The 67,792-nt window shown below is 33.3% G+C and overlaps 1 protein-coding gene across 1 annotated transcript; it reads right to left on the reverse strand.

The window, feature by feature from the left end:
* Window positions 1-35,711: 35,711 nt before the first annotated feature.
* Window positions 35,712-43,568, reverse strand: LOC132750773 (uncharacterized). The gene is made up of 4 exons (XM_060740819.1): window positions 43,478-43,568; window positions 37,583-37,752; window positions 36,702-36,799; window positions 35,712-36,228 (listed from the first exon to the last, which is right to left on the reverse strand). The coding sequence occupies exons 2-4, from the start codon at window positions 37,627-37,629 to the stop codon at window positions 35,804-35,806; spliced, it is 570 nt and encodes a 189-aa protein (XP_060596802.1). The 5' UTR covers window positions 37,630-37,752; window positions 43,478-43,568; the 3' UTR covers window positions 35,712-35,803.
* Window positions 43,569-67,792: the final 24,224 nt, after the last annotated feature.

Here is a 67,792-nt window from a genome sequence, read left to right on the forward strand (position 1 = left end):
TAAGTTATTATAAGTTTACTTTTTGTCTTATAGATTGATAGGTTAAAAATAATTACAGAATCATGTTGAGAAATTATTTAAAATTTGTTGGGAAGTGCCTAGAAATAGTGTTTATGGTAATTATTATGGTAAGCACCTTTGAAAACAATTTTAGAGTAACTGAATTTGATGATGATCACATTTATATGACCCCAATATCTATAGAATGGGAGACTTTTGGTTTTTTGTCTTTTTTTGTCACAAAACTTTACAGGTTTATGCACCTTGGTAATCTGTACCTGCTTAAGAGGTCAAATGTCAAGGTCTTTACACAGAAATCTATTATCTTAAATAATCATTATGTTTATGTAATCCACATACATGACTGCTGTAAATTTAAGAAGTATTTTAGGTTTTTCCTCAAAGAAAATTTGTTTTTCAAATTTGGTATATAAGATTTTTGACAGGTGATATTGTTATATTTAAATGGTTGTCTGCAATATAAATTTTAATGCTATTTCAAAAATTTTATTTGAATTTGACCATGGGAATGATGCTACATGTGTAGTTCATTTTTGTGCCCCCACGTTAGTGGCGGGCATTTAGATTTACCCTTGTCCGTCCGTCCTTCCGTCCGTCCGTCTGTCCGTCCGTCCTTCCGTCCGTCCTTCCGTCTGTCCGTCCGTTAACTTTTGTGTCGCACGTAACTCAAAAAGTATTTGACCTAGAGTCATGAAACTTTACAGGAATGTTGATCAGCATGTGTAGTTGTGCACCTGGGTATTTTGGTCTGGATATTTTTAGTATTTTCAGAGTTATTGCCCTTGACTTAGTAAAATTTGGCAATTTTCAACTTGTGTCGCATGTAACTCCAAAAGTATTTGACCTAGAGTCATGAAACTTTACAGGAATGTTGATCAGCATGTGTAGTTGTGCACCTGGGTATTTTCGTCTGGATATTTTTAGTATTTTCAGAGTTATTGCCCTTGACTTAGTAAAATTTGGCAATTTTCAACTTGTGTCGCATGTAACTCCAAAAGTATTTGACCTAGAGTCATGAAACTTTACAGGAATGTTGATCAGCATGTGTAGTTGTGCACCTAGGTATTTTGGTCTGGATATTTTTAGTATTTTCAGAGTTATTGCCCTTGACTTAGTAAAATTTTGCAATTTTCAACTTGTGTCGCATGTAACTCAAAAAGTATTTGACCTAGAGTCATGAAACTTTACAGGAATGTTGATCAGCATGTGTAGTTGTGCACCTGGGTATTTTCGTGTGCATATTTTTAGTATTTTTAGAGTTATTGCCCTTGACTTAGTAAAATTTTGCAATTTTTAACTTGTGTCGCACATAACTCAAAAAGTATTTGACCTACAGTCATGAAACTTTACAGGAATGTTGATCAGCATGTGTAGTTGTGCACCTGGGTATTTTCGTCTGGATATTTTTAGTATTTTCAGAGTTATTGCCCTTGACTTAGTAAAATTTTGCAATTTTCAACATGTGTCGCATGTAACTCAAAAAGTATTTGACCTAGAGTCATGAAACTTTACAGGAATATTGATAAGCATGTGCAGTTGTGCACCAGGTATTTTCGTCTGGATTTATTTAGTATTTTTAGAGTTATTGCCCTTCACGTAGAAAATTTTTGCAATTTTCAACTTGTGTCGCAAGTTTCTCAAAAAGGATTTGACATAGTCAATAAACCTTATGGGCAGGTTGCTCAGCATATTTTAGATTTGCACCTGGGGTTTGGCTTGTGGATTTATCCAGTATTTGTAGAGTTATTTCCCTTGACTTAGTAAAAAGATTGACAGAACAGTGTCGCGGTTGGGGCACCCGTGTCCTATGGACACATTTCTAGTTTTTATTTGAAATGGACCAATAACAAGCTACTTTTTCAAAATTATGAAATTGCCCATGGCTTACTGCAGTGGCAAAATTATGAAATTGCCCATGGCTTGCTGCAGTTGCAAAATTATGAAGTTGCCTATGGCATGCAGATATTGCAAAATTATGAAATTGACCATGGCATTTTGCTTTTTGCAAAATTATGAAATTGACCATGGCATTTTGCTTTTTGCAAAATTATGAAATTGACCATGGCATTCTGTTTTTTGCAAAATTATGAAATTGACCATGGCATTCTGCTTTTTTCAAAATTATGAAATTGACCATGGCATTCTGCTTTTTGCAAAATTATGATATTGATTGATGATATGCTGCAATTGCAAAATTCACCACTGAAATCCATTGAAAAATGGTCTTCTGACTTTGAATAATGACAACTATTCTATGGAAAAAAGATTGTGTCATGATTTGTAAGTAAGTCATTTTAAGTTCCATAATGTCAATTGTTGATTATTACTTAACATATACATTGTATAGTGCTTTATTTTGTTAAAGGCACATTATGCCTAAAAAATGATATGATTTTTTTACATTAGAAAGAGAAAACATAAGTTATGTAAGGGTTAAAACTAAGGATTTATAGCATGTTTAATGCTTGCCACCTGATGAAAATAGTACTTTATTTGGTTAAAGGCACATTATGCCTCAATAATGAAATGAATTTTTACTTTAGAAAGAGAAAACTTGAGTAATATGATATAAATGTGAGGTCTGAGGTTTTTACTGCTAATTATGAAATTATTTGTCATAAAATTAGCAGAATATTAACAAAGTAGTATTTTGACTTCAATACAAAATACTTTATCTGTACTAATTGCCAAAAAGCAAGAGAAAAAGATGATTTAGATAATTTTCCATTGTTCTATTATTTGGAAATTAAATTACTTTGAGAAATAAAAATAAAAGCATTTCTGAGGTGAAGTGGGCCTTTAACTTCCAAATCAATACATGGAGTTTTTAGCTCACCTGAGCAATGCTCAGGGTGAGCTATTGTGATCACCCTGTGTCCGTCGTGCGTCGTGTGTCGTGCGTCGTCAACTTTTAACATAAACAACATCTCCTCTGAAACCAATGACTGCACATCAACCAAACTTTACAGAAATGATCCTTGGGTGGTCCCCTTTCAAAGTTGTTCAAATGGTTCCGGTCCGTTGCATATGTAGGTCACAGGGCCAGAAAAGGATTTCAAAAAACACAAAATTAAAAAATCTTCTTGTCTGAAAGTACATGGGCCAGAGCTTTGATTTTTGGTATATGGTATCATCTATGGGTCCTCTACCAAAGTTGTTCAAATTTTGTCCCTGGTGTCAAAATTGGCCCCGCCCCGGGGGGTAAATCTAAAAAAATCTTCTTCTCTGATTTGGCAAAGGCTACAGATTAGATATTTGGCATGAAACATTGTGTAGTAGACCTCTATCAAGATTGTTCAAATAATGGCCCTGGGGTCAAAATTGGCCCCGCCCCGGGGGGTCATTGATTTTCATTACATACATATTGTGAAAACTTGAAAAATCTTCTGGTCTGAAAGTAAATGGCCTAGAGCTTTGAATTTTGGTATATGGTATCATCTATGGGTCCTCTACCAAAGTTGTTCAAATTTTGTCCCTAGTGTCAAAATTGGGCCCGCTCCGGGGGGTCATAGGTTTTTCCTTGTATGTATATAGTAAAATCTAAAAAAATCTTCTTCTCTAATTTGGCAAAGGCTACAGATTAGATATTTGGCATGAAACATTGTGTAGTAGACCTCTATCAAGATTGTTCAAATAATGGCCCTAGGGTCAAAATTGGCCCCGCCCCGGGGGGTCATTGATTTTCATTACATACATACAGTGAAAACTTGAAAAATCTTCTGGTCTGAAAGTAAATGGCATAGAGCTTTGATATTTGGTCTATGGTATCATCTGAAGGTCCAATACCAAAGTTGTACAAATTTTGTCCCTAGTGTCAAAATTGGCCCCGCCCGGGGGGGGGGGGGGGTCATAGGTTTTTCTAATATGTATATAGTAAAACATAAAAAAATCTTCTTCTCTGAATTGGCAAAGGCTACAGGTAAGATATTTGGCATGAAACATTGTGTGGTAGACCTCTACCAAGATTGTTCAAATAATGGCCCTCGTGTCAAAATTGGCCCCGCCCTCGGGGTCATTGATTTTCATTATATACATATAGTGAAAACTTGAAAAATCTTCTGGTCTGAAAGTAAATGACCTAGAGCTTTGTTATTTGGTCTATGGTATCATCTATAGGTCCAAAACCAAAGTTGTTCAAATTTTGTTCCTAGAATTAAAATCGGCCCCGCCCTGGGGGTCATTGATTTTCCCTATATGTATATAGTAAAAACTTAAAAAATCTTCTTTTAAAGAACCCAAAGAGCTAGAGATTAGATATTTAGCATGAAACAGCTTCTAATGGGTGTCTACCAAGTTTGTTCAAATAAAAGCCCTGGGGTCAAAATTGGCCCCGCCCCAGGGGGTCATTGATTTTCCCTATATGCATGTAGTAAAAACTTAAAAAAAATTCTTTTAAAGAATGCCAAGAGCTAGAGCTAAGATATTTAGCATGAAACATGTTCTAATGGATGTCTACCATGTTCGTTCAAATGAGAGCCCTGGGGTCAAAATTGGCCCCGCCCCGGGGGTCATTCATTAGATCGACTTTTTTTTCTTAGATATATACATATTATATATATATACATATTATATATATATATATATATATATACATATTATATATATATGTATATATATATATATATTGCATTTTTTGGTGTGTGTGTGTGTGTATGTATATATATATATATATATATATTATAATATATATATATATATATATATATATATATATATATATATATATACATAAAAAATCTTCTTTTAAAAAACCCAATAAGCTAGACCTTAGATGTTTAGCATGAAACATCTTCTAATGGGTGTCAACCAAGTTTGTTCAAATAAAAGCCCTGGGGTTTAAACTGGCCCGGCTCCGTGGGCCTTTATACAGGTGAGCGACTTTGGGCCATCATGGCCCTCTTGTTTGTTTTGTTTTGAAAATGCCTTTTTTGATTAGGTAGACTGTATCTTTTTGTCTATTTTTTGTTGTTTACATGGATTTTTATGTATATATATATATTTATATGTTGGGAAACATATGACTGTGTGTAATAAAGAAGATTGCATTATATTTTAGCATATTATTTAAATTGATTTATTGCAAATTATGCTAAGAATTGTTTTTGTATAAATTATGAGAGATATGTATATTACAAAGTAAAAAAGGCTGTCGATAAAATCATATTGGACTTTGTTATTTTGTCATTAATTTATAAGGAGATCTTGGGATCGAGTAGTCAAAATAAAATTGCCGACTACAGATTACTTCCTTCTCTATCTTATGGCTTAAATGCCGCCATCCCAAGCCAAGAAATTATACGAAACAGAAAAGGTCATATTATACACTAGTTTCTTGTTTATAACTTACAGAGGACCTCTTGAATTATTTCCATGGAAATGAGGCTGATATATGATATAGCATTTGCCTTCATATGTGTTTGTTTCACGTATTTCCCGCGAGTCCAATTTTGTTCGCTTGATTGTTTACAGGTTATCAACTTGGAGTGACCCTGAATAGCATGCAACAATACCGTCAATTAGTCTTGACTTTATTAAAGTATAAGATTAAAGTGAAACGTGATCTCCGACTATAGTTAACTTAAACAATTACATAACGTATCTTATTCTCTTTAAAAGCGGTTCCGATGAGCTGTTTAAGTTAAAGCACCATGCTATTTTTGATGGAATTAATCGCCTCGACATATGGAGGAAAGTAACATATTTTCCTACTTAAATTGTGTGGCAAAGTTCGAATCCGTGACCTTGTGCTTGATATTAAAGAACTAGCTAGTCTGAAATGTCGAGTAACAGGAAAATGTGATAAAGTTCTTATTGAAAATATTAGATGAATGCGATATTTTCAACATATTTCCATGCCAGCTTAAACTATATTTAATTTAATGCCCTCGATATCACTGATACTTTTGTACAGTAAATTCTGAATTTGAAAAAAAAAATAATAAAAATATATATATATATTTGTTATTATTTTTTTCAAATTCAGAATTTACTGTACAAAAGTATCAATGATATCGAGGGCAACTTTTACATTTAGCTTCCAGTTGAGTTATTGATTAAAATTGAATCAGGTGTATATGAACCGTAAACATGTAAAATAAGCTAGTAAAGTATTAATCAAAATTTCAATGACTGGGGTGTAGTTTTGTATGGAACATTAAACGAGCTGTTAAAATGTAATATTGCATTTATCTGTTCGTGAACGCATGAAAAAACAAAACAAAAACGATTGATATATGAACTTTTCGTATACTTTATAATACACGGACGAATAATTTGCAATCGTAAGCAAAATTTCATCTTTAGATATCATCAATGTGATAATTTGTCAGTGATTTGTCCCGAAGATGGACTTGAAGGGCCGCAAGGTTGCGGGATAGCCATATCAAATCGTCAGGGTTTCATTATTAATTTGTCTTTTTTGGCACGATTGATGGTAATATTATGGTAATATGGTAATATAAGATGCTGGTAGTGCATTATGGTTCTAGTATTTTGTTTACAAATCCAGTCAGTACAGGTATTCTTTAGGCAAATTAAGGAGATGTTTCGTCGTTCCCAAATCGTTCTAATGCTTAACTGGAGTCACTGTTAAGGTATCGTATAAACGTTTGAGTAACAAATCGAAATCTTTAGCTAGTTTAGGGGCAGAATTTTCAGTGACGCCTTCTGGCAGTTTACCTACATTGCCTCTTATAAATTAGTTCTAGCATAGGTTGTTACACCGGCTTCCAAGATGTTAGACGGATAGCCTCTTCCCGTGGACTATTTCGGTGTCCCTGGCGAGCCTCGGAATATATTAAATTCAAGACAAGTGGCTCGAAGTTGTCCGGCCATGATGGGCTCTAGTGATACTATGGAGGGGACAAATGGACTGTCGGATCTGGTGTTGAAAATTAAGATGTACTTGCGATGGTTGTAATATTTTAAAATCATAACAGTTTGGCTTGCTGCCATTGAAAACTTACACATCAATCTCTGTATAGTTAGCAAGGAACTAATACATGTAATTCAATATGTTTTGTTATATAATAAGACTTCCGAAGCCAACGTACCCATTAAATCAAAGGAATAGTTTACAACATAACACGATTTTACTCTCATATAAAGGTACCTTTATTGAAAATAGAAAATTATAAACAAAAAGCTTATATTTCGAGTATGGAGTTCCTAATTTCTTACTGTAACTTTTTACCATTTGTGAACAGGAATTATACGCGTGGGTTATGTTACAGGTAAAATTGGCGTAATAAAGTGTGGTTTAAAACCATACTTGAACATACTATAAAAATATTTATATATATATATATATAGGTGAATGTCTATAAAATGTATAATATCACAAAATTTAATGTCATTGTATACAAGTAAAGTAAGTCCTAAGCATAATATTTTAGTCATCACCTTCCGCCGCCCCCACAACCTCCTCCTCCTCCGCCCCCCTCCTCCTCCGCCGCTATCCCCACCCCCACTGTATCCCCCGCCGCCACTATCACCAAAGCTACTATATCCCCCTCCTCCGCCACCACTTGCTACTGTAACCTCCACCGCCACTGTCTCCACCGCTATAGCCTCCCCCACCACTACTATACCCTCCACCCCCTCCCCCACTGTCACCGCCGCTGTACCCTCCGCCACCTCCACTACTCTCCGTGACACCTCATCCACTGTCTCCATGCCCCACTGGTACAGTTTCTCCACCAGCACTTTTTGCCATCCCCCACCGCTGTCTCCACCACTAGTTACAACTGCGTCAGGCTCAGCTGTCTCTCCTACACTATGATCATCGTCATCATCAGAATACTTATGCCTTGTGCCGCCCAATCCAGCTCCTTTAGTTTTCTTTCCTCCTCCAACGCCTCCCCCAGTCTTCTTTTTGTCCTCTGTAATTAATAATAATAATAATAATAATAATAATAATAATAATAATGATGATGATGATGATGATGATGATGATGATGATGATGATGATGATGATGATGAAAACAATAAAACAATAACAGTTAAACAATAAGTTGTAATAATAGAACTAGTGGGTGGTTTCGGATGGTGCTGGTATTTTTGTAGTAGTGATATGATTGGTGGTGGTGAGGTGGTATGATTTGATGATGATGATGATGATGATTCGCTACCTGCCAAAATGATGATGTTGCATGATAAGATACATGTGCGAGTATACGCTGAAAAGGTAATAATAATACAGCAATTTCAACGTAGCGTTAATTTCAACTGTAACTCGTACATTTGGCTTTACTACAGCCATAATTTGTTAAATGTGCGAATAATTCAACAATATTATGATAAATGAACTTATGCCCCAGTAACCAATTTACTTTATTAGAAGCAAGGTTCACTGCGAGTCCAGTTGGCTTCATTCTTTACAAATCTTGTACACGCATTGCGTTTATAAAGAAAAGAAAAACAACAACAAAATGACAAACAAACAAACAATAAATGATAATGTAAAGAATAATTCAAATCAAAAGAATGTATTGTAAAAATCTATATGTGTCTCTAATAGAGTTATCATCATCATTATTAACATCACCATTATCATCATCATCATCACCTGTATTATCATCACCACCATCATTATTATCATCATCATCATTATCATCATTAGACGAGGATACTGTGCTCCCGATCAGATTTTGTACAGTTGGATTCCCGATTTGTAATTCAGTTATACAGAATAATTTTCAGAACATTCGATTTTTTTAAAAAGAACATGTTTTAAGGTTTTCGTAATATAATTAAATGTCAAGAAAAAGCTTTCACCACATTTGATTATTTCTTATTTACATACAATTATTCTTTAATATTTCAAAATATAAGTAAAGTTCAATATAATACAAAAGTATGGAGTATTTAGATGAAATAAGTTTCATTGCTAAAGTGTGGTTTAATAACTGAAATGCTCACGCAGGCAGTCAAACGAATCACTACAAACAACACCCGCAGACATTTGATTTGCAAATGTACATGTACCTAAATATCTCCCCCAAGGCACTGACACCACCCCCTCCCCCATCGACATCTTCAACTAACATCTTAACTTGATGAACGCATTTGTGACCAGTAAAGAGTCAGGCCAGCCTGCACATTCGTGTTGTTCTGTCTGGTCATACTCCATACTTAAAGAACTTTTTTTTGCATTTTCCCTTATACTTGAACCTTTCCATATTCAAATCAGATCAGATTTATTTAAGTAAAGGCAGTAGGATAAAGGTTAAAGGGAAAAGTGTTGTTTTTTTAATTTGTCCAAACATTCACGATCAACGTTTCATAAGAAAATGAAATGATTAAAAAATAACTTACTTTTAGTAATCTGTTTAGACTTGGAAGCACCCATTGTAACAAAACTTGTAGTTGTTTATTTTCCTTAATAACGTTAATTCGTTAAATACATGTTATTGCTTTTATCTAAAGTCCAGTGTAATAGCGTTATTTAGTAAATTTATAAATACACAACAAGGTTTTATAAATATTCGACACTTTCTAAACCCGAGAAATGTTAACTACATCATACTCTAAGCTATGCATCATTAAGTATGTCTACATTTACCTACATTTATTTATTATTTGTAACAGTACGCCTTAAACATACCTACGATGTATGTACGTAATTTACGGTTCATAGCATAACGTTAAAGGACAGTTACGGGACAGGCCAGGTGAAGAAAAGTTCGCCACTGAAATATTTTATATATTTTGCTGTCGTAAATTTTAGGATTTTTGCAATATTAATCGTTAGCCATGCAGACAAAGATCGGCCGGAAAGTTTGCACTTTTTGCTATTCAGCCAGTAAATATTTTATAAATTTCCCTCAGATGAATGGTTTTGTCCGATTGATAGTTCATCATGGTAAGTGGTAAAAACTTCTATTGATGATAAGATATACAAGTTCAAAACATTTTCGTGTTGTACTTCAATAACACAGAACAGTTAAACACAGTATATAATTCAAGTACAAATGTTGCTGCATGCAGCAATTGAGAAGCTCCGCGCAAAAAATGCGCTCAATCAAATAATTCCTACACACGTACAGGTCATGTTCTATTCAGATTAAGTAATAGAAAGAGCATCGAAACACGAGGCTATCTGATTTGTACGAGGGGGCGTAGCTCCCGAGTATTAATCAGATTGACAAGTGTTTTGATATCGTCAAACATAAAAACACGTTCCCTGTTGTCACAATATGAAACCCTGGAGAAAAGTAACCAATGAACGAGCATGTAGACTTTCTCGGCCGTCACAATAAGTTAACCCCGGCAAAAATGAGCTAATCAATGGGCATGCTCTGGAGAGCAGGTAATTTATACCTGCACTCCAGTTCACGCACGGTGCATGTATATGTATTCGATTTAACTCGGACACTTTTTTCAACAAAAAGGTTCCCAAACTTTGATACAAGTACTATTGCACATTATTCCGAATGTTTTGTAAATCATTTTTTTGCATAATTATACTTATTGTACGCATTGTAAATAAGAGAGGGGCCAGATATTAAATTTAATAAAAATATGCTTTCACTTATGCCTAATTTATAAGTGAAAGTAATCCCCATTGAATACAAACAAAGACTTGCAAGACTTGTAAATGTAATGTTGTGCATGGCAGTAATGCAACATTGTTCTTTTTGTTGTCACTACTTTAGTAAGAATAATATATAAGATGATAAAAATATCAAAGCATGAACATTTCTTTTTCACCTATAATCCTTACTAATTTTCTACAAATATCAACAACGGATCATGGTAAGAACTATAAAAAATCCATATGTAAATAAGCCAAAACAAAAATTTTCATGGACTTTACTTTTCAAATGTCCTTTGACATGTTTCGCGGCAAATGGTATATCATGATATAACAAGAAAAGCATTGATGCAAAGCATCAAAGGGCGTCCAAGCAAGAAATGCAGCAAATGACGATGAACTAGTAGACATCTGATGGCTAGATATTCTTATAAAGTTTTCAGTGGTTAATTGGATTTTATCAGAATTGTATATCATAGATAAACGGCAGGACAAAAGATATTGTTCATCGTGAACTTGAGTAGGTTTGCTAGAGATTAGAATGTTAGATGTATTTACGTTGGAACACAAAATAGTAGTCGAAATAAACAAAGTCTTTTTTATTATTATAATTGTAACAAATACACAAACAATAACAAAAGGGACTAACATAGTCAGTAATATTACATTTATTTTTTTTTCATGTCAAATTAATAAAAAATGGGATGAATTTCAAAAAGACTAAATTAAGGAAATTTTCTTTAGTGTACACGTTTTATGGTGATGTCTTATTTATTATGTTCAAACTGCAGACGAAAGTTTCTGTTGTTAAAATGTCACAGTATTCGTTAAATCAACATTCCACCAAAACAACCATAAAACCGTTTGCCCTCAAACAAAATAGAATCAACTTCTTAAAAATTAGGAGGGTCGATTTAAATATTCACGGTAAAAATGTCAGAAGCGCTATCAGGGCCATAAAAAAGAAAGGAGCTATATACCGGAAAGAACCTAAGGAAAAGACACTTTCAAAAATGATAATACTATGATATAACAATTCGTAAAAGAAATAATTGTTGTATATGTTTGCATTTCATTTCCTGCAAAATTCTCCAGTTCTTTATTTATTACCATAGCGCGACACGAATAGACTAAAACTACTTCTATAAATAGATTTTCGGACTTTCACAATGTTAAGGTCATCTAGCTATTTATAGCTTTCGAATTCATGTACAGCAGTACTGCTTTCAGTGAAATTTGTTTCCCGTTCTCATTCATTAATGTGACATGCTGAAAATCACCAAAGGGGAAACCAATATATGACTTAACATAATAGAAATCGGAAGGAGTTCTTGATTCCGAATTTATTTTTTAGATGTAAATCGAAGGGATTACTTAATCGGGCCCATGGACAATGAAAAGTAAACACAAATAGCTCCGCGCCTGTGCTCCCGGAACAATAAAACAAAAAACAACACACAACAGTAAAACACAATACAATATAACACAACAAAGAACAATTAAACACAAAATAACATTCATGTACAACAAAGTACAGTTCAGCACAACACAGTAAAATACAATGCGAAATAACACAACATAGGACAGTAAAACACAATGCAATGGCACATAACATATAACAGTTCAACACAATTGAACCTAACACAGCACAGAACAGTTAAACACAATGCAACATAACTTACACGACATATAACAGTTAAACACAATAAAATATAACGAATTACAGAGCAGTAAATCGAAAAACAACATAACACACCATTGTACAGTAATAATAGTACTATGTATTTAAAAGTACAATAAAACAATATTATGCTTGCCAGAGACTCGGTTAATTTGATTTTATTCAACTCGTTCAATAAATTTAGTATTAAATCTACAATTATTCAATATCCTTTGTATATAACATGACACAACATAGTAAATTAAAACATAATGTAACACAACACAGCACAGCAGTGCAATAAGTGATATTCAGAATCAAACCTTTTGCCAATCAATGAGCATGCAGAGTGCGGGAAACTAATACCTGCGCTCAAGTTAACGCACTGTACAAGTATGTGTATACGATTTAACTCTGACACATTTACAACCGAAAGGTCTAGGTAATAGAGAGCATTGAAACACGAGGCGTGTTTTGATGTTCTTTCTCTTTTGTATCATAGACAAGAAAAACAACACAATCCCAGTTGTCACAATATCAAACCCCAGAAATAAGTAACCAAAGAAGAATATGATATTTATTTAGCTATCTCTTTCTCTGCCGTCACACTAAGTAAACCCCACTAAAATGAACCAATCAATGGGCATTGTCTGAAGTGCGGGTTACTTACACATGCACTCCAGTCTTAACACACTGTGCATGTATGTGTATACGATTTAACTCTGACACATTTCCAACAGGAGGTCCCCAAACTATGATGTAAATGAATTTTGATGTACTGACCCTGTTAATCCATCGTATATGTATTCTTCCAACCGTTTACTGATTACTTTAGCAAATATGAAAAAATAAGGCTACGAATGTTCTTTTATTTTTCGATGTAGTGTGTTTTGAACATTAATTATTACCTTAAGGTGATTCAGCATTGTCAGCCATGTTTGTTTTCACTATGTGGGTTCAAAGTGAAATTAGGGCAAAATTCAAATAACGACAAAGCTCACAATGTAAAATGATGAACAATTTGCAATAACACTTTATTTTTTAAGCAAAAATAAAAACGATAACAATAAGAATGTGCTTAATTTCTGACTTTTGTCTTGTCAAAGACCGACTTCAGTATCGTAACATGGTCGCACTCCAATATTTGTGAGAAATGTCACGCAATCTAGATTATGTATATTATCTAAATAGAATAAAAGGGAAAATGCTTTCACGTAAAAAGTAAGAAAAAAGTCAAAGTACATCTTGTCGTATTGCAAGCGAACAAAAATAGGGTTTATCGTCAAAGATGCATACTTTTGTCAAAATCCGTCTTATCCAAAATCTTGATCATTTGGCTTTTACGTAAGATTTATAATTGCGTATGTTCTGCAATTGACCTAAGCGACCTTATTTTTTACTAAATTGTGCGATCCTCGATTTTAAAATTTAGATCAATTGTATAAGTGAAAAATAAAAAGGCTTGAACAAATATGTATAGGCAAGGTGTTTATTTCGTCCATTATGTACTTACTCAAGGAGTAGGGTGTGAAGAGGTTGCACATTTGGTTCAAGCGTAATTTTAACAAAATGGCTACCGAATCATTAATATTGAAACATCGGCACGTTTTTTTCTTCAGGTAAGTTGGTTTGTATGTAATTTAGAAATTCTTTAATATGGCTATTCCTTAAGGCAATGTTATGACACACTCGGTTTTGGATTTTAGTTTACTACCTTCTGATTTGACGAAGTTACGGAAGATACAAACTGGTCATGTGCATATTTTGAGAGACAATTCTGCTCGGATTTTCTACTCATTTATCCACATCTTTAAGTTTTAAAGTTCACCAAACAAGACAAGATATAATTCTGCCGATTTCGTGTAAATTTTTAAAGTTTGCATGTTCCAAATAAAGTTCATAAGTAGATTCATAAAGTAGATTCTGGTTGAAATTTGAAGAGAATTCCATGAAATGTTGGGAAAGTACACTCTGTATCACTTGATTTCATTTTATTCGAATGAGATCCGAAAAAGTTTTCTTCTTGGAAAAGTAAAAATAAAAAGAAACCTATCAACGATATTTACTCATGTGCTAAGAAACAATTGATTCATATAAAAAAAGCCAAATTTCGTCCGTATAATTTACTTTTAAAAACCCCGGCCAAAACCCAAACGAGTAATTTGTACAAAACATCATCTTGTTTTGTATCGGTACGAGATCAAGAGTTGGTTAATATTGAGTGAATATCAGATGCACTATTTTCAAGTGTGGCAAAATCCAGTATAAAAATAAATGAGAAACTGTTGACAAATGCCAGAAGCAAATTTGCATTTTTTGTGGTTTTGATACATTTCACTGTTTTCCTCGAGTAACATTACGGGGACAAAGTCCTTGCGTTGCAATGTTCATGATGAAAGGTTTTTTTTATGATGACACGTTTTTCAACTGAAGTATTCTTTCATTTCATTTCTTATATACTGTATGTTATTCTTCTTCTTGCAATTTCATTTGAGCTGTGTTGATATCTTCCCATTATATTCCACAATGCTTCTTCATTAATGAACTGAGAAACGTGCAATTAAAAGAAATACACACGTGTATTATGATTGTAAAACAGGTACATGTACAATATAAGAATAAAAATCATTAATGTATGGAAGCCTTGGAGGGTCACTTTTGAGTTTCGACTTATAGATTTATTTTACTATTTTCTTATGACTTTTGATTTGTGACTTTTGATTTATGACTTTTGATTTTGACTGATGGATTTTGTTATTGTCCCACGTGCTTGCCTCATAATTTCCAAGGAAAATATGGCAGAATATGACAACGATTCAGACGAGGTAAGTTCATTTACCTAAGTTACCTGGAGACTTATTTAAAAAACAAAATATGTGGGTTCATATGCAAGAACAGAATGTTTTTCTTATATAAGCCTTTTTAATTGATTAGGAAAAGAAAATACTTTGCTTGCATTGCATTGCATTGGGTATCCATTTTTTATTTTGATTGAGCTAATCTCAAATTGACATACAGCGTATGAATCAAACGCTTTATTTTTTTATATGGGTTCCAGTTTTAAATCCAAGTAAGTCTCGCATTGTTGTTTGCTGCAGTTTCAATCGGTTTTCACCCGTAGTTCATTCTTCGTCCATCTTATATTGAATATAGACCAAATTATAGGCCTTATTTTGACAAAGAAATTTATAGTTAAGAAGTTTCATGAAAAATGGTATTTCAAAAACAATAAATCATACAGCTTTGAAACTTCACACACTTGTTTAGAACACGCTCTAAGTTAGAAATCTATGTATTTCATTGTTATCAAATTATGCCTCTTTTTCGAGTTTGGATTTATGGTTTAGAATTTTCATGAATAATGGTTTCTCAAAAACTATTTTAGCGATTCCTTTGAAACTTAAAACACATATTAAGTGCTGACATCTAAGGTCAATGACCAAGTTTCGTATGAGTGGCTCACAATTTGACATACTTATGCCCATTTTTAAAGCTAAAATGTTTTGTCAGAAGGTTTATGAAATATGGTCCCATAATGATATAATATTGAAACTTTATACACTTGTTTAGTATCAATAACTTAGGACACCTACGAAGTACAAAGTACATATTATTTGTATATAAACTTTTGTATACAGTTATTTATTAAGGGATTTTTTTGTATTTCTTTTTGTATATATATGTATTTCATTTCAATTGAGATAACACATACTTTTAATGTTTTCAATTTTAATTCTAGTAAAGCTACCTGTAGGAATTAAGGACGTGCTGTCGAATGGTTTCATCTACAAAGCAGTTGCAAGAGCATCAGCAATACATATTTGTCAAGTTTTCGGAGCCAGTTTAGAAGACTAAGAGGTTTCATTGCAAAACAGCGTTCCTTCCGAGTGGAAAGTAGTACAGTTTAGCAAATGCAAAATGTCCAAACACTGGTGATTTGGTTTTATTCGTTATAGTCTATGGAATTATTCAGTCATTTTCGGAATACGAGTGATACTTTTTCATACTTGTTTCAGACGCTCGATAATTTTCAAGTTTTAACCCCACCACTTATTGTGGACGCTTTATTGGAAACACGCAATGTAACGTCGTCCCGCCACGTTTATTTTATCCTGTCCATATCACCAATATGGTATAAAACTTGTATCGATAGACCGGTCATGCTGAGACAGAGAAAACTGTGAAAAATCATGAATTCATAATTCTGGCTTTCATAATTTTCAGTATTTCGCCATTGTAAATTTTAAAACTTATATGAAAGGTACCGAAATCAAACTTTGCATGTTCATATTGCTTGGCGAGGCAGAAAGAAACATACTTCTCGCTATCATAGCTAACATACATTTTAGAAACTCCCCTTTGTTGTGTGTGTTTTTGTTGTTGTTGTTGTTTTTTTTTTTTTCATACTTAGATTTTGTTAAACTCATAATTATCTCAAAAACTGTTGGAGGCATCAACTTGAATTTACTGGCAGATATGTCTCGGCGAGACAATGTGCATTGTGTTGTTAAAAAACTTTTGATTATAACATTTAATTGTTTTCCTAAGTTACACATTCCCTTTTTCGACATGCTGTGGGTTGGAGGTATGCTCATTACGAAAGACTACGAGATTTCCATTACATATAAAGTCGGTCATTCTTCGAAAAAAAAAACAACTTGTGGACGTTATTTAATATATACATTATACAATGTATACCGTTTCTTAAAGTTAACTAGGAAATTTTTAGCTAGAGACTGTTTTTTTTCTTTTTCTCTCTTTTGAACATTTAGAAATGAAGAAATAACGCTCTGACAATGATTTTAAAAATCATGACTTCAATAAAAATACAGACACTCTAGCGTTGCTAGTTTACCTTATTTATTTCATCTTTTCAAAAGCTTCGTTAGAACACTCATGATTATCAGTAAAGTATCAACAATGTGTTGTTTTGTAGAAATATTGCATGTATATATGTCTTCTGTGACGTAAATACTTGAAGTTTTTGTTGATGGCAGTGTTTATTATTAGCTGTTCTTTAGTGTTAGCTTATAAGGAAGGAATATGTGCTATTTTAGAAACAAAATGCTTACCTCTGTATTTCTTATCTCTTTTTTTAAATTAAATATAATGAAGCTCATTTGCAATTTGGTTTTGCATATCTAATACATTTGTTTTCTTATAAGACAACAATTTTGTTAAACAAAATAAAGCACGTTTGTAGAATAAACAATGTTTGTTGTTATCTGTTTAAACGCATTTATTCCAAAAAAAGTATTGATAGCTCTGCCAACCTGTCACGGTCTAGACCGTGAGGTAAAAACCTTTGGTAGTGTGGTCTCTCGGTAGAGGTATATTTAGGTAGTCTGTTGAGGGAGTTGGCTGGTTCCACACAGTTTAGTTCTATAGTGATTGCTATTCTATTTCTACTTTGCTCATTTCAACCTCTTACTTATAATTTTAATGGAACACTTTCTCTACATAGATAAAAAAATTGTCTGTAACATTTATATACTGTTTATTCCGGTGGTAAATCACAGATTTATTTTGGTTATAACAAAGTTACAATAACACAATAATAAATTGTCAACAAATGAGGATTCTAATGCAAAAATGGAATGGTGTCTAAATGTACTTGTAAACTTTATATGTTATATGTTTGGTGATTGTATCACACATTTGCTTATTTTGCATTAATCTAAAATCAAGTAAAACTAATGTTTATACCAAGGCAAAGAGTAACAGAAAATAGCAAAAGTTATAAGTCAAAAGTCAAAAGATAAAAGTCATAAGTAAAAAGTGATAAATTATAAGTGAAAAGTCACAAGGCAAAACCTAAAAAAACGAGAAAATAAGTCAGCATTTATAACAAAGGTCAATTATTATTTTTGAAATAACAATCATACATATTCCTTTTAAATACCATAATACATCCTATAAAGTATGGTTGCTATTTGTTGCGAATGAATGAGACGTAATTACACGTATAACTTATATGTCACGGTACGAATATATTCAGTAGATGATGTGCGATCTCGGTCGGGACAGAACTAGCCCTGTAAGGGTGTCCGGGTTCGAATCCCGATATGTTTGTGTATCTTTCTCCCCCGAGGTTCTACTCCTAGTCGGGCAGCCTTTTTGTAACCAGAGCTTGATAGAAGAGATACAACCAGAAGTCGATTCATATAGTGCAGTTAATCTCGTAATACGTATGCCAAAAACAAAAAGAGATACTGCATGTATTTTACGTAAAAAGTCAAAAAATTGCACATACATATATTGTGATGTAAAAACTTTACAAATAATTATTTACAGGCTGCTGAGTTGGAAAGGACCATTAACTTGTACAATAAATGTGTTTAGATTTGATTTTTTAAATAACTTTAGGAAGATTCCCACTACACGTATGCTTTCCGTGAAAAATTACATGCAAAGACTGTTTAAGAAATGACCCGTTAAGGTATGACCATTATAATGCACTATCTCCATTTCAAGAGTATTTACATGAAATCAGATGGTTGTGGGTTCGAATCCCATAGGAGCCATCTTTTTTTTCTTCATTTTTTTTTCTTCACTATTTTTGTATTTTTCTAGCTATGTTAAGATGGAAAAATATGCTCGTTTTCTATTATTATCATTTTTACAGATATTCATTGCCTAATTAATGCTAAATCTAAGAGCAAATTCGACATATAACATTTTCAATGCTTTATATATTACAAACTAGCCGGTAAAAGCCTTTTTAGCAAACTTTGATAAAAGCCTTTTGACTAAATGTAATTTTAGTGATTTTTTAAATTTAGAATGATATGATAGAAAATGTTCAAATGGTTGGGGTAAAGAAACATGTCCATGCATATTTCTATCGTGCCGAGAATAGTCATGCATTTAACATGCATAGTTCATTACTAGAATGTTATTATTTGCATCTAAACAAGCATCATTTGCAAAACATGATATTACGTTATATATTAGATATATAGATATAATATATAATATAGATATATTATCAAAACATGAGAATGATTAAATGACAACGGATATTTTTTCAATACATGTATTTCTTTTAAAAAGCCTTTTTAATGTATATGTTCTGACTCATAATAATGCCTACAACTCCAAATCCGTACGGTAAATTTTGCTTAAATTTTGCATACAGGTGTCCTTTAGGTATTCCACTCAACAATGTTGTCAATTTTACAATTTATAATGCAAATTAGGGTGGTTATAACTTAAATGATAACTCACAAATAAATTGGTAACATTTTGCTAAATATTTACAAACCAATATCTTAAAACAACCAAGAAGTGAAATCGTTAACTATCGTCTTTATGACTTTAAAAAATCATTTTTTGAAACTTAACCTATAGTAACCTAGTATATATCAATAACACGAAAAAAATCAGTATTAGTCGTTTTAAAGCGTATTTATATTAAATCTATTCTCAAAATTAATCGTTCAACTCGGTACACAGTTGTAGTGCTAAATCAGGGTCCAATGGCATCAATAGATCTGGCTTCAGAAGGGGTGCTAATTCTACGAATTCCCCACATTGTCTTTTGGGGCGTGAATACATGTTCTTTGCAAATATATACGTCTCTCAAGTTAACTGCATTGCCGAAGTCGTGAGTTTCATACAGACCTGGTAAAAAACATTGTGTAAGGTTTACCACAAATAACAGAATAATTGGTTTGTTGCCTTATTTCATGTGCAATCCGGTCTAACTCGGTTTGTATGAGGTTCATGAAGCAAAATTGTAAGTTCTCACATTGTATCGTGTCCAGATCATTAAATACACATGTATCGCGTAAGTCTTTGAAAAAAATTTATCCACCAATTGATTCCATTTTGTCGTAATGTACACCACCACTTCTCAAAGCGTTGGTTAGATGTGCTTTCTCCAGCTACAATGCTTCGAGTACCAGCAATCGGATCTGTAGAATCGTGTCTGAAGTATTGCTGCAATAGTAAAACAATGCAGTTTCCCGTACCAACATCACAACGTAGTATTGGGTGGGGGGACTTGATAATACTCAGTAAAGGTGTCTAAAAGTATCTTGCAATAAGGTGTGGGTTGTTATTTGAGTCCGAAACCTCTAACCATATTATTTTTCTACTATACCCATTCACAGCACCATGGATACATAATCCTTATAGTTTAAGTTTAACCGTCCATATGTCATATAAAACTGGTCCTTTGGCGTAGTATACGCGTCAGCATAAACGATGAGCTTTCCGCATCTCAATACCATCTGTTGACGTACATGTGGTAATCCAGCATAAACCTACGCCATATTGTACAGTACCTTATGCATTGCCCACTTGTTTGTATTTCTCTGTTTATAACATCAGACACAGTCTCAAAAGGAGTATATATATTCCATTACGCCGTTTTAAATTTAAGCGTTTAAAAAGTCTATTCACTGTACTAAATGACGTCGTAATGCCATGCCGTACCAGAAAGTACTCTATTATCAGCAGAGTTTTGTTTGTTATAGATGTTGAGGGTAGTTATCTTGGCATGGTAGCTTTGGTAATGCCGAACAGTATAATGATGAAGACACAGTTCAACATCAAGGTTTTCATCCTCGTTACCTTTTGTCCAGTAGTTGTGTCTGAAATAAGAGTTTATCTTTTATCTAAATATTTATACATTCATAAATTACTATAAAATGGGTAAATCTCTTAGTTCCGTCTTTTAAAGATAGATAGGTGCGAGAAAATATAACATTTAAAATTCTAGTAGGATATTTTGTTCTAACCGGTCCTATTTCTATGTTTGCTCTTAAGTGTTCTTTTCTCAATAGTTAAAATATACACCAAAATTAGACATTGATGCTAAATGCAAATGGTGCTCAGTTAACTTTGTACTTGTGTGTATGAACATAGCACTTGCCGTTCTTTATGAAATTGGTCAACACTATCTAGAAATACTGAGTCTGTGTTAGCTCAATAAAATGCTGAATTGCGATACATGTTTAATACTGTGTACAATGCCATTTTAAGAAGTAAAACTTGTATTCCCTGTCTATATGTAAAAGTTTGTTTGTTACTCATGGACAGATTTTGTGATGAGGACAAAAATGTATAAGCACTAATATAATGAACATATTTAGAACACAGCAGATTGCACAAAACACACAGTCACACTTGTGGAAATAAAGTCTGTGATATATTACCACTATGGGATTATATCAAATAACATTAAATTCTCTCTTTAACACATCCTCTCCTCCATGACAAATCTCAATGAAATTATTTAAAACGTTTAAAAAACATACCTGAAACCAAAGTTGCTGCTTTCAGCTTCTAAAGCACGTGTAAAATGGGTTAGCCAAAAGTCATAAGACGTAAGTCACAAATCAAAAGACAAAAGTCGAAAGTCAAAAGTAAAACATCCTTAAGTCGAAACTCAAAAGTGACCCTCCAAGGCTTCCATATTAATGCAAATTGAATGCAGTCCACGACAAAATCCAGTCACACTGTACAACCACAATGGGACTCCCAAAAGCAGGAGAGGGCACAAAAATCGGGACATGGAATGGTCTACCCCAAAAAATGCAAAGCCATACAATTCTTTTTAAAAAGCAAGTGAAATAACAAAATTTTACAAAATTGTCAAGGAAATATCTGTGATTAAAATGATCTTCGTTGAATCCTTTTGCAGTTTTTATATCTGATGAACAAGTTTGCACCCAGGAATGCTTGAAGTAAAAATTAACAACCAACATGCGCCCAGTATTCCGCGTTTACTCTTGCAAGTTACTCATGCTTTACGTTTTAATAATTTTTTTAGTATACGAAGTGTTTTCCAAAATGACGTAGATTTCTACTGTTGCTTAGAAACATGTAAGTTGTTTTAATTAATCTATCTTGCTTTCCGACCCATTTCCCAGAAGAGACATTAAAATTTATGCATTCGGGCAGATAAGAAAAGAACTCCAGCTGTGTCATCTTTTGTCTAGATGCCATTTCTTCACTGAATCAAAATATCTGTTGAAATAAGCATCAAAGGAACGTCTCCTTTTATGTGATATACTTCAGTAATCCTCGTTCTATTGTCCATTTACCAGCCATTAATGGTTTAAATATACTCTAAAAGAACGTTCTTTATAGTAGGTCTCTAATTACGTTAATGCGTTTAACTTACATCTAAATAAACCTTTAATTAAGTCTCTGATATAAACAAGAGATATTGCATTACTGAATACCAGTTTTCATTATCGACTGACCTTTTCGTATTTGAAAGAACCCGTTACTTCATGTTAGCCAAGTATCGAAGTTAAAAACATTACGAATTGCAAAATACAATGTAAACGGTGTATTTATACTTTAGCAAGCGTACATTTACGTTTTCCCCTTTCTTTCATACAGTTTAAAAAAAAAAAAAAAAAAAAACAACAAAATATTGTACCTGTTATTTGCCACACACGACTAGCATACATTAACCGAATAAATTATTCCCTTATACACTTATTTAAAATTCCGTCATCTTCTTGATAATCCCGCTAGCGCTGTTTACTGTAACTGCCATTTACAAAAGTCTGAAAAACACACACACGCTCACGAGCGCGTACGCACACTCGCACGCACGCGCGCATACGCACGCAAGCAAGCAAAAAAAAAAAAAAAAAAAAAAAAAAAAAAACACAAGAATGCAAAAAAAAACAAACAAAACAATCTAACATTTTTTAATAATATTATGATATATTAACAATATTTATGAAATAAATATTATTTTTCAGATCCTGTAACATAACACAAATTTTTTATGGTTTTATATCATATCATATTGTCATCACCCCTTTATCAAGATATGGCATACAGTAATCACAATGCATTTGATAAAATGTATAACATTTCACAAAATAATACTAATTTTGCGAATGCCTTGGTTAGTTTTAAAAAAACAAGACTATATTAAATTCATATTTGATTCATGGTAATTGATACTACTTAAAGATCCTGCAACTCAATTTTCATGGTTTTATGTCATACATATAACGCTCAAATTAAAATTCATCAATATAGTTAGTTCTTAAAAGCATTATTATAAAGATATTACCGAATTTGACAATTCGTGTAAATAATGGGAGGTAATTAGAAGTTTATTTTCTATAAAGTCTAAGTCAAAATTTTTAATAAAATGTGCACAGATATTTGCAGTACATATTTTACATATTCTTCGATGTTTGAAAATTGTTTTATAAGTATATTTATATACATATATAAAATTATTCTTCAGTGTGGTAACAACATCAATTGCAATATACAGTATCTTTAATACTTCCAATTTCGTCTCGTGTATATGAAATAATTTCTGTTAGCAATACTTTGATCAAATGTCAAATGGTTTAGAAATACAAGAAACGTTGAAGGAAAGCTATTTTAATGATTAGGTAGGATAAAATATTGTTCAAGTGTATTTTGCATTTTATGCAGTTATGCAGTATTGCTGTTGGCACAAATATGTTTTTTTTGGTATTTTTCCTAGGCTTTGAGGCATATAGGTTATGTAAATAATAATAATAATAATAATAACCAGATTTATAAAGCGCCCTTTTCATGCAGAGCACGTTCAAAGGCGCTGTACATAAAAAATTAAAAGAACAATCACAAAAGTATTATTGGATAAAACTTAACATAACAAAGAAGATACAAAATGAAGGTAAAAAAAATAAGATATACCCGTGTGCTGCTACACACATAAAACGTTTAAAATGTCTTATAAAACCGGTAAAACTTACAGACTTGTGTAAATAACTACAAGTAGGTAATTGTAAAAAGATGAGTTTTTAAAGCTTTTTTAAAAGACGAGAGAGTTTTACAGTCACGTAGTTCTGAAGGTAATGTGTTCCAAAGTTTTGGTGCTGTAACTGAAAAACATCGATCACCGTATGTTATACAGTTCTGGAACGTGGAACATTCAGTGAAACCGGTCCATGCAAAGACCTTAATTGTCTTTGAGGTATATATATACTGTTAACAAGTTTGTAATGTATTGCGGGGCTTCTTCGTGAAGGGCTTTAAAGACGTGAGTGAGGATTTTATAATCTATACGTCGATGTATAGGGAGCCAATGAAGTTCTTTGAGCACTGGCGTGATGCTGACATACCTAGAAGTTTTGGTTATAAGCCGTGCAGCGGTATTTTGAACGATTTGAAGTTTGTTAAGAACTGTCTTTGAAGAGCCATTTAGAAGGGCATTACAATAGTCCAGTCTCGATGTAATTGAATGATTCACCAATGATTTTGCCGCATCGTCAGTAAGATATTGCCTTATTTGACCAATCTGTCGGATGTGCATATAGCATGCTCGGGAGACACTGTTCACATGAGTATTCATTTCTAGATGAGTATCAAGCATAGCACCTAGGTTTCTAACTTTCATAGACGGCTTGATTACTGATTCCCCAACTTTTAAGGAAATATCTTCAGCCAAAGCAGAATTTCGTTTAGGAACGAATACAATTAACTCTGTAAACAAATAACTGCTTTACTCTGTATACAATTAACTCTCAATACAAATAACTGCTTTACAATCCAGTAAGTGATATTTTGCCTTTGAATCATTCAAAGTTTCTGCATTTATTTTCAATAACGCGCAAAAGTAAACACCATTTTATTGTCATTAATTGATAATAAATTCTGAAACTTTTTTTATAATGGTTGAATAGTTAGATCTTTATTTTGTTGTCTGTGTTCACACATTTATTTACTTCCTTACCGAATCAAAACACTTTGATATGTCAAAGTAAAACAAAACTTTCAGTGCGTGAGTCTGGTAAATTCAGGTCAGAATTGTCTGATACAATTTAACAATTTATGTTTTGAGCATTTAAATGTCAAGTAAATTGAGACTTTTGATATACATGTATAATATTTCATGAACAAATATAGCATGTTTATTATCAATATAAAGAAATTGGTATTTTTGGTATATAATGTGGGAAATCGGTAATTTTCGTATAGGATATCAAACATTGGAAATTTGGGGAAAAGGAATACATTGTAATACAAATAGACATTTGTAAAGACATTTTTACGGCATAAAATATGTTTAAATGATTTGAAATTTTACATCAATTGTCGATCTAGACCTTTATTAAATGTTGCAAAAAAATGAAAATAAAATTCAAGCTGCTCCATGACAACAAATAACAACAAAAGACAAAGAAAGAAAAAAAGAAAATAAACACACCTCAGTTGATTCTCCGGAGGTTCAACAACGACAAGTTAATTAAACTCTAAGCAGGTATACATTGTATACATTAAAGAAACAGCTATGAGATACAAGGGAATCCGGGAACCAGTCCCTAGCTCTTATTAAATAGACATTTTGGTTCTTTCACATGCCCAGTTCAAATACATATGGTTTATTGTACGGCATAAAGATTGCTGTCAGAGATCTACATATACTTACTGATAAGTACATTACTGATGACATGAAATATAAGAAAAATAATGTCCAATAGAAATCCGATTTCAGAATGTTTCTCCTTTGATTAGAATGATATTGGAAAAATGCCATGTACTTAACAGGCGGCAACATATAAGAGTATTCTGTATTACTTGTCTTTTATCTGTAAATTTAAGTAAATTATTTCAAACAGTATAATATTTTGAAAACTTTTGAATAATAACAACACTTAAGCTTTGAATTCATAATGCCACGTCTAACAAGTGAAAATCTTGCCGTTCTTCAATGTTCACAATCAGGATTTCTAGAGTGTTACTTTGCCAGTTGGATTTGGAAGGTTGTTCCAATTACTTTAATCGTTTTTGGCGTCATAGGAAACATTCTCAGTTTGATTACTTTTTCCACTCGTAATCTTCGGAAGAAATCAACCTGCGTGTACTTGATTCTTTTGGCTGTAAGTGATACAATTTTATTATGTTCCGCGCCATTGAATCTAATCATCAATGCTGTTTTTGGTGTTGATATGAGGTCGTCCTCTTCTTTTAGTTGCTTGATAACTGGATGGGTAGTGCACACGTCAGGAATGACGTCATGTTGGGCCATTGTTTTGGTCACAGTGGAAAGAACTTTTGTCACACTGTTTCCAGTGAAAGCTAAACCAAAGATGACGTCAAGAAACGCAGTTATCGCCTCTGTTACTTTGTTGGTTATCGTCATGCTACTAAATGGACATTTAATATACGGCCGTGTCATTATGGAAATGCAGCTTAACATTACAAATGCTAATGAAACAAGTATCCAAACAGTCAAAGCGTGCTTATTACGTCCAGGCAAATACTTAGAATTCTATAACGTCATATGGAAAAGGCTACTTGTTATCACAGGGTCAGTGGTGCCATTAATACTTATTGTCACGGGAAATGCCATTGTCGCAATTTCATTGCTCAAAAGTACAAGAGCATTGCGTCGCGTTCAACACAGTGACGGAAGAATTGTCGGAGACAGGATCCAGCAGTCGTCTAGAAACAATTCTAATTACAAAATGTTTTTCATCCTCTGTATCGTATTCCTTGTGACAACTGTCCCTTACGGCGTGTATTTAAACCTGCTCGACTCCAGCAAACTTGTTGATGAGCACACATTAGCAAAGTACCAGCTGTCTAGCGTAATAATGAGGTGTCTTTATTGGAGTAATTATAGCCTTAATTTTCTCCTTTACTGTATGACAGGGTCTTTGTTCAGGAAAGAGTTTAAGAGAATACTCCAGACAGCACATGCATCATTTTCTTCACTTACAACTAGAAGGACTGGTCAACCACAAAACGACGAAAACCTCTAAATGTGTTATTTCAACAGTTTTTGATGAAATTGTTCTCGCCTTATTTTTTTATCACATCTCTTAGAAAGGATTAAATGTGAGCATTACATGAATACATGACATCATATCAACAAGACATTGTCATAATCATTTAAATATATATGTTATGATAGTTTACGCCTAGAAACAACTTAACATCAGGAAATTTCACAAAATCTGATCTTACTTTCTGTGCTAAGAGATGTGCTATGAGTAAATTACTTTACATCAGGACATTTCACAAAATCTGATCTAAGTCTTTGCACAAAAAGCTAGGAGTAAACGTCTAAACATCGGGATATTTCACAAAAATCTGGTTATACTTTATTGTATATACAAACTAAGAGTTAATGAATTTTAATCAGGATATTCCACAAACTCAGATCAACGATAAAATGAGAAAACGAATTTACATGAGGGCAACGCCCCACTGTATGAAATTATGAGCTACTTAATATGAACGACTGATTTTAATTTTTCATTATCTTCCTTAGGGGTTGGTAGTTGAAAACACATTTTACAGTACATAATGTTGACACGGAAAACATGCATAAATAGAATGGTAAAAACGTTGGAAAATGTGAAGTAGAGTGGTACGACTGCTACAAGATGTAGATTACGCGCTTAAATAGAACTTAGGATATAGCGGAAAATATTCTTAAGAAAAAAATCAAACTGAATATAACATTAACGTGACGTCTTGAAAGTAACGCTGTTACAAGTTGTATTTTGTGTCATATCTGAATATCGTTTATTTTTATATTGTGATAATTTTGTATCATTAAGTATACATCTATGTGTAAAGTAGATCGTACTAGAACGTCTAATGACAAGAAGGATGTTAGTATAAACTAAGCAAGTTCACCCGTGGAAAAGTGGACTAAGAACCACTTGTCATTCAACAATATTCGTGATGCTTGGCAAATACCCACTTTACTTTGGATTCGTTCATGTGAGGCAGCTACCAAAATTGCTCAAGAAACGTCGTTGGTTCTATCCCATAACGCCGAAACTTTACCCCTAAAAATTACAATGGACTTTTTTTCCATGGCATTACCTGGTAAGAAGTTAGTGAAGATGAGGCAGAAAATTGCTCTGCAGTTTTCAGTGTTATTATTGTGGCCCCTATGAGATTAATATTAAAATGATTTAGTTCTGAAACAGAATCGTTCATGCACAAAACAAATAAAGATTTTGAATCTTTCTCACTTTCATTACCAAAACAAAATTGTCTTTTATGATTCTGCTCTTAAGGGATGTCATTATATAATCCTTGCATTTGTCTAAATTTGGATCGTGGATTTTAGTACCGACTAGCGACAAAGCACGTCCGTAGTCAGCTTGGCAATTAGAATTGCATCATCTCATTTTCTATCGACATCCGTAAACAACTAAAACAAAAAATATATATAAGTCTGCTATTTTGTCTGTCTGTCTGTCTGTTTGTACCTACTTATTTCTTATTTAGAAATGATGTTGATTATGTTACTTTTCAATAAAATATAAACACTTGAAAATACATTCTCATTTTCGCTATTAATTTTTTAAATTAACTTAATATTCATACTCTTAGTGAGATATATACCATATCTTATGTCAGATTTGTCATCTTAGGTTAGTCCGACTTTATCAATTGTCTTCAGACAATGTGTTTTATATATTGCAATACCTTAATAATATCTCACTCATCAATGTACTTTGTCTTATATATCACTGATATATAGGGATTTACTGATAAAGCTATTTTAGATATGCAAACAAACCGATACAGATAGGCATTAGAAGAAGTATAAAAATATTGTTGTCCGTGGAAGTAAAACAAATTGTTGAATTTTGTTAGAAAAGAATATTTGCAGGTCAACTGAAAAATATAGACTAAGTTTTTAAAGAGCAAGATTGTATTGCCAGTTTACCTGCAGGGTATATAGACAATGCCGTGTTTGTTCTCTCGAAAGCGTGAACATTACCTACTCAGTATTGGTTTCCAGCGGTTAAAATTCGAAAACGAATCGCTTTGCAAATTGTGAAGTCTGACCGATGATTGGCTGTTTGAAAAATCACGAGAAGGTAATAACCTAAAGGTGATCGTCAGACCCTAATGTGTAGCGTTATTTAGGAGCTGATTTTAATCAGATTGTCAGGGACACTATTTTTTCGGACAAAACAAAAGAAAAAGACAATAGACTAGCTAGTTTAAAAGCAAATGTATATGATCTGTGTCATTAAAAGACGAATTTAACCACTATTGACCTTTAAAAATCTTCCATTTTATTCGGCGTATGGTCTTGTTTTTTAAACAAAAGAACACACAAAGAAATAACTACATCACAAAAGGTTTTAGCTGATAGATGGCGTAAACGTATCATATTTCAACTAACAAAGCTTTTATAAATTACACGCCTGATTTATTTACTATGATATTTAGGTTGTTGACATAAAAGGAGAAATCAGGTCTTTTCTTTAACATCAAATTGGATCCAGCTGTGCGTTTTTTTTCCGCTGATATATATTAAGATATGAAACAGATATTTACCTCAATGAGCAAGTCAAATAAATGATCACGATCAAATCAGCAGGAAAATACATGTTTCCTGAATATGTTTTCGAAGTTCAAACAATCCTTTGTAATCATAATAGAAATTCATGCTGTGAAAGTTATAAAAATGGCTTTGTTGATTTTGAGATGAATTCCAAGTTTTAATTAACTTTAATAATGTCAGTAAGTTACTTGGATACGTCTTGCGGGTTTGCATCAAATATCCATAGATTCGGCAGTTACTAGTTATGCAGGTATTCTCCGAGACACACATAATATGAATGGCAAAGTTCATAACGTTGAGAACCCTGCTTTATTTCAATAGGATATTGGCGTCATATTATTGACTTCATTGCAGTGAAAAACTAGAAATGTGTCCATAGGACACGGGTGCCCCCACCGCGCCACTGTTCTGTCAATCTTATGACTGTAGGTCAAATATTTTTTGAAAACTAAAAATCTTGTACTAAGTAAAGGGCAAGAACTTTACAAATTCTGAATAAATCCACAAGCAAACCCCAATGTGCATAAGTACACATGCTGACCAACATTCTTGTAAACTTTCAGGCCTACAAGTGAAATACTTTTTGAGCTATGCATGAACAAGTTGAAAATTGCAAATTTATACTACTGTAAGTCAAGGGCAATAACTAACAAAACTGAAAAAAAATCCACATGCAAAGTCCCAGGTGCATAGCTTCACAGTGATGTGAATCATTATTCCTGTAATTTAGTGATGTTGATCATTATTCCTGTAAAGTTCGTTGATTCTAACTCAAGCACTCAAGGAACAAATATCAACATCATGAAACAGTTATTACTAAGTCAAGGGAAATAACTTTACAAATACTGGATAAATCCACAAGCGAAACCCCAGGTGCAAAACTAAATATGCTGAGCAACCTTCCTGTAAGGTTTAATGACAAGGTCAAATCCTTTTTGAATTACATGCGACACAAGTTGAAAATTGCAAAAGGGCAATAACTCTAAAAATACTAAATAAATCCAGACGAAAATACCCGGTGCACAACTACACATGCTGATCAATATTCCTGTAAAGTTTCATGACTCTATGTCAAATACTTATTGTGTTACATGCGACACAAGTTGAAAATTGCAAAATTTTACTAAGTCAAGGGCAATTACTCTAAAAATACTAAAAATATCCAAATGAAAATACCCAGGTGCCATACTACACATGACTCTAGGTCAAATACTTTTTGAGTTACATGCGACACAAAGTGAAAATTGCAAAATTTTACTAAGTCAAGGGCAATAACTCTAAAAATACTAAAAATATCCAGACGAAAATACCCAGGTGCACAACAACACATGCTGATCAACATTCCTGTAAATTTTCATGACTCTAGGTCAAATGCTTTTTGAGTTACGTGCGAAACAAAAAAGAACGGAAGGACGGAAGGACGGACGGAAGGATGGAACGACGGACGGACAGACAAGGGTAAATCTAAATGCCCGCCACTAAAGTGGGGGTACAAAAAGAATCGAGTTTTTAATGGATGAATCTTAAACAAGGATATTAATAAACGTGTAATGGTATGGATATTTTAAAAGACAATTTTAATTTATCTGCATTTTTATAAGCATTTTAAGCGTTGAACGTTTGGTTGTATAACTTCACAAATGCCGCTGTCACGAAAAGTGCTTTGTTACTTATCTGATGCAGGTATAGGTTCAATTTTAAATTAAGACTGTAAAGTATGTGATCTTAGCAAATGTTATAAACTAAAAAGGTTACATTTCAAGTTTTATTGTTATATATTGAAAGTACCTTTGAACTCGAGTAACTTCCACATATAACGTTAAATATATTACATTTCAAAATACTCTAGAGTAAACGTTTTAATTCTGAAAACATTGTAAGCTCATTGTATATATTTTAGCAACTGTAATAAACTGAAAAGGTTACATTTAAAGTTTCATTGTTATATATTGCATGTACATTTGAACTCGAAAAACTGGTAGTTCAAACTAATTTTAACAATTGAGTTAGTTGGGTAAATTTTTTTTGGATTATTTTTGGCTGTCATATATGTTTGTCAATGGCAAAATATTTTACTATTGTTTGTGCCGACAGGTATTGGTCTACACAGTGGTTAAATTATACCATCAGCATGCTAAGGAATAAAACACGTAACATTTTATTTATATTTGGCAACTTCTTGGTAATTTAAATCGGATTCATTTTTTTGGTATGGCAGGTCCTCCATGCGCAAACCCAAGCAAAAAGTCCGTGAAATTTCCGCGTGGTAGGGTCGTTTCACAGACAGGCGATTTGTTTTTTTCTGTATATGAAATGTATAGATTTTCGTAAAATTCACATTAGCTCGAGCCAAACGTTGTAACAATCTTGTCTGACTCCGTCCCGGATTCGTTTTTATATTAGTATTGAGGGTCTTCTTTGAGCAATATAATACCCATAGCTCTATCCCAAGCAAATCGTCCGGGAGATTTCTCGCGGCATGGTCGGTTTTTAGACCGCAGATTGATTTGTTCTGTCTGTATATAAAATGTTAACATTTTCGTAAAAACATAATATGCTCATGCCAGCCGTTTCAAAAACTTTAGCTTGTCTATTTTGCGTAATATAAAGCCCGAAGCCCTAACTCCATTAAAACGTACTGAAGATTTTCGCTTGGCAAGGTCGTTTTCCAGACCGGCGATTTGTTTCTTCTGTATATAAAATGTATAAATTTTCTTTTAAAAAAACCACATCATTTTACCACCCTTTCTCCGATGCTGTTGCGGATTCGGTTTTCTATTGATAAGGAGGGTCTTCATTGCGAAAGATAAGACCCGAAGCCAAATTCCAAATAAAAGGTCCGGGAGATTGCCGCGTGGGATAGTCGTTTTTTAGAGAGGCGAATTGTTTCTCTGAATGTAAAATGCAAAAACTTTATGGCATGTTCGTTTTTCAGACCGGCGATTTATTCATTCTGTGCATTTAATGTACAAATTTTCATAAATACCCACCTGTTTTGAGTTCGCAGTTTTGTTTTTGTATTAGTATGGAAACCTTCTTTGCACAACATAATGCCCAAAGCCATAACCCAAGCAGGAATTGACGTCATGCATAATTGGCCTTGGTAAAATGAACGTTACGAATTTAAAACATGTTAAATTAATGATCAAGTATATTTTCATTGTTTGGAGAGTCTTCTTTACAGCAATATAAGAATCAAAACTCAAACGCAAGAAAACTGGCAGCAAGAGTCCTGCGTAAAATGATCGGTTTTTGGACGGTGTCTGATTTGTTCTTTCTGTATTTGAAGTGTTTAAAATGTTCGTTAAAACACCATACTGTATGTGTATTTAAATTCGCGGAAGCAAATTTTCGCGGAAAGGTCCACTTTGGGGGTATATACAAATATTCGCGCTATTTTGAATTCGCGGAGGTGACTGCCGAAAATCATAAATTCGCGCACACCCATTAGGTTAAAAAAATAAGAGAAATTACTCTTAATAGATTAGGCAATGGTTTTCGCAAGCAGCCTTCTTTAATTTTACATACTTTTTATTACTGTAATCGTTGTGGGACTTCACAGTTATTTTCAACACCTGGTGTCAAACAATACACTATTGTACAGAACAAAGACAATTCAATTTGTCTTGCGGACAGATTATGGCAAACAAAAGAATGTCCGTTAACGTGCGTGATTTTTCACAGTTTTAAACAGCACTGAATAAGACCATAATCTTTTCACCGATTTTGTTAAAATGTTGACTGAGTAATAGTGTTTTGTTTTCCATGTTTTCATCAGTTAAAATCGTTAATGTTTGTGTTGTTTGTAAAGTTTGTTTAGGAAAACAAAATATAATCTGATCAGATGTCAAGACGTTTATAGCTCAGACTATGAAATAAATAGCGTGGTGCAATGGTATTGTTCAAACATTTATATATACTTACACAAGAATCTAATAATCATATCAGTCAAATAATAATACTGTAGCAAACGGATTTATATTCAGAGCTGAATGTTACATGTACATGCACAGTTTATACAAAAGTAAAATCACTCTTTGAAAGCGCCACGGATACCAGACTAATGGCAGCCGTGAACACCCTGATATACATTGTTCTATAGATGCGCGAAAATATGACTATTAAGAAATTATTGGTGTAGAAATATTCGCGCTGAACAAGAATTCGCGGGTCGAATGTCACCGCGAAGATCGCGAAAATTTAAAGCCCGCGAATATTTCTACACATACAGTATTCTCGTGCCAACCATTCAAACACTTTATGTGTGATTGCGTTGCAGATTCATCAGCGTTATTATATTGAGGGTCTCCTTTGCGCATTATAATGCCCAAAGCCCTTATCAAAGCAAAACGTCCAGGAGAATTCCGCGTGGCATGGTCGTTTTTCAGAAAAGCAATTTTCTTTTTCTGTATGTAAAATGTATAAAATTTCGTAAAATACTATTTACACGAGTCAACACCCTTTGTCTGAGTCCGCTTTGAATTCGTTTTTGTGTTAGAATGAAGGGTCTTGTTTGCACAATATAACGCCCAAAGCCATAATCAAAGCAAAACGTCAAAAACCCACAATTTTCTCGAGTCAACCGTTTAAAACCCTATGATTTCATCGCGGGTTCGTTTTTGTATTGGAGGGTCTTCTTTGCGCAATATAAGGCCCAATCTCTTAACCCAGGCAACACCTCCGAGATATTTCATAGTGTCATGGTCTTTTTTCAGACCAGCGATTTGTCTTTATTTCTGTATATGAAATGTATACTAGAATTTTTTTAAACACTCCTTTTTCTCGAGCCAAGCGTTAAAACATCCTTTGTCTGATTTAGTTGCAGATTCGTTTGTTTTTGTATTAGTTTTCTTCTGGAGAGTTTTCGTTGCCCTAACCCAAGCAAAATTGACGTTATTCACGTTAGCCATGGTAAAATAAACGCTACGTATAAAATCTTATTAATGATCCAGTATATCGTATTTGTAATTATCTAAGATTGACTTCTTTTAAGCAATATAAGACGACTCAAAACCAAGAAAGGAAGAGGCCCGCGAAATATGGTCGCGTTTTGGACAGGTGTCTGATTTGTTCCATAAATGTTCGTTAAAAACATATTCTCTTGTCATCTTTTAAACACTTTATCTCTGAGTCTGTTTTTGTATTAATTTGGAGAATTTATTGTGCGTAATAGAAGGCCACGTGTCATGATCGTTTTTCAGACCACAATATAAGACTCAAAACCCAAACGCAAGGTAAATGACAGCAAGAGGCCCGCGTGAAATTGTCGCATTTAGAACATAGAAATCATCTTGTTTTATAGTTACACGGTCGCAACAAAAGCATGGTCATCTTTGTTATAATAATATACTGATAGGCTTTTATATGATTTTTGTACGCTGAAATTAATCAGTAAATATTTATTATAAGCTTGTGATATAAATACAGTTATGATTTATGACGTCACTCAATATCTGGAAAAAAGTGATCCATCGGAAGCAAAATTAAATGAAAATTGCAGACTCAGTTTGATTGAGACTTGAGACGAATGTAATTTCCAGTTTGAGAATAAACATTATTATGTCAGAAATGTGTCCGAGTCAATGGACTGATTGATTCATCTAGAATAATGTTCAAACGAAAGTTGTTTTATTCATTGGCAGGGCTTATTGTTTTATAGAAATATATGTAAATCAGGTGTTGTCGGGTAGTTTAAACATATTAGGTTACTACTTGATTTTCTGTAATCCCTGCAAAACTGTAGGACTTCGCAGCAAGAAAATGCTCATTATTCACGGACACATTGGTTATTAAATAGTTTAGGCAGACTGCAGTTTTTAATATGACACATCGTCTGACTCATATATAAGATTCTAAAATAAGAAAACCAATCATAAGAAAAATACAATATCATAATGATTTACATTTGTCTGAAAATTGGTTCATATCAATGATAGATCCCTGTGAAATCAATTGATATATTAGACAAAATGGAATATGTGAATATATAATTCCTCTACTTTATATATAAACCATTTTTATTTTGACAAAAATTAAAGATAATGAAAGTTTAAATGCTGATGGTTGTCTTCTACACGGCAGAATTGGAAATATTGTAGACTCTGTTCAATTAAGCCAGTTCCTAGATAGCAGTAGAAAAAACATGCTACAGTTCTTTTAAACATTTCAAGAGTTCCTTTGATAAAGATCGTCATTTTAAACAGAATGTTCATGAATTCAATGTAACCCAACACAATACATATACGTCGGTTTTTATAATACGAACATGTACAAATTTATTGCTCGTTTGTTAATTGAAAACGATTCCATTGGCTCTCTGTACAAGACTATTCAAATTCTCCCCTGATCTCTTAGTACCGTAGGTCCATGGAAATAAAATTCCAAAAACAGAATCGACATGCTCTTGACCAATAATTTTGACAGGAATAAATCGGTCCTTGTTATCTAACACAGATTGATGCAAGTGCCCTTGACTTGCGAATCTTTGAACTTTATCACCTGTCAGACTCTCAGTTACAATGACAAACACGAACAGGTATCGGTTTAAGGCATCCCCTATACTTGAGAAAATAGGCCTTCCAATTGCAACTTCGGATTCTATATGAACTGATATATTCCATCCTTTTGCTTCCTCTTTTATCCTAGTTGCATACTCATTATCGTCGTCTGTGTTTATGATTAAAATATCAGCGTCAAAGCATAGCCTTGTAAGGACTGAAATACAACGAAGTAGATATATTTAAATTACATACAGAGCTGGCAATGTGCATTCAATGTGAAAATTATATTTCCAAACCTGCTTTTGTCTCACTTCTCATTAAACTCTGAGGGAAAACTTCCAATTTGATAGAGATAATACAGGTATATTAATACGCATTTGGTCTTCCTTTTAACAGTGTCACTACTTTGTTACGATTTTCTTAAATTTGAGCTCAAAAGTCAGGATATAATACACGGCCTCCGATACGCCAGTTTTTGTTGATATGCTACCGTCCAATTTAACGTTAATTTAACCTCGCACCAAATTATATGAACTAATGAAAAAAGCAAAATCAGAAACTACTGAAAACAATATTGAAACATTTTATGCAAAAAGTGATCACATTCTAAGTAGTAAGAGGACAGAGTTAATCATTTCCAATCAAAAACATACAAAAAAGAGATCGGAAAATGCCGTCCCTTCTCACCATTTGTTTTCTTTTCTAATTCCATACGCGTGGCTTGTTCAATATCTTGTTCAGTCTGGATAAACTTGACTACCTTTGCAAAGAAATTAGCGAAGCCACTGGAAATCAAAAGAAAAAAAGAAGTATAGTTATTCTTTTATCCTTAACCTACTGTATTTGAGAAATGAATGAAGTCAAGCTTTGAATTTTAAACAATCCATACAAATTTCAAGTGATTTCAATATTAAAATCTTAATAGATTATATCCTCTTAATCAAAGGCTAAGGAGAAAGATGTACTTGTTTACATCTATCCTAATTATAAAGTCACTCTGAATGAAATGATTTCCAAAGTAACGTAGATAATACTAAACCACAATTACCGATATTGAGAAAAAAACTTCTGTGGATTTTCTGTTGATTTTATAGTTTACATGAATATGAATATTTAGATGAAATTATTAAAGGATTGACTGCGTAGCAAAAAAAAATTATGGATTGTTTGGTGATTGTTAAACTTATATTGCTAGGTTTGTGTATCGTGTCGATTTACTAGTTATATTACATGTCTAGTTATAGTCTTGTAAGGTCTGAAATACAATGAAGTAGATACAGTTAAATTAAATACAGAGTTGACAATGTGCATTCAAGCATACTAGTTATATAACATGGTCAGAAATGTTTATTAAAACGTGGCCGTGCACTTCTAAAAATGTTCTATACTAGCCGTTTTACACATACATGTAATCAATTTGATATTAAGATTGCATCATGAATGGGGTATTATCAAAAAGGAAAAGCCCACGTTACAATTAAATAGCAAGATAATATATACACATGTTTATTAAGACAATGTTATAGATCCTTGTCGGTAAACAAGTTATGTTATATAGTGTATCTTACAATTCTGGTTTGTAATCTGTCATCAGGTACCTGGAAACATTGATCATCAGACCTTCAATGTTATTTTCGGCGATTTCTTCAGTGCACCCTACATATTGCCTGAGACGATTAAAACGACAGTTGCCATTTGTAAAAATGTTTGTCAGGAGTTGGAGTATTTCGTTTTTATTCTGAAAGGAATGTTGTAAGTATAGATTTAAATAGATTAGTGTATGTTTTAAATACATGTGTAACAGTTTTGAATACATAAACTGATACATTGAAACATATTCATTCTCATTTTAATGAGTTGACATTGTCTTTCAACATTTGCATCTTTTCTTTCAAACATTCCATGATCTTTATATTTAAGACTCTTTTGAAAACAAAAGACTTTTTTTGATAAATCTGAAATTCATTTTTGACAATTCACTGATTTTAGCATAGATCCACTTAGCAAAGCTTCACTGCAAATATATAAGCTCTTGGACATGTAAATTTAAACAAGATATGCGTTTTTTCTGAGTTTCAACGGAATACTATAGCAAAATATCTAAGCTCAGAACATTGTAAGTAAGGAGGAGATGTGTTATAGCAGACCTGAGGACAATGTCCTCAAGGTGGTCTTTTGTGATGGCCCATTGTCCGTCGTCCATCTTCCGTCCGTGCGTAAACAATTTCTTTAAACAACTTCTCCTCATAAACCACTAAGCCAAATTTGTTGAAACTTTGCAGGGATGTTATTTGCATAAGGCTTTACCAAATTTGTTCTAAGAATTAAATTCCACAAAGTACTCTGGTTGCCATGGCAGCCGAAGGATTTTTCAAAAAATCTTCTTGTAAACAACCGAAAGAGCTAGAGCTTAGATATTTGGCATGAAATATGTTCTAGTGAACGTCTACCAAGTTTGTTCAAATAAAATCCGTAGAGTCAAAATTGGCCCCGCCCAGGGGTTATTAAATTTCCCTTATATATACGCAGTAAAAACTTAAAACATCTTCTTGCGAGTATCAAAAAGAGGTAGAGCTGAAATATTTTTCTAATGTATGTCTACCAAGTTTGCTGAAACTAGAAATGTGTCCATAGGTCACAGGTGTCCAAACATTCCAACGTTTTTTCAATCTTATGTCTCTAGGTCAAATATTTTTGGGCTACATGTGGCAAAATTGTAAAAATAATTATCTCTTACTAATTCAAGGGCAGTAACTCTGAAAAAAAAAATCCACAAGCAAAACCCAAGGTGTACAACTTACCTGAGCAACAGTCCTGTAAAGTTTCATGACTCTAGGTCAAATACCTTTTGAGCTATTTGCGACAAAAGTTGAAAATATACTAAGTCAAGGGCCATAAATCTACAGATACTAAATAAATCAACACGAAAATACCAAGGTTCAAAACTACACATGCTGATAAACATTTCTGTAAAGTTTAATGACTGTAGGTCAAATAGGTTTTGAGCTACATGCGACACAAGTTGAAAATTGCAAGCTTTTAGTATGTCAAGGGCAATTATGCCATTTACTCTACAAGTACTATAAACATCCAAACGAAAAATACCCAGGTGCACAACTACACATGCTGAGCCACATTCCTGTAAAGTTTCATGACTCTAGGTCAAATACACTTTGAGCTATATGCGACACGAAAAGAGAACGGACGGATGGACGGACGGACAAGGGTAAATCTAAATCCAACCCCTATAGTGTGGACACAAGAAAACCCCTAGGATTAAAATTGACCCTGTCTCAGGGGGTAATTGATTTTTATGCCCCCGCCATGTAATGGCCGGGGCATATAGTGTTACCCTGTTCCGTCCTTCCGTCCTTCAGTCATTCTGTCATTCCGTCTTCATCAGTTTCCGTTCATTATCTTAGTAACGGTTGCATACATTCAACTCAAATTTGACATATGGATATATCATGAAAAAATACAGGCCAGGTTTGAATTTGGTCATAGTTCAATAATATTTGGCAGAGTTATGCCCATTTACTTTAAAATAATATGAAATTTTCAGTTTCCGTTCATTATCTCACCAACGGTACAACACATTAAACTCAAACTTGACATATGGATTTGTCAAGAGAAAATACAGGTCAAGTTCGAATTTGGTCATGGTTCGATGATTTTTGGCAGAGTTATGCCCCTTTTACTTTGAAAATAATATGAAATGTTCAGTTTCTATTGATTATCTCCCCAACGGTACAACACATTCAACTCAAATTTGACATATGGTTATGTTTTTGGAATGCCCAGGCCAAGATCGAATTTGGTCATGGTTCAATGATTTTTGGCAGAGTAATGCCCCTTTCACTTTGAAAATAATATGAAATTTACAGTTTCTGTTCATTATCTACCCAACAGTGTTACATAGTCAACTCAAATTTGACATATGGATATGTCAAAGGAATGGGCAGGTCAAGTTGGAATTTGGTCATGGTTCGATGATTTTTTGGCAGAGTTATGTCCCTTTCACTTTGAAAATAATATAAATACATCTTAGGAATAAGCACTTTAAGTTTGAATTTGGTCGTGGTTCAATGATTTTGGACAAAGTTATCTTTCCTGATGAACTTTTCAGTTTCAGCACTCATATTTTTGTGGAAATGTATGTACCATTATTTTGGCTACAAATATGCAATATGCTATTTTCAAAAGGTTTAGACTGAATAATTTCAGTGCCCTTGAACATTGTATGAAATGGTTTTTGTGTTAACATTGAAAAGTTTAAGGGCTTGAACTTAAAAATGAAAATATAATTTATGCAAACAAATTTAGAACTAAAATATATAAACATCTGAAATTTTGGCTGCATGCGGGGGCATCCGTGGCATGATGACACATTTCTAGTTCATATATGTACTGTAAATCCAGTATTTTCCCGATGTTTTAATTTTGCTATTCTTCTGGGATTGAAAAGGACTCCACTTTGGACCTTTTTGACCTATTTCTCAAGTGAGCTACCAAGGGCCTCTGGGCCCTCGTGTATATTATTATATATAATTCGTTGTAAGGAAATTGACACAGGACAAGCCGTTTGGACCCGGGGCAACGATCTTTTGTAGAAATCCACTAGACAATGATAAGCGCTAGGACATGTTGTTTCAGAGAAGCCGATATTAAAACTTTTACTAGCACTATACTAGTGCATACTAGTAACAAGGTTATTGAAATAAATTGAGGAAACGAATTTTATCCTATTTAAATGCTAAATAATGTTCTGGTAAATGAAGTGCTAATCATAGCAAACTTACCACCTTGACCTTGGATGTACATAAGTCATAGACGCGACAATATGCCTTAATGGGACAGTGTAAACCTTGGAGTTAGAAACATGGATCTTGGTCACATCGTCTTGATGTAGTGAACATTTATGACAAGCTATTTTGAAATTCACCAATGCGCTACAAAGACACAAATATGGATCCTTTAAATCTCTAATTTTGATAATGTGAACCTTCAAACTGCAGGTGTGACCTTGACCTTTAAGGTAGAGACACGAATCTTCAACGCAAAACATCGCCTTGATGTGGCTGACATTTGTGCCAAATCATTTCAAACTCTGTTACAGTCCGGGCACAAATATGTACAGGTATACCTTATAACTCCAAACTGTGTGACCTTATCTTGACCTTTGAAGAAGGGGCATGATTCTTTAACACGATACATCGTCTTGATGTGGTATATATTTGTGCCAAGTTATTTTAAAATCCTTTTAATGCATGACAAAGTAACAGTCCGGACACGAATGTGTATACCTTATAACAGTAATTGTGATAATATCAAATCTTCGAACTGGACAAAAAAAGCGCGCCCTACAGGACCCGGTTTGACCAGAACTACATGGATAGGAAGGGTTTTGAGCGCCTTAACTGGTCAGGTAGATTATCCAAAGCTTAATGAGCACATGTGCACACCGTATTTCCGGCGGCAGTGATGGTAGATCACTGCAGTGATGGCAGATATCTGAAAATTACCGATCGGTACAGGTAGGTTATAAATTTGGTTGGTTTTATTATATTACACAAATACGGCCCATATCATTGCTATAAAACTATTGTCCATTGAACGGAGATACTGTAAGGTAATTTTGGACTCGTTTTTTCCTGTTTTAAGACTATTTTGAGCAGGTTAAAAGTGACAGCCTCGGAAAAATCCGTGAAATTGTCTGTTTTCTGTTCAAAATATCTAAAGTTTTAAGTAAATGGCAGGATTTCCGTTATCAATATAGACGTTCATCAATTGGGGTCCCGCAAGCCATCTACGCCGTGAGTCTTTTCTTGAAAGTTTTACAGACGCTCAATCTTGACTAGTTTAGCACAGTAAATGTAATTCAAAGGCAAACTGCAACGCTATTACAAACATGAAAAGTTAAAGAAGTGAATCCACGTTGTTTTTCAAGAACTTGATAATATAGGAAAATATTTGAACTGTCAGTAATATTAACCTTCCAATTTACATTAACATATATTGTTTTATGATACACTGATGCCAGTTGCGAGGTTAATAGTCTCCCCTTTATTACATCTATTTAATAACTTATAATCTTCGCCAATTAAGTAAATTTCAGCCTTTATTTGTCATGAAGCGATGAACATTATTACCTCGAGAAAATAATGTCATATGCTAGCAAATGAATATTCACTTACAAAAGTTACTTGCTGTAATATGCAATTGGCTTATGTCTTAAAAAGGGAGTGCGCTGCTAAACTTAAGATACATATAGTATTGTATGCATGTAACTGACAGACACAACAGATCAAGCACACATGTATGAATATAGAAAAATGAAGTTTTTCATGTTCATTTCTCTATTTATAGTGCAATTTTGTCGTACTAAATCATCATTTTTTGTATTGTAACTGCGTGTTGCTAAAAAGCTTTTTTCGATGCACATACCGCATTAATAACTTTTCTATCTTGAGAAAATATTAGAAATGATAGTTTATCGTCTCAATGCCGACTAAAAGGACGCAAAGAAAAGAGGAATTGATAAAAGATTGATCTTGATTTTCTGTCAGAATGTTAGCCACTTTCATTGTATTTCTGCCATCGACGGCAGCATTTATAATATGTATCTGCATACAACGGCAGCAATTTTTCTTCGACCGGTCAAGATTGAGCGTCTGTAAAACTTTCAAGAAAAGACTCACGGGGTAGATATTAAATTTTGGCTTGCGGGACCCCAATGGATGAACGTCTATATTGATAACAGGAAATCCTGCCATTTACTTAAAACTTGAGATATTTTGAACAGAAAACAGACAATTTCACGGATTTTTCCGAGGCTGTCACTTTTAACCTGCTAAAAATAGCCTTAAAACAGGAAAAAACGAGTCCAAAATTACCTTACAGTATCTCCGTTCAATGGACAATAGTTTTATAGCAATGATATGGGCCGTATTTGTGTAATATAATTAAACCAACCAAATTTATAACCTACCTGTACCGATCGGTAATTTTCAGATATCTGCCATCACTGCCGCCGGTAATACGGTGTGATGTAGAATAATATGAAAGTAAGGATGACAGCTCATGAGGTGAAACCTAGAAACATCCAGGAGCTTGACGCACTGTTTGGTGTAAGAATAGATCTCCATCCCCGCTACTCGCTACTACTATTAGAAACTTTATAGGGAGCATGAGAAGAAGGCGTTGCTAAACAGTTGTCGTTACCATTTGGCCACACACACACGTCACTTGTAAACATAAATGATATTGTAAAATTTGGAAAACAAGTTGCGTGTCCAGAAATGTAGGATGTAGTGAGTCTTCCACTTCTCTTACATATAACTAATGCAAAATTAGTAAATTTGTCGTTCAATCAAATTCATTAAACTTGAAACTGACATTAAAATTATCTTTACGACGGTAATCAAACTATTGCGGAAAAGTTGGGTAGTATATTTAAAGTTTACCACTTCGAATGTGTCGTGTAGCGGCTGACTAGGTATTGCCGGGCTTTTATTCTGATTCCTTTTCAGCGCTGAAACAGTAAGAAATTATGAATTAAAAATTATTCTACATCATTAACACGCAGGTTCCAGTTTCCAAGAACACTTTTTGTTTACCGAAATGTCATTGTTTCCAAGTGTTATTTAGAGTAGGTCCAGAATGGGTAAAATAATTTTTCACTTTCTTGATCGGAAACTTTTTTTTTAAATTTCTTATCCCATTTTAATGCCCTGGGAATATGGATTCCAAGAATACAACAAAAATATGCATGCAACTACATAAAAGGCCCCTTAAGCCTGAAAAATGCATACATCTTTATTTATAAGAAGCTTTCTTTTTTTTTGTTCGAAAACATTATTTATTTAGCATTTGGCTGAGCAAAGTTTGCAAATATTGCTTTTTGGCAATTAGTAAAAGTGATAATGTATTTTTTTCTGGAAGTCAAAAAAGTACTTTGTTTACATGTTGCTACTTTTGTGACGAATAATTTCGAAGTCATCAATACTTTCCTCTGGTGAATAGCATCTAACATGCTCTTAAACCATTATCTACTCAAATTTGCCCTTTCTAAAGAAATATTTTTTCTGGCACATAATATGCTTTTAAGATAATCTTCGGAAATAAATTAAAGTTAAGTACAAATAATCCACTATAAGTGCCAAAGCAAAAAGTTGACGGGTACTGTGAAACAACCACAGTTTTCAACAATTTCCTGTTATGAAAATATAGTTTAACAAACTAAAGGTTATTTTTACTATTGTTATAGGATGCTGAGTTTGTAAAACTTTCTTAAAAAAATAATCTTGAGAAATAATTCACTTTATATCTGAACAACCAACTATCAAGACTACTAGTATTTGCTACAAGACCCAAGGAACTTTTTCGGTAGCTTGTTTATAACAATTATTATTTACAATGTAAATTTATTTGAGGCGTTCCACTTCACAGCGTTGTGAATTGAATGGTTTTAGATATGATATTGTATTTGTAGAATTGAATATATATTTAATGATTTTAGATTAGGATATTTTATATTTAGAATTTCAAAATCATCAAATTATATATTCAATGCTAAAAATAAACTTATCTTATCTTATCTAATATCATTAAATTCACAGACTAGAAAAAAAAAATTCTTTCTCCATTCCATAAAAAATATTACATACATTGAATGACAAAAGCTTTTCCTAAAGCCCCTTGTAGATAGTATTTCTTCTATTATATGTTTGCATGTAAATCCCTATAGACAATTATGGTACCGTGTTCTGGAAATAATTCTTTCATCAATAGCAGAACCTGCCTGCTTAGTTAACAGTTTAAAAGAGTCCAAAATGTGAAGAAGAAAAAATGAAAAGACAGTACCTGATGGTGTATCCCACAATTTATCTTTGCAAGCCATCCCTAGGCAGCCAGCAACGAAACCCACTACAACCCCAGAAATGAAGGCTGCCTTTATAGGAGAAGCTGTTAATAAAATAAATCTATATTTTAGCATACGTCACAATAGAATATATAATGTGCAGAAATTATGTACCCCATAGCATATAATGTGCAGAAATTATGTACCCCATAGCATATAATGTGCAGAAATTATGTAGCCCATAGCATATAATGTGCAGAAATTATGTAGCCCATAGCAAATAATGTGCAGAAATTATGTAGCCAATAGCATATAATGTGCAGAAATTATGTAGCCCATAGCATATAATGTACAGAAATTATGTAGCCCATAGCATATAATGTGCAGAAATTATGTAGCCCATAGCATGTGATTAAAGTAGTCAGCAAATGAAAATAACGTAAGTCATTAATGTCGCCAACAATTATAGAGTACTCGATCGTGAAGTGACCTGACGTGATCTGTACAAAACCAAACGATGCATACTTTTGAATTAGTACTAAAGCCTGCCATTAAAGTTAAAATATGAAGAAAAGAAATGTATCTTTAAAAAAGATACTCGATCGAAGTAAAATTGGTTAGACTGCACATGTTATTTTTAAGTTTTCGATTCAGATATAAATGTTTTCAATGCTTGCAAAGCAATAACAATTATTGTTTCTAGCTGAGAGAAAAAACAACATTTTGTAAACATGCAATATTGGCATTATTATTTAAGAATCATGTAAGAACAAGATATGTTTGTAAAACATGTATGCCCTCTCTCGGCAGCCAATTAGTCATGTGGTCAGTTTATTATGACTGGCTTTTGACAAAAAAATCAATAAAGGTTATCTTCTGGTCATGATTAGTCACTAGTCAATTGTGACCGATAAGGTTGTGTGTAGCAAATTTATGACAAAGTTATCACAAATCTTACCAAATAATATATGCATAAATTTTATGAATTATGTAGGCCTCTTTAATGACAGCCATTTTGTTATATTACATTAGAACTTGAAATGTAAATACCAAAAACATTTTTAGTTTTATAAAAAAAAATCAACAAAGGCAACTTCAGTTCTTGAGTTATTGGTCGAAAACCGTTTGACCTACAAGGTCAATGTGACACTGACCTTTAACCCATTGACACCAAAATAAATAGGGGTCATCAAACATCATACCAAGTTTGAAGTACTTATGCCTAAGCGTTTTTACGTTATTGATCGGAAACCGTTTTTACTTACAAGGTCAATGTGACCTTGACCTTTAACCCTTGTCCCCAAAATCGATATGGATCATATAATGGTCTTGAACAATCAACATACCAAGAATGAAGTTCCTAGGCCTAAGCATTTTTTAGTTATTTGTCGGAAATTGTTTTTACCTATAAGGTCAATGTGACCTTGACTTTTAACCCCTTGACCCCAAAATAAATAGGGGTCATATACTGGCCATGAACAAACACCATATCGAATTCAATGTGACCTTGATCTTTGACCCTTGAACCGAAAATCAATATGGATGAAAAATCATCATACCAAGTTTGAAGTTTTTAGGCCTAAGCGTTCATTAGTTATTGTTCGGAAACGGTTTTTACCAACAATGTGACCTTAACTTTTGATCCCTTGACCCCAAAATCAAAAGGGGTCATCTATTGGTCATTAACAAGCATCATACCAAGTTTAAAGATCCTAGGCCTGAGCGTCCTTTAGTTACTGATCTGAAACCGTTTTTACCTAAAAGGTCAATGTTACCTTGACATTTAAACCCTTTAGCCAAAAATCAATAGTGGTCATCTACTGGTTATGATCAATCATTGTACCAAGTTTGAAGTTCCTAGGCCTAAGCGTTCTTAACTTATTGATCGGAAACCGTTTTTACCCACAAGGTCAATGTGACCTTAACATTTGATCCATTGACGTCAAAATCAATAGGGTTCATCTACTGGTCATGAACAATCACCATTTTAAGTTGGAAGTACCTAGGCCTAAGCGTTCTTTAGTTATTGATCGGAAAGTTATTGATCGGAAACAATTTGGTCTATTGACCGACAGACATACATTGGCAAAGCAATATACCACCATCGCTTTGAAGGGGAATGGGGGCATAAATATAACGAATAGGAATAGATGGGTAGTGGATAGCATAAAATCAACAAACAACTTTTGAACGCTTTATCTTTAATTTAATGCAAACAGCTATGATGCAAAAGAAAAAAATGTAAAACACTCTATATACCAGCCTTTGTTTCACAAACAAAAAATGTTGTGATAACTACAGATAAACCTAAAAGTGGTTCATAACCCCAACTACAACATTAATTGTGTAAAAGTTTGGGTGTCTTAAGTTTATAAATGAGAACGTTTTGTTGGTGATGATAAAAATACTGAAAAACACTGAAAATCCGTCAAAAAATCAAAATTAACCCGTTGGGACGATGATGAGCCCGAAAATTGGTTTCGGAATCGAGCAGACTATTTTATTTCAAATGCACATACTGCTTATAAGAAAGAAGGGACACATGCATTGAAACCTAAAGTCCCCTCCGGTTAAACTGGTAGGGGAGTAATAATAATAAAAACTAGAAATATCACGCAATAACGCCGTTTCTAAACTGCTTCGCCCGATTTCTAAAATTATTATTGTGTCAATATCATCTTCAACATAACTATCTTTTGACACCATCAGTTTTAACTTACCACACGTCTGCCCTTTTGCTTTCGATTTATTCAAAGATTAATGCAGCCTATGTATTTACGTATTTACTCGAATCTGCTCGAATTCGGAGGCTGTTTATCGGAGCGCAATACTTGCATAAAATGCTACTAGGCCCATATGTTTAACTTGATTACACATGCTGTAATATGAAGCTTTTTGGAATTACAATCTTTGCGTTTTTGTTGTTTTGTAAAACATGTATCCCCCCCCCCTATCGGCAGCTAATCAGTCATGTGACCAGGTTTTTTTTAACTGACTTTATCGTCATTTATCTCGCCAGTAACATTACGAAAGACCGGTGGGGACATTTCAACTTCATGAAAACTCGATTTCAGCTTTGTAACACCGCACTTTGGGGTCAAACGCACTTTTGGGTCCGACCCCAAAGTGCGTTAAACTTCGCATCGCACTTTGGGGTCCAACGCACAATCCAGAAATTGCTACATATTGACGCACTTTGGGTTCAAAAGGTCTAAAGGTGTCATCTGAGTTCTGCTTAAATACTGAATACTGACTAATTTCGGATCTGCGACATTGAAATATTTGAGGTTGAGTTCCAGATGGCGGTCGATACTTTGTTTGATGCTTAAGTGATAAAAATTTCATAAAATTTACCACTTGAAATATCTAAAAATTGTGTTCATATAACAAAGTACTCTATTACATTAATTGTGGATGTATTCCTAAAATCGAAAGATGCCGCGAAAAATATCCCGTTCTGTCAGTCATTTACGTGATAACTTTTGGTGCCATATTGAGCCCCATTTTAAATATGATGTGGATGAAATAAATGCAGCTAATTTTTTTTCCAAAGAACTATAAATACACTCTATTGCAATGTTCTGGTGAAATATCAAGTTTTTTCGATAGGACTATAAATAAGTTAAACTTTAGGTTTTTTTTGTAAGCTCCGTAACAACCGTTCGCTAGAGGCTTTTTTAAAGGAAATCTTACATACTGATTTAGAAAGAGCCAGTGGTGGATTCATGCCCGGGCTTCAAGGCTGCAGCCCCCCAACCCCCAGCTCGGCCCAAAGATACCTTTACCAGCTGGGCTGGAATATTTTTGCAGTTTCAAACTTTATTGGCTGCAGCGTACTCCCTTATATTGCTGTCATCCAGTTGTTAATCTCCTGCCTGAATTTTTATTTATCAACATGCTTAAATGACTTCAATGTTTAAACTGCATAATTAATTGGTTTATTACTTTCTAAAGGTCTAATGAAATTAATTGTCACAGATATTGGCAAATAGGTGTGTTACATTGTATACCATATTTTACTATCTTTGAACTTTACTTTGGAAAAGCGCTATTATTTATAAATTATATAAAACTATTATTCAGACGAGTTAAATACTAAATTGATCGAGTGTTTGAGATTATTTTTATTAACGGTCGCGCATACATATTATTTTGTAAATGTAAGGTGCTTGGTACCTAAATAAAGTAGCGATAAATGTGAAATTATTTGTAATAGACTTAGTCAAAACAATGTAGTGTTTGACTTCTATATAAAAATACTAATTCACTATAACTGTACTCATTCTTGCCAAAAATCAACAGATGAAAAAGATGGTTCAGGTAATTGGCCAATGAGTATTTCTTGGATGTTTTAGAAGAACATCAAAATTAATAAGCTTTTAAGAAAAACAAATACAAGCATAATGAGCCTTTAAACCGTTATTTTTAACTCTGGTCACAATCCCCCCTATAGCCCCATTGAGAATTTCACATTATTCTGAAGCTCCGCTCTAAATGTGCGACTACTTAAATAGTTTATGATATTTTTTAGTACTGCCTGTACGGACTTCTACTTAAAAACTTCTACACCTAGTCAACTTATATGTCACATTTAGCTAAATACATGGCTCTTTCAACATATTATCAAGCACATTTTTTACTAAAATGTCTTACTAAGATTTCCCAGATTTTATACATTTGTCAGTAGTATATGGGTCGGTTTACCCACAAGACTGCGCATGCGCGGCGGCCATTTTGTTTTCTATAATTAAGTAACTCATTTGCATAGAAGAAATGACCTTACTACACATGCGCAGCGGCCGTGTTGAATAACAGACGCGCGACGCCATATTGGATTCTATATATAGAATGACATCATCGTTCTATTTTTAGAATGTGATAATCCGCCATTTTAAGAAAACTATTTTTATTCTCCCGGAAGTATACGGAGCTGACTCGTATACCCGATTTAGGGCTTGAATCGCGGACATTGAAGGTTAGGTCCTCGGCCCTAGACGGGGAGATAACATTTCAAGTGAAAATTATACACATGTATTCATAAAAAAAATATGAATGAATAAAAATGACTTACCTTCCTATAAGAACAGTTTGTATTTGAATAATAGTCTGTATTATCTATATTACAGTATTAATAAAAATAGTATTAAAAACTGACTAAATATAAATATAATATTTTTAATATGTTTTCTATAAAACATTCCAAATAAAAGAAAATGCGTTAGTAATAAGATATAATTGAAAACTGACTGACTAATTGACTCTCTATAATACTATAAATAAGACAATTAATTTATTACTTTAAATGTGTTTCTTTATAATAATTTTAACATATAACACAATATATGACATTTATTTTCAATTTAATTCGATATTATGACTCTGTCAAATAATGTTTCTAAATAAAATAATAAAAAGGATTTTTACTGTAAAATAATTTAATAAATATCTGCGTAAAATACATACATACGATGTTGTATCCTCGGCGGTCCGAAACCAAATGACACAAATCATCAGTGTATTATTTCTAAAAGCTCTGATCACGAGTGTATCAAACGTGATCGTAGTCACAGTGTCTGGCGTCTATTTATTTAGGGACGGATATGCGGACAATGGTCCATTCAACTGTCAAAGTTAATCTCTTTAAAGTCGCAACTCAGTTTGGCATGTGTTGATTTAAGAGCGGACGGCGGACAATAAAAAGTAAACATGTTAAACTTAATCCCTTTAAAGTAGCCACTTGGTCTGGCGTATGTTTATTTAGGGACGGATATGCGGACAATGCTCCATTCAACTGTCAAAGTTTATCCGTCTAAAGTAAAAGCGGGTTAGCAATAAGCTTTTGAAGTGTCAGTTTACCACTGGGGCATAATTTCAAACTCATTTTGGAAAAGAAATGACAACATGTTTTTAAAACTAATTATCACGAATGTGCAAAATTATAAAAAAAACTATTATCAATGGTAACTAAAACCGAACAAAAATACAACAGAAAAAGCGTCTTTCGTCTTTTGTGCAACACTTTACGATATACAAGTTCGTACTGTCATTTGCATTTGTCAAGACCTTTCGTTTGATATGCAACATGCCTATGTTATGTCCAGTAACGAAAAAGTTATGCTCGTTTTTCCGCATGAGTGATTTTGTCTGCCATATTCAAACTCTCCTATCTCAGAAACGGTAAGAGATAGATTCATATAATAATACATTTTCTGTATCTACTTGCAGAGATCTTTCAAACGGTATATACATCTAAGGGTTTTATGGGATTTGAAAAAAATGGTTTAAAATCGCTAAAGGGACATAACTCGAGAACGGCTGAAAATCAAATCGAGAACCTGGGGCTTATTTCGAAGCATTTTGACAGGTCTATCATTTGATGCGAAAAAAAAAAATCTAAACGTATATCGTAAAGTATTGCACAAAAGACGAAAAACGCTTTTTCTGTTGTATTTTTGTTCGGTTTTAGTTACCATTGATAATAGTTTTTTTTATAATTTTGCACATTCGTGATAATAAGTTTTAAAAACAAGTTGTCATTTCTTTTCCAAAATGAGTTTAAAATTATGCCCCAGTGGTAAACTGACACTTCAATAGCTTATTGCTAACTCGCTTTTACTTTAGACGGATAAACTTTGACAGTTGAATGGAGCATTGTCCGCATATCCGTCCCTAAATAAACATACGCCAGACCAAGTGGCTACTTTAAAGGGATTAACTTTAACATGTTTACTTTTTATTGTCCGTCGTCTGCTCTTAAATCAACACATGACACTGAGTGGCGATTTAAAGAGATTAACTTTGACAGTTGAATGGACCATTGTCCGCATATCCGTCCCTAAATAAATAGACGCCAGACACTGTGACTACGATCACGTTTGATACACTCGTGATCAGAGCTTTTAGAAATAATACACTGATGATTTGTGTCATTTGGTTTCGGACCGCCGAGAAGTCAACATCGTATGTATGTATTTTACGCAGATATTTATTAAATTATTTTACAGTAAATGTCCTAATTATTAGTTTTATATAGAAACATTATTTGACAGAGTCATAATATCGAATTAAATTGAAAATAAATTTCATATATTTTGTTTTATGTTAAAAAATTTATAAAGAAACACATTTAAAGTAATAAATTAATTGTCTTATTTATAGTATTATAGAGAGTCAATTAGTCAGTCAGTTTTCAATTATATCTTATTACTAATGTATTTTCTTTTATTTGGAATGTTTATAGAAAAACACATTAAGAATATTATATCAATATTTAGTCAGTTTTTAATACTATTTTTATTAATACTGTTATATGAATAATACAGACTATCATTCAAATTCAAACTGTCCTAATTTGAAGGTAAGTCATTTTTATTCATTCATATTATTTTTCATGGATACATGTGTATAATTTTCACTTGAAATGTTATCTCCCCGTCTAGGGCCGAGGACCTAACCTTCAATGTCCGCGATTCAAACCCTAAATCGGGTATACGAGTCAGCTTCGTATACTTCCGGGAGATTAAAAAAATATTTCTAAAAATGGCGGATGATCACATTCTAAAAATAGAACGATGATGTCATTCTATATATAGAATCCAATATGGCGTCGCGCGTCTGTTATTCAACACGGCCGCTGCGCATGTGTAGTAAGGTCATTTCTTCTATGCAAATGAGTTACTCAATTATAAAAAACAAAATGGCCGCCGCGCATGCGCAGTCTTGGGGGTAAACCGACCCGTATACTACTTTTGTCTATGCTAAATCAATCATATTCCTATAAAATGTGTTAATAAATGCCATAAGCTGAAACAATGGAGTTAATGAAAGGTGTACATTCATTTAAAATGAATGGAAAATTTGAGAAAAATATATTTTTAGCTTAATAATTAATAAAAATCATTCATTTGATGAAAGTTCTTCACTTATTGATCAAGACCATTTAAATCCCTATTGATTCTACAATAATTTACGGCACATGTTTTGCGTCTTTTTTATACCTTGAATTTTGTTTATCAGATTTGACTACAATATATCATTTAAAACATAATGAAAAGTAATTTTTATGACCCCAAAGTGCGGTCGTTTCCCTGATGTTAAAAAAGGCATCTGTACCTGTTTAACGCACTTTGGGGTCGAAATTGGACCCCAAAGTACGTAACGCACTATGGGGTCGGACCCCAAAGTGTGTTTGACCCCAAAGTGCGGTGTTACACAGCTTCATAAATTCTCGATTTCAACTTCATGAATTCGCGATTTCAACTTCACGAATTCACGATTTTAACTTCATGAATTCGCGATTTCAACTTCACAAGTTCACGATTCAACTTCTTGAATTCACGATTTCAACTTCATGAATTTACAATTTCAACGTCACAAATTCATGATTTCAATTTCATGAACTCACGATTTCAACTTCACGAATTCACAATTTCAATTTCATGACTTCGCGATTTTAACTTCACGAATTCATGAATTCAATTTCATGAATTCTCGATTTTAACTTCATGAATTTTCGATTTCAACTTCATGAGTTTACGATTTCAACTTCATGAATTTACAATTTCAACGTAACGAATTCACGATTTCAACTTCATGAAGTTGAAATCGTAAATTATTGTAGTAGAAATCGTGAATTTGTGAAGTTAAAATCGTGAATTCGTGAAGTTGAATTCGTGTATTCACGAAGTTGAATTTGTGTAGTTGAAATCGTAAATTTATGATGTTGAAATCGTGAATTCGTGAAGTTGAAATCGTGAGTTCATGAAGTTGTAATCGTGAATTATTGAAGTTGAAATCGAGAATTCATGAAGTTGAAATCGTGAATTCGTGAAATTAAAATCGTAAATTCATGAAGCTAAAACTGTCAATTCTGTATGTTGAAATTGTGAATTCACGAAGTTTAAATTGTGAATTCACGTAGATGAAATCGGGAATAATGTTATTCATAAAGTTGAAATGGCACTATCGGGCTTCCGTAACATTCTGACTCATTTCCTGTATACATTTTTCTAATGATTCTAAAGGGCATGTGTTATACATGTATAAAAAACATTCCAGCTTTTTGTCATAATAGTATTTCTTGAAAATTGTCCAGATGTATGTAATAGTTATAGTATATGAAACGAGTTAGTTACGAGGGTATAACACTGGCTGGGGCGACATCAAGGGGTGTTTCTGCTAAAAAATGGCGAGGCCGTTAGATTGTATACTGTTACCAAGATTGGTTTAAGATTAAAGGGCTTTTTTCATTTCATTAATTATCTTTGTTTATATTTTTCATTGTATTTATATATTTATTTTATTTTATGGATTTTTATGGATTTCATTAGCTCGACTTTTCTATGAAAAGGGGAGCTATCCTACTCGCCCCGGCGTCGGCGTCGGCGTCGGCGTTGGCGTCACACCTTGGTTAAGTTTTTCGTACCACCCCACTTTATTTCAGAAGTATTACAAGTATGGCTTTGAAACTTACCATACTTGTTCACCATCATAACCTCCATCTACAGACAAGAGTACATAACTCTGTCAAGGTTTTTGACAGAATTATGGCCCTTTTTTGACTTAGAAAGTGTATTGAGCTTGGTTAAGTTTTTTGTACCACCTCACTTTATTTCAAAACCATTGGAGGTATTGCTTTGAAACTGACCATACTTGTTTACCATCACGACCTTCATCAACAGACAAGAGGACATAACTCTGTCAAGGTTTTTGACAGAATTATGCCCCTTTTTGACTTAGAAAATACATTGAATATGGGTAAAATCCACTTATTGCCTTAACCCTTTGAGATATTGCTTTGAAACTTTTAATGCTATTTCACATCATTACCCCCATCTGTACGCAAGAGAAGGTAACTCTGTCAAGGATTTGTTTTAAAAATTAAGGCCTTTTATCGACTTAGAATCTTGGTTAAGTTTTTAGTACCAGTCCACTTTTTGACTGAACTGTTTGAGATATTAATTTGAAAGTTGGAATACTTGTTTACAATCATGATTCCCAAACATGTCCAGGAGAAGGTAATTCTGTCAAAGATTTTATTTGAATTATGGCCATTGTTCACTTTAAAAATACAGAGATTCTTGTATTGCCTTTTACTGCAAAAACTTTTTTTATTGGCAAGCAATAAAAAAGTCGAGCGCGCTGTCTTACGGACAGCTCTTGTTTTTTTTTGTTATCTTATGTTGTTTTTTTTTGCTACTGGGAATGGTCGTTACAACTGCCCCATTGGAGCCTCTGTAAAAAAACTGTATTGATATATACAAGGTGCGAAAAAAACTCGACCGATATATAACAGTCGAGTTTTTTTCCTATATGAATCAATGAAAAAACTGTACTGTTATGTAATAGTTACCGTACGAGGAATAGGTCTGCATAGTATTTACAGACCCGGGTGGCGATTTGAAGACCGAGAGAGCGTAGCGATCGAGGTTTTTAAAAGGCCACCGGGTCTGTAAATACTATGCAGACCTATTCCGAGTGCGGTAACTATCTTACCTACATGCTCTTTTGTCTTTCTATCCGTACATCAGTTTTTTACTCAGTATTTATTAATATTACTCACAAGAAACATATTATTTATGTACTTTATCATGTTTAAGAAAGCATTCCAAAGCCAAGCAAAGATACCATCCGCTACGCTCTTGTAATTCATTCGTTCACAAATCAGGTGTATTTGAATATTCTCGTGATTTTCGTGGGGTTTCATTATGTAATAAGGTCAGGTAATGTACTTGTTGAGTTGAATCACAGAAAATGAAAACAGAACTTGTCGAGTAGGGAAAGGTAAGATCATTATTTTGATATACGAATACATAACATATTCATAATATAAACAAATATTGAGGAAGATAAAAGTGTTTTCTTATCATAAAAACGAAACAATTTATCTTTATATATAATATAAAAATTATAATAAATTTCATGGTAAATAGATGATCAGGCTATTTCTTATATAATTAAAATATACGATTTTTTCAAAGGAAAGTAAAAGACGGGGTTCTATGAATAAATATTAGTAATACATGTAGTTACACCGTCATGTAAGTTGGGTTTTGATGTTGTTGTTTTTTATGATGGCCGATTTTAAATGCTCTTAGAATTTCATCCATGCTTCCGGTGTATTTTTAATTAGCATCATCCGTTATTGTTTGAAAGCACGCGGTCTAGAATGGAAGCGCAAGTCGTATTCTTGCGAAGAACAGGCGAGTACTGGTATACAAAATTAAAATTGTAATGTAAAGATAACTGGAAAACTGAGAAAAACGGTTTTATACTTAAGATGAACTATACTCTCACTGAAAGTAATATTTTGGGAAAGGAAGATGCAGAAGTTGACTTTGATTCGATATGCACCAATAATATAATCGTCGTATATATCCCATAATGCAGAATTGTTAAATAATGCAGGATTGTGCAAATTCAGACATAGTTGTGGAAATAAATGCCGAAAACTAGTATCTTATGAAGCAAATGTGTTAGGTATACCGAAAAGTTATAAAGAAAGGCTAGATGTGCGTTGTTGTACTCATTAATATCGGCGAAACACAAACTTCAACGTCAGAACAGTAGCCAGTTCGTTTTTCTAACAAATAATCTGGAATATATGATATGAGGGTACTTACAGCCGTATGCGCTAATTTAAAATATATCTTTAAAATATATATCGACCCTTTTTCCTATTCAAAGTGGTCATCCCCCCCCCCCTTGCACAATTCAGTGTTATTGTACGGTGATTATTAATGTAATGCACGAGTTTCTCGACTTCACATATTTTCTATTGTATAGAGAACAATAGAACAAAAACAGGTCGGTATATATTTGCAGACCTGTTAAGCAGTCGGTAAGTGGTTAACTAGACCGCTTTTAACAAAAGAGCCGGTAGGAAAATATCAATACAGTTTTGAAATGCTCATTGAAGTGTACTGAGTATAATGGGTTGGAAAGAACAAAGGAAAAGCTCTCAGCCATGCGATAATGAAAGTAATCAATAATATTATTGTAAACCGATACATTAAAAACTAAATGTATGCATTTTATTTCATTATTTACAGTTATATATATTTACACACCTCCTCTATTGTTTGTGACAGGTCTATATTTTTCGGATAGACCTGTTTTAACAAAAGAAAGTCCGTTATGAGGTCTATCTTTTGCACGTGCACAGGTCTGTTCTAGTCAGACAGACCCGGTCATGAAAAACACGTGAAAAAATAGACCTGCCTATGTGTAGACAAAGAAAACATGAAATGCAATCAAAAATTGAAAATAAAATGTAAATAAATGATTGTCATATAATATTCCTGTCTGACAAAATCTGGATACATTCTTATTAACAAGATAATGTTTATAATTATTCCAACATTTCTATATTAAATCTTTGAATGAAATAAATGGATAGCATATCAAAGTTAGGAAACATTTAACATTTTTCTAATCGCGTCATTTTTCAAAATAATAGTAATCTAAGCGCTTCTTCTGTCATTAATTTCACAATATAACAAAAATGGGTGCTTTAAGTTCATTTCTATGAAACTATAACAGTTATCCACCGACCGCATACTTATCACGATTCTAAATCATCTAATCCACAAAAAATTCATAGTAAATAAAAATTGTACCAAACTTTCATATCGAAAAAATATAACATAAATATGTCCGTCTCATTTGTGATTCAAATTACGTCCATTTGATATACGCTTTGCCTAGGAAACCGCAGCTACCGACAGTTCATAGCAAAGTCCCTGGTTACATTCCCACCCTCAGGATCAATCAGATTGTTAAATCCCCGTTAACCCGTCCCCCACCCCTCTTTTAATTTGGCTTTATCCTACCTTTCTATTCAACCCGCGAAAAATCAAAACTGATTTCCCCTGAAAACCTTCGAATCCAGGGCTTAAGTTCAAAGAACGTTAAAGATATAATCCAAACCTTGCTTATAGTGACATGCAGATACAAGTACTCAAAGTGGATTGGTCTACAATGGACACACATCTCCCATTAGTTATTAAAATATCGACAAAAACGATTAGGATATTATTAAAAGAAATGTTGAAAAAGAAATGTTAATATAAAGTTATAAGTGATTTAGTTTAAAAATTTATTTTCATTATTTTTATTCTAGAACACTTTATAATCTGCTATATAAAATATAATTTCGGATCATGTATCTTACACTTGTCATGCAACAATATACATATGTAAGTCTATCATGGTGTGCTGGGTATCGGACATTTGCCCCTCAGACAGTTGCACCCTCGGAGTTTGCTCCCTTTTTGCAGTGGCGGACATTGCCCCCCCCCCATATCCTTGGAAGGGTTGGACATTTGCCATCACCCCCATGTTTTAAAAATGTTGAAACATTTAATTGTTGAATTGTTTGTTACAAAAATTAAAATTCATCGCCTATTGTCGAAATTCCATTTTGCTTCAATAAACAAAAAATCTCGCGCAAATTTGTGAAAACTTAAAAATTAGCATCTATAAATAAAAAAATAAAATACATAAAATATATACACGAGATGACCTCTGACAAGTTACAAGCAAAAAAAAGGGGGCATACGTCCGAGAGGGCAACTGTTCTGGGGGAGCAAATGTTCTAAAATTTGAAATGACTGATACGAAATACTATCAACACAATTATTCATTCTTTTACATAAATTCAATTACAGACCCATTCACTTTATTATTGACAAATTACACATTTAGCCTTTTTATTATTAGTTAAAAAAAACAAAGTTAAATGCAAAATATATACTATATAAAAGCAGAACGTTGATAAAAGCTTACCTGTTTATGCGCTGTGTTAAAAATTATCTTTGTGCATTACATCAAATGTTTCAGATCAGCCATTGCTCAAGCCAATAGTTTGACGGTGTGTAAGTTGGATATCGGCCTCGTACATCGATCTTTCTGTTTAGGAAAGACCTGGTCGCGAATTTCATGAAACACCTCGAGCGCTACGCGCTCTCGGTGTAACATGAAATTCGTGACCAGGTCTTTCCTAAACAGAAAGACCTCGTACTCGGTCGATATCCTATACATAATAGTCCTAAAACAAAATCACGAGAAAACAAAAGCCACTATCTGCAAAGCCTTAAGAATGAAAAACTATCTTACCTAAATGTAAGTCCCCTCCGGTTAAACCGGTAGGGGAGTAATAATAAAAAAACTAGAAATATCACGCAATAACGCCGTTTCTAAACTGCTTCGCCCGATTTCTAAAATTAATTCTGTATCAATATCTTCTTCAACATAATAATCTTTTGACACCATCAGTTTAAACTTACCACTCGTCTGTCCTTTTGCTTTCGATTTATTCAAAGATTTATGCAGCCTATAAATTAACGTAATTACTCGAATCTGCTCGAATTCGGAGGCTGTTTATCGGAGCGTAATACTTGCATAAAATTCTACTAGGCCCATATGTTTAACTTGATTACCCATGCTGTAATATGAGGCTTTTTTGATTACAATCTTTGCATTTCTGTTGTTTTGTAAAACATGTATGCCCCCTATCGGCAGGTAATCAGTCATGTGACCAGGTTTCTTCGTGAATTCGCGATTTCAACTTCACGAGTTCACGATTCAACTTCCTGAATTAACGATTTCAACTTCATGAATTTACGATTTCAACTTCATGAATTTACGATTTCAACTTCATGAATTTACAATTTCAACGTCACAAATTCATGATTTCAACTTCATGAACTCACGATTTCAACTTCACGAATTCACAATTTCAACTTCATGAATTCGCAATTTCAACTTCACGAATTCATGAATTCAATTTCATGAATTCACGATTTCAACTTCATGAATTTACGATTTCAACTTCATGAATTTATAATTTCAACGTCACGAATTCACGATTTCAACTTCATGAAGTTGAAATCGTAAATTATTGTACTTGAAATCGTGAATTCGTGAAGTTAAAATCCTGAATTCGTGAAGTTGAATTCGTGTATTCACGAAGTTGAATTCGTGAAGTTGAAATCGTAAATTTATGATGTTGAAATCGTGAATTCGTGAAGTTGAAATCGTGAGTTCATGAAGTTGAAATCGTGAATTATTGAAGTTGAAATCGTGAAGTCATGAAGTTGAAATCGTGAATTCGTGAAATTAAAATCGTAAATTCATGAAGCTGAAATTGTGAATTCTGTATGTTGAAATTGTGAATTCACGAAGTTTAAATTGTGAATTCAAGAAGATGAAATCGATAATTCATGAAGTTGAAATGGCACTTTCAGTCATCCGTAACATTCTGACCCATTTCCTAATGATTCTAAAGTCGAACTGACACAGTAAAGGGCATGTGTTATACATGTAAATAACATTCCAGCCTTTTGTCATAATAGTATTTGTTAAAAATTGTCCAGATGTATCGAAAGTAATCAATTGTCAACCGATACATTAAAAACTAAATGTATGCATTTTATTTCATTATTTACAGTTATATAGATCTAATAGTCCTAAAACAAATTCACGAGAAAACAAAAACAAGCACCAGTTATAAACGATCTGCAAAGCCGTAAGAATGAAAAACTATCTTACTTACGTAAACGTGTAAAATTGTTATCAAACTTTTCACTAAGAAAATATGAAACTCCGGCTTTGATGTATTCGGACATTTTTATTTTGTTTATTTTTCCATATGATATAACTATCTACAAGATAAGAATGTTAAACCGGGTTATGTGCAGTGCAATCTATTTTCCAATCTATTTTCGGTATAATTCTTTTCTCTGTCATCGACGAGGCGTTTCGAAATCGTGTAACTTTTCGGCTCTTTCCGTCAATCTTCGGATAAGGAAATGTTGGTAAACAATAAATCGTGTAAAAATCGGCCGGAAATTTATAAACGTAAAAACACGAGTACTAATTATTATGTTTTTAGAAACCGAAAATACAAAGCGAAATAAGCATTCTTAAATTGATTCTGATTGCCAGAAATATTTTTTCAACGAAATCGACTTTATTTTTCAATGGATGTCAAATAATAACATTTCATTAATCGTTATACGAAGACTCTTTTGTACATCAAAAGTCATGTGGTAGTATTATTTCCGAGATAATTATGAATAATCCGCGAGGTGTTGAAAGTGAAGTGCGCACCAATGATTTAGGACAACTTATTTTCATCGGCATAGAAAATATTATCTGATATTTTTTATTATAGTTATGCATAAATGCATTTTAGGCATGTTTTAATGATATAAGGGAAGCTCTTAATGGACTGTATGGCATTATTGCTTAATTAACATGTATAGGAGGGCACATGCAAGTACATTTGTACTAATATTTTCCCAAAACAGCATGATGGCGTCAATTGTGTTACCCCCACAGCTGAGCTTTGCATATGATTCATAATTGTGTTCCCTATTTCAATCATGAACAGTTTCATCAAAACACGGTAATCATGTTTTTCCGTATTTTAAAGTTTGACAGATCACTTTTTATGCCACCGCAGCATCTGCGATGCGGTGGCATATAGCGATTCACCTGTGTGTGTGTGTGTGTGTGTTTGTTTGTTCGCGTGTGTGTGTGTGTGTGTGTGTGTGTGTGTGTGTGTGTTATAGATTATATAGTGAACTTAAAAAATCTTCTTGTGAAAAACCACTAGTCCAATTTCAACCAAACTTGGCAGGATTGATCCTTGGGTGAAGGGCTTCCAAAGTTGTTCAAAGAATTTATTTATTTGGAATGCTAACTGTGGCCCTTTCCTTTACCGCTTTTCTGATTGGTGTTGTCGGGTTGATTTTACCACTGTGGTATACTTCTGAACTTCCGGAAGGATCCACAGTAGTACACGTGAAAAGAAAAGAATACACGGGACTTTGGCACACGTGTTCAAAGATTGTTTATTCAGTATCGGACGATTACGAATGTGAAGTTAGAGACTTGGACCTAAGCTATAAGGAGCTGTTTGATACAGGTTCTAAGATGTATCTGCTAAGGTCTATATTGTCACCTTAGTGCAGTAACAGGCTTTCTCAATTTATATTTTAAATGTTGACTTAGAGTGTTCATTAAGGGTGTACATATAACGTAAGTTTTCAGTTTTATTTAGATAAATAAATTCATTTTAATATGTAGTTAGGCTAATTTGACTTAAGAACCGTTATACTAAGATATTTTCCGCCAATCTTTGGATAACGACTTCTAACAAATAGAATTCACAGGACTGAAGCGGTATTTAGTTCTAACAGTTACTTGCGCTTACATCCTAAATATGTTAACAAATAGTTTGTGTTGAGCCAATGAAATACAAAACCCAGATGAGGCCATTTTGACTTAAATCATAGGACCTAAAAAGTTAAATGTAAAAAATTTATATTCTATTCCAAGATCTTAGTATGAAAATCTGGAATAAAGTGATCCTTCGGAAAAATAAACTACAACAAAATTACAATAAAATCTCATTATAATAAAAAAAACAGCTTGCAAAAATTTCATAAGATATATTAAACAGAACCTTACAACATTTAAAACCTTTCAAAGTAAATGCTGCAAAAATAAAAAAAATAATGTTAAATGTTCATAATTTAGTAATATTGAATGTATTATACTTAACAAATTTACTATTTCTATCATCAAATGTGTATTGCGTAACAAACGAAGCACCTGTAGAATAATTCAATACATATTTTGACAAGACGTACTGATGTTTCTTAATTCAACATTTTACCATTTTCGGGTTTAAATCTACTTACTAACTAACTAACTAACTAACTAACTAACTAACTAACTAACTAATTATCATACTTTAAATTAATTTACATCTTGTAAAATAAATCATTTATTATGGATGAAAATTTAGAAATTATTGAACAGTAGATGGATTTCGTAAGCATGACGTCTATAAGAAAGTATTATGCATAAAGTAATTTATGTTTGCACCTGGCAAGGCTCAGCAGTTTATTTATGTCAAGATAAAGTAGACCAAATACCAGTTTGGATGAAAATGTCAAGGCCCAGAGGGCACTGGACTGTTTATTTAAAAAACAAGAAAAAATGGCATATAAAGCTTATATAAGTAAAAAACATGACATAAAGTTTGACAGCAATTTATCAAGTGAAAAAATGTCCAGATAAAAAAATTTTCATGCGACACCTAGTGGTGAAAAATTTCCTATGATCAGAAAGATGACATTACACCGAAAATTGTTTAAACACCAGAAATGCCTTAAATGTGCTAAGATGTAAGATAAGATGTAACTGTACAAACATAAATCAAAAGGCCGGGACATAACCGACAGTACCTAAACTAAAGCCGTAAGTAAAACTATCAATTACAGATTCTTTGCCTTCAAGATATTGTTGTAGGGAAGATACATTTATAGGGGTTGATACCTTAAAGCCCTTATTACTTGGCTGTGTTGTCGCCTGTTTTGTTGGGTTGTTTGTATTTCTTATATTCAAGGTGGCAGGAGATGACTGCATGCTGTCCTTCACAGTTTGCTCATTTGTGACTGACAGAACAGGACTTTTTTGAGCAAGAGGATCTTTTTTGAAATTCCCAACAATAACCTTTTCTTTGAAAGATGTGAGGCGGGAGGTATTTCCGAAAGGAATGGTTGTTGTTTTGGACCGTGCGATTGGCTGGCTTGTCAATTGAGCAAAAAAGAAATGTTCTAGTATGGATTATCCCCATGCTTGAGGGTTGGTTGCCCTTAGCTGGCTAAACTTAGGAGAATGGACGAGACTAAAAGTTCCTAAATCCACTGAGTTTTCACTTAAATCAAGAGGAACAGGTCCAGAATCCATGGTGCTTAGACTAACACCATCCTCATAAGTGTCCATTTGGTCATGATAAGTGGACATGGATTGGACTTCCTGGTCTGAGTCAATTTCAGAAATGGCCGTACCGTCATCTTTATCAGTGGTAGGCAGCAAATCCAGTATTTCCTTGAGCACTTCCTCATCCTTGCTGATGGCAGTGGCGATGAGTTGTGCCAACTTGCTGCTTCTTTTTTCTTTTGTTTCTTACCAGATTTGGCTTTGTTGGATGCGACTTTAGGCATTCTGAAATGTAATGTCTTACAAGAATTAATTATATGTGGGAATATGTTGGGATGCTCCCACTTTGATATGGTATAAGAATAGTGTACATGTACAATAAATGAATATGACCAACTTGAAACCAATTGTTAAACCAGTGGTAATAGTGTACTTGTAGAAAGGTATCCAAACAGTGTAACCGGGAAAAATCACACGCAGGTGACAAAAATTGAACAAATAGTGTAAATAGTATGGTATAATTGTGCATCCCAAAACAAATACACGCACGTGTAAATATCTGGCTGATTTACTCAACACAGTGGGGATATGTTAGAAATGGATGAATACTTACCGTCCGTGTGCCGACATGTATATACTGGTAAAGCTGTCGACGTTGGAACTGCTGTCTGTCCATTTGATTGTACGGTGTGGGTAGCTAATCAGTCATGTGACCAGGTAAATGTGACTGAATTTATCGTCATTTATATCAATACACTGGAAAAGCCAGTAACCTTCTACGAAGGACCGGTGGGGACATTTCAACTTCATGAATTCTCGATTTCAGCTTCATGAATTATCGATTTCAACTTCATAAAGTTGAAATCGTGAATTCGTGACGTTGAATTGTAAATTCATGAAGATGAAATCGTAAGTTCATGAAGTTGAAATCGTGAAATCGTGAAGTTGAAATCGTGAGTTCATGAAGTTAAAATCGCGAATTCTTGAAGTTGAAATCGTGAATTCATAAAGTTGAAATCGCGAATTCGTGAAATTGAAATCGTAAATTTATGAAGCTGCATGAAATCGTGAATTCTGTATGTTGAAAACGGGCATTCACGGCGTTAAAATTGTGAAATTATGAAGATGAAATCGGGAATTCTAGAAGTTGAAATGACCCTATCGGTCTTTTGTTACATTCTGACTCATTTCCTGTATACATTTTGCTAATGATTCTGAAGTCCCACTGCCACAGTAAAGGTCATGTGTTAATTATACAGTAAACTCCGCTAATATAAGGAACTCATTGGTACATTCAAAATATGTTCCTTATTATCAGGTGTTTCTATAGCGAACAGATTTACATATAACGAACTGATTGCTTACCATCGTCCGCCATTTTTAAGAGCATTTGATTAAGAAAATTAGTCATTAATTTATATTTAAACACAATACCCGAGAGCGTACGTTTTGAAATTTGAAAATCCTTTGCTAGATTTACTCCCTATCTCGGTTTCTAAAAATATCATATTTTGTTTCTTAACTCAGTGCTTTTCGTTTTCTTCCCATGATTAAGAATAACAAGATTTTTGATTTTTCCTTCCTTTGATATTGAATATATACTAATTTAAGGGTTACGTTTACTAATTTCTTTTCATTTCAATCAAGCGTACTTTGAAGTTTTCAATGGATTATAATGCTTGCAAGCATACGTGATTATCTTGAAAACCAAACTGTTTGATCTTTATGAAAATAATTGAAGCTATAAATATCCTAAATTAAAAACTATAACGTACTGCTATACAAATTCATTTGAATAGGTGTCTTGAAGTTCATACAACAAAAACGATACCAGTTTTAATAAACAAAAGTCTATGTATGGATAGCCGATATTTTGTAGTTCGTTATAAAAGTGTAATTTTCTGTACTTCATACTTTATTGGGACTGAAAATAAGTTCCTTATAAGCAATAATTCCTTATTACCGTGTTCGCTATAACCGTATATTTTCATATTAAATAAAGAAGGGAAAAATTCGGGCCAAAATAAATTGTTCCGTAATTATAACCGGAAGTTCGCTATAACCATGTTCGCTATAAGTGAAGTTTACTGTACATGTAAATAACATTCCAGCTTTTTGTCATAATAGTATTTGTTAAAAATTGTCCAGATGTATCGAAAGAAACCAATTGTCAACCGATACAGTAAAAACTAAATGTATGCATTTTATTTCATTATTTACAGTTATATAGATCTAATAGTCCTAAAACAAAATCACGAGAAAACAAAAGCCAGTTATAAACGATCTGCAAAGCTGTAAGAATGAAAAACTATCTAACTGACCGCTAAATGTCTAAAATTTTTATCAAACTTTTCACTAAGAAAATATCAATATCCGGCTTGGACTTACTTACTCGCAATTTCGACTTACTTACTCGAAATTTTGAATTACTTAATTGAAATTTCGAGTTACTAATTCGAAATCTCGAATGAATTAACTCAAAATTTCGAGTTACTAACCCTAAATTTCGACATTCTAACTCGACTTATTAACATTACTAAAATGGCCAAATTTATGAGTTACCATGTGTTTAGATAATGTAAGATATATTAGGGAGTGCGGTTGAACGATGGAGATGGAGAAACGGGTACCTGGACAAACTATTAAAGTTAAACTTAAACTTATGTAGTAATGGCATGTACACGCCCGACCTTAAAAAACACAACGCTTCCTTTAATTTGTACGTTCAGGCGTTGTATTGTATCCTACCTGTTGATCATATCTTTTCACTAATCATATTCTTCTCATCCATGTGACCCTATACTTCACATGTGGGACATCTGAGGAGGCCAAAGTAGGAGTCCTCTGGCCTTTGTCAACTTTGTGGGACTGACTATATTTCTCGTAAAATCGGATGCTTTTATATTATTCCCAACATGAATATAACAACAAGTTCCACTTTTATCAACACAATATGAATCAAAGTCTTAGTAAATAATGAACCAGGTTACAAAAACATTATTAGTGTAAAGAAAAAGGACAGACTAACTGGCGTATACACGCCATTTAAAACTTATTTAACACATGAGTGTTGTACAGTTTACAATAGGGTGGGTTTTGGACTTGTTGTATCTCCGTTTGATGGTTGTATGTGTGCTTTAAAAAAAGAAACATCCGGTTAACACGGAAATGTGGAAAGTGTGATTTTACACCCCCCCCCCCCGCTACAAAGAAGCGAAGGATATGTTTCGAATGTGTGGACAATTTGACCCTATTAAATTGTTCTGTTAAATACATATGTGCTCTGTCAATGTGCAACATCTACACACGAAAGAAAGTATCTTGAATTCAATCCTTGCTTTCACCGGTAACCAATGAAAGTCGTGCAATATAAGTCGAAAATTCGAGTTAACAAGTCGAAATTTTGAGATAAGTAACTCGAAATTTCGACTTACTCGAAATTTCGAGATAAGTAAATCGAAATTTATTTCGAGATAAGTAAATCGAAATTTCGAGTTAGTAACTCGAAATTTCAAGTTAGTAACTCGAAATTTCGAGTATATAAAAACATACACATGGCACTAATGCTCTTCCGTAGTTTTCGGACATTTTTATTTTGTAATTTTTTTATATGATATAACTATCTACAAGATAAGAATGTTAAACCGACTTATGTGCGGTGCAATCTATTCTTTTCTCGGTCATCGGCGAGGCGTTTCGAAATCGTGTAACTTTTCGGCTTTTTCCGTCAATCTTCGGATAAGGACATCGGAAATATTAATTGGTTCTTAGTTAATTTCGTTAACAATAAATCGTGTAAAAATCGGCCGGAAATTTATAAATGTAAAACGTACATTACGTGAGTACTAATTATTCTGTTTTTAGAAACCGAAATGAAGTTGATTTGGTAAAAATTGTTTTGTCAATAAGCATTCTTAAATTGATTCTGATTGCCAGAAATATTTTTTCAACGAAATCGACTTTATTTTCAATGGATATCAAATAATAAAATTCATTAATCATTATACAAATATTCTTTTTAAATCAAAAGTCATGTGGTAGAACTACTTTCAATCCGTATTATTTCCGAGATAATTATGAAAAATCCGCGAGGTGCTGAAAGTGAAATGCCACCCAAAGATTGAAACTTTTTTTTTCATCGGGATAAAAAATTATCTGGTTTTTTTTTATATAAAGCTAAATG

This window comes from Ruditapes philippinarum, unplaced genomic scaffold, assembly GCF_026571515.1.
Source record: "Ruditapes philippinarum isolate M1 unplaced genomic scaffold, ASM2657151v2 ctg4494_1_1_1_1, whole genome shotgun sequence".
Classification (NCBI taxonomy): Eukaryota; Metazoa; Mollusca; class Bivalvia; order Venerida; family Veneridae; genus Ruditapes; species Ruditapes philippinarum.

Excerpts from the sequence above, each read along its gene's own strand:
- LOC132750773 (XM_060740819.1), bottom strand. The coding sequence starts at position 37,629 with ATGATCAATGTTTCCAGGTACCTGATGACAGATTACAAACCAGAATT. Across the intron at positions 36,800-37,582 it reads ACAGATTACAAACCAGAATT|TGGCTTCGCTAATTTCTTTG; the intron begins GTAAGATACACT and ends TTTGATTTCCAG. Across the intron at positions 36,229-36,701 it reads ATTAGAAAAGAAAACAAATG|TCCTTACAAGGCTATGCTTT; the intron begins GTGAGAAGGGAC and ends GTTGTATTTCAG.